Here is a 72,089-nt window from a genome sequence, read left to right as displayed (position 1 = left end):
TATAATCCCTTTCAATAAATCGTTTTCTTGCTCAAGTGTAACTTGGATAAAAGAATCATTAGTGAATCAAGAGAGCTACTAGAAACAACATCACTTGGTTTAACTTTAGCATTGTTGTTACTAGATGAAGAAAAATTCTTGCCTTTGTTACTAGTGTTCTTAGGTTTAACTTGTGGAACAAAAGTAGACAAGAGTAATCATTTGGCTAGATAAGAACTCTTCTTTCGAAGATCATCATTGATTGCTTTTAGAAACTCATGCTCTTGCTCTAAATTTAGCTTCTCGAAGCATGCTTCTCATAAGTTCTTGCAAGCTATCTATAATATTCTAGAGTAGTTTCATGAGATAACTTTCGAGTGTTTAATTCTTTAGTTAGTCATTCAATCTCTTTCTTACCATCATCATTCGACTTTTCTTGACTAGCATGAGTATTATCAAGTTCATTTTCAATGTGATCACTATTCTTATCAAAGAGCAAGTCATCTTATCCTAACAAGTCATCCTCATCACTATCAAAATCAAAGTACTTGGGTGTGATACCTTGGGGCCTTTTGCCATGAAGAAGCTTCCAATTCCTTCATTTGGTGAATCAAATATGTCGTATGAGTTGAAGGAAACGAGTGCAAAACCGGCAACACCTTCATCTTGACTCTAGTCGGAGTTGGAGTGGTAGCTTCTCTCGGATTGGTTGTCGGACTCGCAGCCGGATACCCATTCACCAACATGAGCTTGATGTCTTTTTCTTGAGTTCCTCTTGGTGTACTTGTCATTCTTGTCCCATTCCTTACTTCTCTAGGGGTGTCTTCATTCATACCAATCTTATCTACTCCTTCTTTCTCTCTGAGGTGACTCATCTCTTATAACAGCCCGAAACTGACGCTCGAGAAGATTCCCCTTTTATTTTGTTGTCGCCGTGTGATTTATTTGGTTGTCGCATTCATCAGCACATCACGTGCATCATCTACATAACATTAGCAGTCTGTTTTCATCAATTTTCAAAACTTGCATCCGTTGTTAGTTACCGCTTCTCTCCGTTTTGTTGTTGATTGTTTCTAGACCGACCACACACGCATGCGCCCGCGGCATCGTTAAAATATTGTTTGCCGTGTGGTATTAATATAGTGTAGGTAGACCGCTTGCCAAATTTCGTTGCATTCAGAGTCCGTTTGATACCTGAACCGTTAAACCTAGGGCGGCACTATAGTTGGTCAAATTATGCAACGTTTTCGGTGCTTAAAATATGTTGCCAGGCTGTCCGTTTTCCCTCTCATCTCCGCCTAGCTCCTCTACACACTGCACCGACATGCGCACAACCTAGTCCGAAAACTCCCCCACCCCTGAACCCGGCGGTTGTGACCGTTGGGTCCGGATCAACCCCGTAACACCCCAAACTGTCATCGGTTTTGCAATTGGATTCCCAAACCTATATTTCCCATCTGTCTGATTATGATCGGAGGGAGCGAATGATCCTAACCCACTAACCCACGTGTGTATTTAAGCAAACAAAACCCTAAAACCTAGGTTGTCCCATCCATTCCTCCACAATCCCGAAGTCGCCGCCACCCCGTGTCTCTGCTCCGTGTCTATGCTCGACCACTAGACCTCCTGGTCCACTTGCAGCCAACCAGATCGAGCCATCCACCACCACGCGCGAAGCTCCCCGGTGGCCCCTGCAACCTCTCCTCTGGCGCCTAAGCCACCGAAGCCGTTGCACCGCCCTCCCAGCCAACGAGGTCATGTCCCCGAGCCCCGTGCCCCCTTCTTATGCCCATGTTTCTCTCTTTTATTTCTCATGCTCGCTCACTCCCTCTCTGTTTCAGCCATGGGAGTTCGTAGACGCGGCCCGATCTGTCGCCGTGGAGACCCGCGACCTGGGCAGACCTAAGACTTGTCGCCGGAAATGGAGCCACCATGCTCGTGCCTGCACGTTCCCAGCCTCGACGGGTTGCCTCGCCTCCAACCGGAGTTCCCATCGCTATTGAAGCTCCAAGAAGGACTCCTTGCATGTGCCTCTCTTCTCCTCCTCCCTCCCTCTCTGCTTGCCCTATTCTATCTCATAACCCCCTTTCTATCTCTATTTCCCGTCACAAACAGGAGCTCCATCTCCGCCATGGATGTCCTCTTTATCAGGTCGCTTCCCCCACCTCTAGGTGCCCATATGTGCTGAGCCAGCTGTTGGTGAAGCCCTGCAAGTCCTGTATCCCTCCCATCTCGCCTCCTTTTCCATCTCCTCCTTCCTCTCCTTCTCTCATGTCTCTCTCGCTCTCTGCATCAAGGACGCCAGCCACCTCCATTCGAGCACATCAACAGCAGTCACGGCTCGAGTCCCACCATGGCTGGAAGTAGCAGAAGCGCGGCCCCTCCCGGAGCTCACCATTGTGGCTAGCGCCATCCACCTCGCCCCACAGCCTCGCCGGTCGCAGCTGCCTCGTCGACGCCCCCATCGGTCCTAGCCACCCAGTCGTGGTCTCTCGTGCCTCCTTTGTGCGGGCAGGGAGAGCGAGCCCCGTTGACTGAGCGCCTCCCATGGGTCGGCCTGCACCGCGCGAGCCACCACCGGCCCAGCCTCGCCCAACCAACTGCCCTGCATGGCCTCCTCTTCGACTTGGCTCGGCCCAGCAAGGTGAGCCAGCAACAATCACCCTAGTCCTCGCCGTGGGCGAGATTTGCTATCCTGTTCTCGTCTATTTTGGCCCGCGGTTGTTTTTTCTGTTATCTGCGATTTTAGCGATTTTCACTGCATTTAATAATTACAGAAATATGCCATGTTTTGCATTGTATGTATTTAATTAAGGGATTTTTATTCTCATGCCCCTGGTTCCTTAGTCGTACTCAGTTTTCCTCATTTCTTTAGTTTTTGCTCACTTTTCCCCATGCGATGAAATTTTGCTTTCACATTTTCCTCACTTTTGCCCCCGAAAAATGGCTCAAAACATACCCAAAATGAGTGTGTGGGGAAAACTGAGTACGACTAAGGAACCAGGGGCATGGGAATAAAAATCCCTTGAATTAACCGTGGAACGCATGTAAAAACTTTATATATGTAAAATGTCCAGAATATTGCGTAGATTAATTATATCCGACTTCCACACATGTTAACAATATTTAAACTTGCTATTTGCATTGTTTTGCATGTTGTCATATTAAAATGAGTTAATTCATAGCAAAATAACCGTGCATCGGATTTAAAAACTTTATATATGAAAAATGCTTATAATTTTGTGTAGTTTCACAATATCCATCTCTATCATGTGTTTAAAATGTTTAACTTGTTGTTTCCATTTAAATTGCACAAATGACATGTTAAAACAGTTTGTCTCATAACTAATTAACCATAGCTCCGATTAAAATGATCCACATATGTAACTTGCCGAGAAAAATGTGTAGAACAACAAGGTGGCATTTACTTTGCTATTTAACAAATCTAAAATTGTGTTATAGGCAGAACAGTACGAAAATCTTAATTTGCATATGGGGACTTCTGAAATTGTTATTCATTGTTCCCACCTCATTTAAACTTGCCTAGATTTTTATGTAGTTTCATAATAGCTTGTTGTGTCCATGATTTACATGCATGTGGCTGTCATTTGCATACATTTTGCATTCATACCATGTCATCTTGTGTTTGTCATATCTTTTAAACCGTAGCTCCGTTTTAAACGATTTATATATGTAAATCGACTAGAATGACGTGTAGAACCACATGGTCCGCTTTATTTTGCTCTTTAATAAATGTAAAATATGTTTAGTTCAGATCTGGACCAATTTCGAAATTAACATATGAGGTCATTTTGGAAATGCTATATGTTGTTTCTCACCTCATTTAAAATGCCTAGATAGTGTAGTTTATTTATGCTTCACCTCTTGCCATGTTTAACAACATTTAAACTTGTCGTGTACCTAAACGGGAGTGAACTAAGTAATTAAATATGGAGTTTCACCAATATGCAACTTGTTGCATATTGAGGTTCATTTAATGTGTAGTAATAAATTGTTATGCTTTGTCGTGTCGTGCATAATTAAATGGACATGCATCATATTTGCTTGCGCGTCATGTCATGAATATGTTGTGGTGTTTATCGTGTGTTGATTGTTTGTATCCGGATTGTTTCTTCTCGATAGTGTTCTGAACCGCTTCGAAGTGTGAGGATTCATACGGCTACGTTGGTTCATCTGCATCATGGATTCATACTTCTACCAAGCGGGATCACACGCAAGATGATCATTTCCCTAGATACCATTATTATCATTGCCATGCTAGTTGTCTCGTTTCTATCGCTATGTCTCGCTCCCTACCACATGTTCCGTTAAGCCTCCCAACATTGCCATGAAAAGCCTCTAACCCCTCCACATCCCAGCAAACCCTTGTTTGACTATGTTACCGCTTGCTCGGCCCTTCTTATAGCATTGATAGTTGTAGGTGCAGTTGCTTCCATGTGCCAACATGGATTCTTTGTTATATCACCATATTATTGTTATTTAATTTAATGCACCTATATACTTGGTAAAAGGTGGAAGGCTCGACCTTCTAGCCTTGTGTTTTGTTTTATCTTTGCCGCCCTAGTTACTTGTGTACCGTATTATGTTCCATAATTGAGCACTCCTAACATGCTTGGGGTTTTTATGGGGACCCCCTAGATTTTCGTTTTGGGATAAAACTCTTCTGGCAAGGCCCAACATTGGTACTATATTTGCCCAACATAATAATATTGAACACCTTATTAAAACATAGGGCATCATGAACCCGAAGAGTAATTCAACATAATACAGGGGGCTAGTGCTCATGGTGTTGGTCCAAAATAGAGCACTGTGTGGGGCCAACTTGGGCCAACTTGGGAGATGTCTATGAGGCCACTATACGCTTAGCTTATCCGTCGTATCCTAATAATGAGATATGCGGCTCCTATCAGGATCGTCGACACGCCGGGCGGTCTTGCTGGATTTGGTTTACCCTTCTCGAACTTCTTGTGCGAGGTATTCCAAGGATACTTTGGGCTATCTCGAGGTTGATGTTTTCCACCAGGAATCCGAGGAGATCACGGCTTTTCCATGGTCGACGTTTTCGACGCAACTTGTGGTAGTTTGTGATGGACTAGTTGGAGAATCCCTGCAGGGTTAAATCTTTTGGAGAGTCATGCTCGCGGTTATGTGGCAACTTGGAAACTTCGTTTAACACCTAGCCATAGCAAACTTGAAGTAAACTTAATTAAAACTTGCTAACTGTGTGCTTAACCATGACTGTCTCTTCTCGTGTGTCTGCATGAGAGAGAGGACACGGTGGGGTTATGTTTGATGTAAGTAGGTGTTTAGGATCCCTTCAAAATCATTATTAGTTCACGTCCGTTTATGCGTAGATCACCCCCTATATTTCTTGTACTCGTAAGTTAGCCACCTGAGATAAATGCTTAGTTGCTTGTTGTAGCCTCACCACTTAACCATAACTCACCCATTAAGCTTTGCTAGTCTTGATACCTTTGGAAATGAGATTGCTGAGTCCCCATGGCTCACAGATTACTACAACAACAGTTGTAGGTACTGTTAAAACGATACTTTAATGTGAGCGTGATGATTCTCTATTTAGAGTTTCTTCTTCTTCATCATCATCGATCTAGGATGGGTTCCACGCCTACAGTCTGGCATAGCAAGGATGGACATCGTTCTTTTATCGTTTGATTTCGTCCATAGTTGGACCCTACTCTTCTACATGGTGATTTAATATATTGGTGTATTGTGTTGTTCATATTGTACCTTGTGGCGAGTGTAAGCCAATTACTGTTGGGGAACGTTGCATGGGAAACAAAAAAATTCCTACGCACACGAACACCTATCATGGTGATGTCCATCTACGAGAGGAGATTTGGATCTACGTACCCTTGTAGATCAAACAACAGGAAGTGTTTAAGAAACGTTGTTGATGTAGTGGAACTTCTTCATATCCCTCGATCAGCTCCACGAACCGTCCCACGAACCGTCCCGCGATCCGTCCCATGATCCGTTTCGATCTAGTGCCGAACGGACGGCACCTCCACGTTCAGCAACGTACAGCTCGACGATGATCTTGGCCTTCTTGATCCAACAAGCAAGATGGAGAAGTATATGACTTCTCCGATAGCGTGACAGCGCTCCAGTGGTGGTGACGATCTACTCCTGCAGGGCTCCGCCCGAGCGCCGCAGAAATACGATATAGAGGAACAACTATGGTGTCTAGATCTGAGTTGCACGTGGCAAAAGTTGTCTCAAATCAGCCCTAAATCACCACTATATATAGGAGGGAGGGGAAGAAGGCTTGCCTTGAGGACCAAGTCCCCAAGGGTGCATCGGCCAGGAAGGAGAGGAGCAATCCTACTCCAACTAGGATTGGAAAGTGGACTCCTTCTCTTCCTTCCCATCTCCCCTTTTTTTTCTTTCTCTTTGGTTTTCTTCTCTTGGCGCCAAGGCCCTCTTGGGCTGTCCCACCAGCCCACTAAGGGCTGGTGCGCCACCCCTAAGGACATTGGGCCTCCCCCGGGTGGTTTGCCCCCCTCCCGGTGAACTTCCGAAACCCATTCGTCACTCCCGGTACAATGCTGGTAATGCCCGAAAACTTTCCGGTAACCAAATGAAACCATCATATTTATCAATCTTTGTTTCCGGGCCATTCCGGAAACCCTCGTGACGTTCGTGATCTCATATGAGACTCCGAACAACATTCGGTAACCACACATATAACTCAACTATACTAAAACATCGTTGAACCTTAAGTGTGCAGACCCTGCGAGTTCGAGAACTATGTAGACATGCCCCGAGGCACTCCTCGGTCAATATCCAATAGCGGACCTAGATGCCCATATTGGATCCTACATATTCTCTGAAGATCTTATCGGTTGAACCTCAGTGTCAAGGATTCATATAATCTCGTATGTCATTCCCTTTGTCCTTCTGTATGTTACTTGCCCGAGATTTGATCTTCGATATTCGCATACCTATTTCAATCTCGTTACCGGCAAGTCTCTTTACTCGTTCCGTAATACAAGATCCCGTGACTTACACTTAGTCACATTGCTTGCAAGGCTTGTGTGTGATGTTGTATTACCGAGTGGGCCCCGAGAAACCTCTCCGTCACACGGAGTCACAAATCCCAGTCTTGATCCATACTAACTCAACGGACACCTTCGAAGATACCTGTAGAGTACCTTTATAGTCACCCAGTTACGTTTTGACGTTTGATATACTCAAGGTATTCCTCCGGTGGCAGTGAGTTATATGATCTCATGGTCATAGGAATAAATACTTGACAGGCACAAAACAATAGCAATAAAATGACACGATCAATATGCTACGTATATAATTTGGGTCTTGTCCATCACATGATTCTCCTAATGATGTGATCCCGTTATAAAGTGACAACACTTGCCTATGGCCAGGAAACCTTGACCATCTTTGATCAACGAACTAGTCAACTAGAGGCTCACTAGGGACAGTGTGTTGTCTATGTATCCACACATGTATTTGAGTTTCCAATCAATACAATTATAGCATGGATAATAAACGATTATTATGAACAAGGAAATATAATAATAACTAATTTATTACTGCCTCTAGGGCATATTTCCAACAGTCTCCCACTTGCACTAGAGTCAATAATCTAGTTCACCTCACCATGTGATTTTAACGAGTCCACGCATATAGTTTTGGGGTCTGATCACGTCTTGCTCATGAGAGAGGTTTTTAGTCAACGTTTCTGAATCTTTCAGATCCGTGTGTGCTTTACAAATCTTTATGTCATCTTATAGATGTTTCTACTACATGCTATTCGGAAATACTCCAAATATCTACTCTACTATGCGAATCTGTTTTACTACTCATAGTTATTCGGATTAGTGTCGAAGCTTGCATCAACGTAACCCTCTACGACGAACTCTTTAACCACCTCCATAATCGAGAAAAATTCCTTAGTCCATTAGTTACTAAGGATAACTTTGACCGATGTTCAGTGATTCAATCATGTATCACTCTCTGTACCTCTTAACAGACTTGTGGCAAGGCACACATCAGGTGCGGTACACAGCATGGCATACTGTAGAGTCTACGACTAAGGCATAGGGGACGACCTTCGTCCCTTCTCTTTCTTCTGCCGTGGTTAGGCTTTTGAGTCTTACTCAAATTCACACCTTACAACATAGCCAAGAACTCTTTCTTTGCTGATCTATTTTGAACTCCTTCAAAAACTTGTCAAGGCATGCATTTCATTTGAAAGTTCTATCTAGTATTTTGATCTATCTCCATATATCTTGATGCTCAATGTTCAAGTAGCTCTATCCACGTCTTCCCTTGAAAACCCCCTTTCAAACAACCTTTATGCTTCACAGAAATTCTACATCACTTCCGATCAACAATATGTCAACCACATATACTTAACAGAAATTCTATAGTGCTCCCACTCACTTCTTTGGAAATACAAGTTTCTCACAAACTTTGTACAAACCCAAAAGCTTTGATCAACTCATCAAAGCGTATATTCCAACTCCGAGATGCTTACACCAGTCCTTTGAAGGATCGCTGCAGCTTGCATACTAGTTAGCATCCTTAGGATCGACAAAACCTTCTGGTTGTATCACACACAACCTTTCCTCAAGGAAACCGTCAAGGAAACAATGTTTTGACATCCTATGTGCAATATTTCATAAATAATGCAGCAACTACTAACATAACTCCAACAGACTTTTAGCATCGCTATGAGTGAGAGAGTCTCATCATAGTCAACTCTTTGATCTTGTCGGAAACATCTTTGCGACAAGTCGAGCTTTTCTTAATGGTGACTTTTCACCATCATCGCCTGTCTTCCTTTCAAAGATCCATCTTTACTCAATAGTCTTACTACCATCAAGTAGTTCTTTCCAAGTCTACACTTTGTCTTCATACATGGATCCTCTCTCGGATTTTATGGCCTCCAGCCATTTGTCGGAATCCGGGCCCACCATCGCTTCTCCATAGCTCGTAGGTTCATTGTTGTTCAACAACATGACCTCCAAGATAGGGTTACAGTACAACTCTGTAGTAGTACGCGACTTGTCAACCTACAGGTTTGTAGTAACTTAATCTGAAGCTCAATGATCACCATCATCAGTTTCTACATCAATTGGTGTGGGCGCCACAGGAACATCTTCATGCGCCCTGCTACACACTCGTTGAAGTGACGGTTCACTAACCTCATCAAGTTCCACCACCCTCCCACTCAATTCTTTCGAGAGAAACCTTTCCTCGAGAAAGGACCCGTTTCTAGAAACAAACACTGTGCTCCCGGATCTGAGATAGGAGATGTATCCAACTATTTTGGATATCCTATGAAGATGCATTTATCCGCTTTGGGTTCGATCTTATCAAACTGAAACTTTTTCACATAAGCATCGCAGCCCCAAACTTTCAAGAAACGACAACTTAGCTTTTTCCAAACCATAGTCTATAGTGTGACATCTCAAGGAAAATACACGGTGCCCTATTTAAAGTGAATTCGTTTGTCTCTAATGCATAACCCATAAACGATAGTGGTAATTCGATAAGAGACATCATAGTATGCACCATATCTAATAGGGTGTGGCTATGACGTTCGGACACACCATCACACTATGGTGTTCCACATGGCATGAATTGTGAAACAATTTCCACATTGTCTTAACTGTGTACCAAAAACTCATAACTCAGATATTCATCTCTATGATCATATCGTAGACATTTTATCCTATTGTCACGACGATCTTCACTCTGAAATAGCGTTGAACTTTTCAAAATTTCAGATTTGTGATTCATCAAGTAAATACTCCTGTATCTACTCAAATCGTCAGTAAAGTAAGAACATAACTATATCCACTGCGTGCCTCAACACTTATTGGACTATACACATAAAAAATGTATTACTTCCAACAAGTCACTTTCTTGTTCCATGTGGTATTATTTTGCATGTCTCAAGTGATCCAAAATCAGGTCAATCCAAACGTTCCATCCGCATGGAGTTTCTTCATGCGTTTTATACCAACAGGTGTGGTTTGCATGTCTCAAACGTTTCAAAAATGAATGAGTACGAAGATCCATCAGCATGGAGCCTCTTCATGCATTTTACACCAACATGACTCAAGTGGCACTACCACCACTAAGTGGTGCTATCATTATTACTTTGTATCTTTTGGCACCAATATTATGAACATGTGTAACACTACGATCGAGATTCAATAAACCATTGAAGGTAATTATTCAAGCAAATAGAATAACTATTATTCTCTTTAAATGAATAATCATTTTGCAATAAACACGATCCAATCATGTTCATGTTCAACGCAAACACCAAATAACAATTATTTAGGTTTAACACCAATCCCGATGATAGAGGGAGCATGCGATATTTGATCACATCAACCTTGGAAACACTTCCAACACTTATCGCCACCTCGCCTTTAGCTAGTCTTCGTTTATTCCGTAGCTTTTATTTTGAGTTACTAATCACTTAGCAATCGAACCGGTATCTAATACCCTCGTGCTACTAGGAGTACTAGTAAAGTACACATCAATGTCATGTATATCAAATATACATCTGTCGACTTTGCCAGCCTTCTTATCTACCATGTATTTAGGGTAGCTCTGCCTCAGTGATCGTTCCCCTCATAACAGAAGCACTTAGTCTCGGGTTTGGGTTCAATCTTGGGTTTCTTCATTGGAGCAACTGGTTTGCCATTTCATGAAGTATCCCCTTCTAGCCCTTGCCCTACTTGAAACTAGTGGTTTTACTAACCATCAACAATCGATACTCCTTCTTGATTTCTACTTTCGCAGTGTCAAACAGTGTGAATCGCTCAAGGATCATCATATCTATCCTTGATATGTTCTAGTTCTTCACGAAGCTCTAGCAGCTTAGTGGCAGTGACTTTGTAGAACCATCACTATCTCATCTGTAAGATCAACTCCCACTTGATGATATTGTTGTTCTAACTATGATCATGATGCCTGCATGTTTGTATCTTGTTTTGTCGACACCTCTCTCTCTGAACATGCGGGCATATTTATTGATCTTGGCTTTCGCTTGAGGACAAGCGAGGTCTAAGCTTGGGCGAGTTGATACGTCCATTTTGCATCATGCTTTTATGTTGATATTTATCGCTTTATGGGTTGTTATTATACTTCACCGTACAATACTTACGCCTTTTCTCTCTTATTTTGCAAGGTTTACATGAAGAGGGAGAATGCCGACAGCTGGAATTCTGGCCTAAAAAAGGAGCAAGTTTGAGATACCTATTCTGCGCAACTCCAAAAGCCGTGAAAATCAACGAGGAATTATTTTGGAATTTATAAAAAATACTCGGCCGAAGAAATACCAGAGGGGAGCCAGCAGGAGGCCACAAGCCTGCTAGGCGCGGCCTACCCCCTGGTCGCGCCTAGGGGGCTTGTGGGCTCCCTGTTGGCCCTCTGTCCCCCCTCTTTTGCTATAAGGAGGGTTTCGTTCCAGAAAAAATCAAGGGGAGGCTTTCGGGAGGAATCGCCGCCACCACGAGGCGGAACTTGAGAAGAACCAATCTAGAGCTCCGGCAGGGTCGTCCTGCTGAGGAAACTTCCCTCCCGGAGGGGGAATCATCGCCATCGTCATCACCAACACTCCTCTCATCAGAGGGGACTCATAACCATCAACATCTTCATCAGCACCATCTCATCTCCAAACCCTAGTTCATCTCTTGTAGCCAATCTCCGTCTCGCGACTCCGATTGGTACTTGTAAGGTTGCTAGTAGTGTTAATTACTCTTTGTAGTTGATGCTAGTTGGATTACTCGGTGGAAGATTATATGTTCAGATCCTTGATGCTATTCAATACCTCTCTGGTCATGAATATTATTATGCTTTGTGAGTAGTCACTTTTGTTCCTGAGGACATGGGATAAGTCTTGCTATAAGTAGTCATGTGAATTTGATATTCGTTCGATATTTTGATGCGTTGTATGTTATTTTTCCTCTAGTGGTGTTATGTGAACATCGACTACATAACACTTCACCATTATTTGGGCCTAGAGGAAGGCATTGGGAAGTAGTAAGTAGATGATGGGTTGCTAGAGTGACAGATTCTTAAACCCTAATTTATGCGTTGCTTCGTAAGGGGCTGATTTGGATCCACTAGTTTAATGCTATGGTTAGACTTTGTCTTAATTCTTCTTTCGTAGTTGTGGATGCTTGAGAGAGGGGTTAATCATAAGTGGGAGGTTTGTCCAAGTAAGGGCAGCATCCAAGCACCGGTCCACCCACATATCAAACTATCAAAGTAGCGAACGCGAATCATATGAACATGATGAAAACTAGCTTGACAGAAATTCCCATGTGTCCTCGGGAGTGCTTTACCTCCTATAAGAGTTTGTACAGGCTTGTCCCTTGCTACAAAAGGGATTGGGCCACTTTGCTGCACCATGGTTACTTTTGTTACTTGCTACTTGTTGCGAATCATCTTATCACACAACTATATGTTACCGACAATTTCAGTGCTTGCAGAGATTACCTTGCTGAAAACCACTTGTCAGATCCTTTTGCTCCTCGTTGGGTTCGACACTCTTACTTATTGAAAGGACTACGATAGATCCCTACACTTGTGGGTCACCATGCAGCAATGAGGACAATCCTCAGTTTTACGGACTCAGTCCGCAAAGTTGCTACTATCAACTTTCAACTAAATTTTCTCTAGGAACATATAAAAATAGTAGAGCTATAGCGCAAGCTACATCGTAATTCGCAAAGACCATTAGACTATGTTCATGATAATTAGTTCAGTTAATCATATTACTTAAGAACTCCCACTCAAAAAGTACATCTCTCTAGTCATTTGAGTGGTACATGATCCAAATCCACTAACTCAAGTCCGATCGTCACGTGAGTTGAGAATAGTTTCAGTGGTAAGCATCTCTATGCTAATCATATCAACTATATGATTCATGCTCGACCTTTCGGTCTCATGTGTTTCCAGGCCATGTCTGCACATGCTAGGCTCGTCAAGTTTAACCCGAGTGTTTCGCGTGTGCAACTGTTATGCACCCGTTGTATGTGAACATTGAGTCTATCACACCCGATCATCATGTGGTGTCTCGAAACGAAGAACTGTAGCAACGGTGCACAGTCAGGGACAACACAATTTTATCTTCAAGTTTTAGTGATAGATCACCTCATAATGCTACCGTCGTTCTAAGCAAAATAAGGTGCATAAAAGATTAACATCACATGCAATTCATAAGTGACATGATATGGCCATCATCTTGTGCTTCTTGATCTCCATCACCAAAGCACCGGCACGATCTTCTTGTCACTGGTGCCACACCATGATCTCCATCATCATGATCCCCATCAATCTGTCGCCATCAGGCTTGTCGTGCTACTTATGCTATTACTACTAAAGCTACGTCCTAGCAATATAGTAAACGCATCTGCAAACACAAACGTTAGTTTAAAGACAACCCTATGGCTCGTGCCGGTTGTCGTACCATCGACGTGCAAGTCGATATTAACTATTACAACATGATCATCTCATACATCCAATATATCACATCACGTCATTGGCCATATCATATCACAAGCATACCCTGCAAAACAAGTTAGACGTCCTCTAATTTGTTGTTGCATGTTTTATGTGGCTGCTATGGGTATCTAGTATGATCGCATCTTACTTACGCAAAAACCACAACGGAGATGTGCAAATTGCTATTTAACCTCTCCAAGGACCACCTCAGTCAAAACTAATTCAACTAAAGTTGAAGAAACTGACACCTGCCAGTCATCTTTATGCAACGAGGTTGCATGTCAATCGATGAAACCAGTCTTTCGTAAGCGTACGAATAATGTCGGTCCGGGCCGCTTCAATCCAACAATACCGTTGAATCGAGAAAAGACTAAGGAGGGCAGAAAATCGAACATCAATGTCCACAAAACCCTTTGTGTTCTACTCGAGATAACATCTACGCATGAACCTAGCTCATGATGCCACTGTTGGGGAACGTTGCATGGGAAACAAAAAAATTCCTACACACACGAAGACCTATGATGGTGATGTCCATCTACGAGAGGAGATTTGGATCTACGTACCCTTGTAGATCGCACAGCAGGAAGCGTTTAAGAAACACGGTTGATGTAGTGGAACGTCTTCACGTCCCTCGATCAGCCCCACGAACCGTCCCGCGATCCGTCCCACGATCCGTTCCGATCTAGTGCTGAACGGACGACACCTCCGCATTCAACACACGTACAGCTCGACAATGATCTCGGCCTTCTTGATAGAGCAAGCAAGACGGAGAAGTAGATGACTTCTCTGACAGCGTGACGGCGCTCCGCTGGTGGTGACGATCTACTCCTGCAGGGCTCCGCCCGAGCTCCGTACAAATACGATCTAGAGGAAGAACTATGGTGTCTAGATCTGAGTTGCACGTGGCAAAAGTTGTCTCAAATCAGCCCTAAATCACCACTATATATAGGAGGGAGGGGGAGGAGGCTTGCCTTGAGGACTAAGTACCCAAGGGTGCGCCGGCCAGGAAGGAGAGGAGCAATCCTACTCCAACTAGGATTGGAAAGTGGAGTCCTTCTCTTCCTTCCCACCTCCCCTTTTTCACTTCGGTTTTCTTCTCTTGACGCCAAGGCCCTCTTAGGCTGTCCCACCAGCCCACTAAGGGCTAGTGCGCCACCCCTAAGGCCATTGGGTTTCCCCTGGGTGGGTTGCACCCCTCCCGGTGAACTTCCGGAACCCATTCGTCACTCCCGGTACAATGCCTTAATGCCCGGAAACTTTCCGGCAACCAAATGAAACCATCCTATATATAAATCTTTGTTTCCGGACCATTTCGGAAACCCTCGTGATGTCCGTGATCTCATCCGGGACTCCGAACAACATTCGGTAACCACACATATAACTCAACTATACTAAAACATCATCGAACCTTAGTGTGCAAACCCTGCGGGTTCGAGAACTATGTAGACATGACCCGAGACACTCCTCGGTCAATATACAATAGCGGGACCTCGATGCCCATATTGGATCCTACATATTCTCCGAAGATCTTGTCAGTTGAACCTCAGTGCCAAGGATTCATATAATCCCGTATGTCATTCCCTTTGTCCTTCGGTATGTTACTTGCCCGAGATTTGATCGTCGGTATCCGCATACCTATTTCAATCTCGTTACCGGCAAGTCTCTTTACTCGTTCAGCAATACAAGATCCCATGACTTACACTTAGTCACATTGCTTGCAAGGCTTGTGTGTGATGTTGTATTACCGAGTGGGCCCCGAGAAACCTCTCCGTCACACGGAGTCACAAATCCCAGTCTTGATCCATACTAACTCAACGGACACCTTCGAAGATACTTGTAGAGTACCTTTATAGTCACCCAGTTACGTTTTGACGTTTGATATACTCAAGGTATTCCTCCGGTGGCAGTGAGTTATATGATCTCATGGTCATAGGAATAAATACTTGACACGCAGATAACAATAGCAATAAAATGACACGATCAATATGCTACGTATATAATTTGGGTCTTGTCCATCACATGATTCTCCTAATGATGTGATCCCGTTATCAAGTGACAATACTTGCCTATGGCCAGGAAACCTTGACCATCTTTGATCAACGAACTAGTCAACTAGAGGCTCACTAGGGACAGTGTGTTGTCTATGTATCCACACATGTATTTGAGTTTCCAATCAATACAATTATAGCATGGATAATAAACGATTATTATGAACAAGGAAATATAATAATAACTAATTTATTATTGCCTCTAGGGCATATTTCCAACAATTACATATACTCATCTCTTGTATACATGTACTTGTAATGATATCCATTCTTGCGGAACGACGAGATGCGCTTCTATCCCTGTCGAGGCCCTCATGCCAAAATAAAGATAGGATCGCATCTTGGGTGTTACATCTGTTGAGCTTCGTCTTCTAGGTGACTCTTCTCTTCGTTTGTGGGGAACCGAGCACTCATTGGAATAGTGTCTTGGCTTTCCACAATTGTAGCAGTTTTGGTCACGACTAGATGAACGCTTCTCTTCATATCTTGAGCTTGATCTTCTCTCTTTCCCTCTACTCTTGTAGAACTTGTTAAATTATCTGACCATGAGGCTTATCTCTTCATTGGTAACAAGGTTGTCATTTGAAGTAGCAGGAGTATTACTTGAAGCTTCGTAAGCACCGCTTGACTTATTGTGCACCTCATCTTTGTCCTTGAGTGACAATTCATGAGCGACAATCCATGCAATGACTTCTATTGGATTGAGATCCTTGTAGTTTGGCATCATTTGGATTAATGTGCACATGGTGTCGTATCTTCCATCCAAGGCTCTAAGTATCTTCTTGATGATGAATTTGTCAGTCATCTCTTCGCTTCCTAAGCCGACAATCTAATTTGTGATGAGAGATAGCCTAGAGTACATCTCAGTGACTCCTTCACCGTCCTCCATCTTGAACTTATTGAGCTCACTTTTCAACACATCCAACTTAGATTCCCTGGAGGATTTAGTACCTTCGTGCATATCAACCAAAGTATCCCAAATTTCCTTTCCATTCTCAAGGCGGTTGATTTTGTTGTATTCTTTGGCACACACGCAGTTGAATAGAATGTCGCAGGCTTGTGCATTTTATTGCAACATCTTCAATTCTTCCGCTATCGCATAGCGACCTGGTTCTCTTCCTTCTCCGAAGAAATAACCTTGCTCACCAACACAAACAACAACCCAAACGGTAGGGTTATGACCAAGAATATGCATTTTCATCTTATGCTCCCAACTAGCAAAGTTTGTACCATCAAAATATGGACCTCTATGGTGGTAATTTCCCTCACTAGACGACATACTCTCATAGGTTGTGAAACCAATGCAATGGAGACCAAAACTCTAATACCACTTGTAGGATCTAAAGTATGTCTAGAGGGGGTGATTAGACTACTTGACCAAATAAAAACTTAGCCTTTTCCTAATTTTAGTTGTGGGCCAGTTTTGGCAATTATGACTAGTCAAGCTCACCCTACACATGCATATCTAAGAGTATAGCAGCGGAATGTAAATACATGCAAATGTAATGTAGAGAGTAGGGAAGGAAGATCAAACATAAAGGTTGGCACGGCGATTTTTGGCGTGGTTCCGATAGGTGGCACTATCGTACGCCCACGTTAGTGGAGACTTCAACCCATGGAGGATAAGGGCTATGAGAGTCCACGGAGGGCTCCACCCACAAGGGGGTCCACAAAGAAGCGGCCTTGTCTAGTCCATCATGGCTTATGTCCACACAGGACTAGCCTTACTCACGGTAGATCTTCACGAAGTAGGCGATCTCCTTGCCCATACAAACTTCTTGGTTCAACTCCACAACACGAAGTAGGAGGCCCCCAAGGGACACCTAACCAATCTAGGAGGCACCACCATCCAAAAGGTAATAGATGCGGTAGAACGATGCACTCTTTGCTCTTGTGCTTCAAACGATAGTCCCCTCAACACTCAATCACTCTCTCGCATATTTGTCAAGGTTAGGAGAGATTTATTTTGTGGAAAGAAACTTGGGGAGGCTAGAGATCAAGTTTCAAATGAATGGATTTGAATATCTTGATCTCAACACATGAGTAGGTGGCACTCTCTTAGAAAAATCAATGTGGCAAGTGTGTGTGTTCTGAGTGCTTCCTCTGTCACTGAGAGGAGGTGGAGAGGTATATATAGGCATCTCCCTAAATCCAACCATTACAACATTATTGCCCAACTCAGTGACACCGAAATGAATCTCATTTGCACCGAGTTTCACTAGATATGTCAACTTCTGAATTCTCGATGAGAATGATATATGAATCTTGTTGGTACCGATTTGATGACCTAGGACAGTTTCCAAATCTTGATGGTACCGATTTCAGTCTCGAAAATCCAGATTCATGAAATAGAGATACCAGAAAGTTGGTCGTTGTCTTTCGATGGCACTGATATGAAAATTGGTGGTACCGAGAGATTGCGGTTTGGCAAAGGATCTGTCACTGGGAAAATCGGTAGGACCGAATGGGGAAACTTGGTGGCACTGATTTTGCTGTTTTGGCTTGGGACAAGATTTTGTGAGAGAAATGTTGAGTATTTTTGGTGGCTATCTCTAAGCACTTGAGCAACCAATTCATCATAATGCCTCACCCCCTTTCAATAGTATTGAATTTCCTGTGGACTCAAAAGTGATTTCTCACAAATATAAAATGTAGAGTCCTCTTGCTTGAAGCTTGATCCAATCCTATTCTTTTCCTTGCATCAAGGGGTTTCTCCTTGTAATCCTTTATCCAATGCATCTTTGAACATTTCTGAAATATACTTGGATAAGATCATTAGTTCAATGATACATATGTTGTTATTAATTACCAAAACCACCTTAGGAAGCAATTGTGCTTTCAATACCTGAGCATGAACATGAACAAATTCTAAGGCAGTGTCATTCCGAGGCCTACACAGGACACCATGCCGGTGAAAGAACTACACACAAAGTATTACAATCTGGTTTCTATTGGCCTACTCTTTTGCAAGATGCTCGTAAGTATGTCCTTTCTTGTGATGAATGCCAAAGAGTTGGTAATATTGGTAAATGTCAAGAAATGCCTATTAGCTATACACTTGCTATTCAGAAGGAGGGATGCTCGTAAGTATGTCCTTTCTTGTGATGAATGCCAAAGAGTTGGTAATATTGGTAAACGTCGGGAAATGCCTATGAGCTATGCACTTGCTATTCAAACATTTGATGTGTGCGGTTTTGACTTTATGGGACATTTTCCTTCCTCTAATGGATATACTCATATTTTAGTTGTTGTTAATTACGTTGCTAAGTGGGTAGAAGATATTCCAACTAGTAGTTATGATCATAACACTTCTATTAAATGCTTAAAGACATTATCTTTTTGAGGTTTTGTGTCCCTAGATATTTAATGACTGATGGTGGTTCACATTTTATTCATGCTGCTTTCCGAAACCTTTTAGCTAAGTATGATGTTAACCATAGAATTGCATCACCTTATCATCCTCAATCCACTAGGCAAGTTAAATTGAGCAATCGTGAAACAAAATTAATCTTGCAGAAGAGTGTCAATAGGTCCAGAAAGAATTGGTCTAAGAAACTTGATGATGCATTGTGGACTTATAGAACTGCTTATAAGAATCCCATGGGGATGTCCCTATATAAAATGGTTTATGGAAAGACTTGTCATTTACCTCTTGAGTTAGAACATAAAGCTTATTAGGCAAATAAAGAAGTTAATTATGATTTTAATCCTACCGGTGAAAAGAGGTTATTTAATATTATCTCACGCGATGAATGGATGACACAAGCTTATGAAAATGCTAAGTTATTTAAAGAAAAGGTTAAAAGATGGATGACGAGAGAATTGAAAAAGGATAATTCAATGTAGGAGACTTAGTGCTTTTGTACAATTCTCGTTTTAGATCTTTTTGCAGGGAAAATCCTCTCCAAATGGGAAGGACCTTATGTTGTCAAGGAGGTTTATCGCTCTGGTGCTATAAAAATTAATAACTTCGAAGGTAAAAACCTGAGAGTGGTGAATGGGCAAATAATCAAGCATTATATTTCAGGTACACCCATTAATGAGGAAACTAATGTCATCCACGTCATAACACCGGAGGAGCACATAAAGGAAGTCTTTTGGAACACTTTAGAAACCTGAAAAAGGGGTAGGTACGTGGTATAGTAAGTAAACCGACTCCAAAAATTCCATTTTTTTGCTCCTTTTGGTATTTTAGAAAAAAATAAAAATAAAAAGGAGTCCAGGGGACCCATGAGGGAGGCACAGGCCAATAGGGCGTGCCCCCCTTGGTTGCGCCCTCATGGCTTGTCGGGCCCTTGTGCGCCTCCCGGACTCCGAATTCTTCCCGAGCACATATTCTCACCTAGGAAAATTCATTGTATATACTCCCATGTGTTTCGACCACCGCATCACGAGATTTTCCTCTGTTCTAGTTTCGAGCTATTTTTTGATAGATTTAGATCGCCATGACTTCACCAAGCGCTTCCAAAGACAAGTTCTTCAAGAAAGTTATCAACCCCTACCCGTTAGAGGTAATGAAGCACCCTCAAGCCATAATATATGCATGAGGGGGTGCTTCACATCAGGGATGTTCAAGGTACCAAGAAGGAGGGAAGCGAGAAGGCGAGGCTTGCAGCGGTGGAGCAGGAGATCTTCAAGTGCCAAGGGATGGTTGAGCATGGTGTGAGTGCTAACCACTCTATGATCACAGATTTCATCCGAGAAAACAAGATGGACACAAAGAACGTGGGAGAGATTCTCTATAAGCTCCAAGATCTAATCGATCACCTCCAAGATCAAATCTATGAACTCCAAGGCCAAAACTATGAGTATGAATCTAGGTTTCAGATGATGAGCTTCGTTGCTGGTTTTAGGATTCCCGAGACAAAATTTTCTCTCTATGATGGGGATTCTACGCCCTGGAGTATGAAGGACACCCCTACTACACCACCACCATTACCTAAGGAGTACGCTTGAGTACATGGGTATGGGCACCACCCTTGGCTTGTCCCAAGCTTGGGGGGAGGTGCCCCGGTATCGTATCACCATCACTTCCATCATTAATATCTACCTTAGTTCGATCCTTAGTTGTTTTGTGATTTAGAGAAATAAATTTCATATTTGCTTTGCTTAGATTTTTTTGTTTTGAGTTCCATCTATCCTTGTCATCAAGTATGCGAGTTTTATAATAAAGATTAGTTGAGTTTTTGCGCTTTACCTGTGTGCACCCATCATCATAGCATGACAATAAAAAGTAATATAAAGATCATATGCTCATCTCGTGAGAAGAAATGACTTCACACAAAAAGGATATAAGTGATAAAAGTTGTTGATAGTAAACAAACATAGTATTAGTCATTGTTGAAACCTAAGCAAGATTCTGATAGAGGGGAGGATACTCACATATAAATACACTATCTTGGACATCTTTTATGATTGTGAGGCTTCATCAAATATTATATAATGATAAAGTGTTGATGTTGGACATGGAAGGCAACGTAATGAGGCAATAAAAATTGCTCCTAAATATGTATGATCTTTTATCGCAAGGGAAAATAAGCTTTGTGCGATCTTGTGATGGAAAAAAATTAAACCGACAGAGTGCATAATAAAGTTTGCTATCGTAAGAGGCAATAGAAATGACGTTCCTTTGCATTAAGAGTTTACACATTCAACAAATCAAAAGTGCATGTCAACCTCTGCTTCCTTCTGTGAAGGGCCTATCTTTTATTTTCAAGAGTTCAATCATGTGTCTGAGTTAATAAAATGTATTTCTTTTCCAAACTATTAATTCCATAGTGGCAAACATCATGTGTTGAGGAAAGATTCAGATTTATATATCCAAGTGTATGTAGATGATCATGATTTATTGTTGTTGACATTATCCTTGAGATAAATAAGTTGGGTGGCAAATCATTTAAGCTCCCATGTTCCTATGTGTCCTATGGAAACATGAGCTCCAAAAGTATGCCTTGAGCGTGAGCAATCATAGAAGATTAAATGATAGTTGAGTAGGTGAACTTGCCAAAAACAAAGCTCTTATATGGACTCTCCTCTGGATTATGATGAATATGATTGCCCCAACGACTGAGAACATAGTTTGTTGATTAACAATAAAGTTTATGCTTATAATCCAGTAGTTGTGAATGGATTGTTACTTGTTTATGATAATTTATGTGATAAAATACTTGCTGCCATGGTAATACTCATTATGCTCTCATGCTCGTATTCTATTTTTATTGACACCTCTCTCTCAAATCATGTGGTCATTATTTTTGGGCCTGCCTTACACTTGAGGACAAGCGAGGTCTAAGCTTGGGGGAGTTGATACACTCATTTTGCATCATGAATTACTATTGATATTTGTGTTGATCCTGCCCACTATCCTTATTATCATACAATTCTTATGCTCTTTGTCTCTGGATATGCAAGGTACATCACTAAGAGGGAAATATGTGGAAACTCGAATTCTGGACCGGGAAACTGAGAAAAAGGTAAAAAAAATCAACTTGCTCCAAATGACCTGAAACTTTACGGGTAATTTTTCTGGAATATTTGAGAATTTCTGGGCTAAAAGTATACTTGAGGGGCTACTAGCTGGGCACAAGCCAACATGGCCCCCCCATCCCGAGGTCGCACCCTAATGACTCGTGGGGCCCCAACTGGCCCTCTCGCGACCATCTTCTCATATATGGTGTGTTTTACCATAGAAAAAAAAGTCATAAGTCATATTTCGAGACGAAGTGCCACTATCTCGAGGCGGAAACCTGGGCATAGGCCCTTTTGCTCTCCGGAAGAGAGATTTCGCACGAGAAACTTCTCTCTGGGACGGGGAAATCGAAGCCATCATCATGACCAACACTTCCTCCTTCGTGGGAGGACCAATCTTCATCAACATCTTCACTAGCACCATCTCATCTCCAACCCTAGTTCATCACTTGTATTCAATCTCTGTCTCAAAACCTCAGATTGGTACCTCTGGGTTACTAGTTGTGTTGATTACATCTTGTAGTTGATGCTTGTTGGATTACTTGGTGGAAGATATTATGTTTATATCCTTAATTATTATTATTACACCTCTAATCTTGAACATGTTGATGATGTCAAAGTAGTAATTATTGTTCTTAAGGACATGTGAGAAGTCTTGTTATAAGTAATCATATAAAGTTGGTATTCGTTCGATATTTTTATGATATGGGTGTTGTTACTTCTCTTGGTGGTGTCATGTGAACGTCGACTACATGACACTTCACCATGTTATGGGCCTAAGGGAAGTCATTGTGGAGTAACAAATAGATGATGGGTTATGAGAGTGATAGAAGCTTAAACTTGAGTTTATGTGTTGCTTCAAAAGGGGCTGATTTGGATCCACATATTTCATGTCGTGGTTAGATTTATCTTAATTCTTCTTTCATAGATGCGGATACTTTCAAGAGAAGGTAATCATAAGTAGGTTTTTAGTTCAAGTAACGTGGATAGCGATTGAAGGGCGCACGTGCAGCCGATGGAGAACGTGGCCGGTCACCCGACCCTTAACGTTTACCCAAGATGAAATTACACTGCAACCAATACACACGATGGTTAGGTTATTTGTGGTGGAACCAGCTCATCCGGGTTCATCCTAGACCTTTGTGGGTGCTCGCATTCTCCTAAAATTATTATATATTTTCTAACAATGTTCGTTTAATGGAAGGTTGATAATAGGGCTTGTGTTGACTTTGTCAATCTTAAGATGTTGTGTCGGCTCAGTATCTTGGAGATGCTCATAAATATAAAATATGCGTGTGTGCGTTTATAAAGATGAGTGTATGGGTGATAACCCACAAGTGTAGGGGATCGCAACAGTTTTCGAGGGTAGAGTATTCGACCCAAATTTATTGATTTTCTCACAAGGGGAAGCTAAAGAATATTCTCAAGTATTAGCAGCTGAGTTTATCAAATTCAACCACACCTGAAAGATTAGTGTCTGCAAGCAAAGTATCAGTAGCAAAGTAATATGATATCAACGGTGCCAGAAATGATCTGTTGACGGCGGACTATTCCTAACTGTTGTATCAATGGCGCCAGTAGGTTGCACGTTGACGGGGGATTATTCTTGAGAAGAATGCTTCCCCGGCTACGGCTCCGGAAAAGTCTTGCAACAAGTAACGGCGAAGTAGCAAGGAACAACAGTAGTAGAAGAAGCAAGGTAACAGCAGTAGCAACAGGAGTAGCAAAGTGACAGCAATAGCAACAGTAGCAGCAAAGTGGCCCAATCCCTTTTGTACCAAGGGACAAGCCTAGACAAAGTAACGTAGCGAGAACCAATAGTAAAAGACTCGTAGGTAGTGGATTGGTGATGGATGAGTGTGACGGATGTGATTCATCATGTAACAGCTATAACACGGAGAGATAAGTAACTAGCTCCCGTTCGTCAATCTAATGTAGGCATGTATTCCGTATGTAGTCATACGTGCTTAGGGAAAAGAACTTGCATGACATCTATTGTCCATCCCTCCCGTGGCAGCGGGGTCCTAATGGAAACTACGGGATATTAAGGTTCTCCTTTTAATAAAGAACCGGACCAATGCATTAACACTTGGTGAATACATGAACTCCTCATACTATGGTCATCTTCGGGAGTGGTTCCGGCTATTGTCACTCCCGGGTTGCCGGGTCATAACACATAGTAGGTGACTACAACTTGCAAGATAGGATCAAGAACACACATATATTGGCGACAACATAATAGGTTCAGATCTGAAATCATGGCACTCGGGCCCTAGTGACAAGCATTAAGCATGGCAAAGTAGTAGCAACATCAATCTCAGAACATAGTGGATACTAGGGATCAATCCCCATCAAAACTAACTCAATTACATGATAGATCTCATCCAACTCATCACCGTCCAGCAAGCCTACGATGAGATTACTCACGAACGGTGAAGAGCATCATGGAATTGTCGATGGAGGAAGGTTGATGATGACGATGGCGACGATTTCCCCTCTCCGGAGCCCAAAACGGACTCCAGATCTGCCCTCTAGATGAAGAACAGGAGGTGGCGGTGCCTCCGTATCGTAACACGCGATGAATCCTTCTCCCTGATTTTTTTCCGGACGAGACAGAATAAATAGAGTTGAGTTTGGAGGTGGTGGTGCCACATGGGCCCCACAAGCCCTCACGGCGCGGCCTGGGGGGGTGGCCGCGGCCTGTGGGCTTGTGGCCCACTTGCACACCTCCTCCGGTGGATCTTTGCGCAGGTATTTTTCATTAATTTCAGAAAAATTCTCCGTAAATTTTTAGGACATTCCGAGAACTTTTATTTCTGCACAAAAACAACACCATGGCAATTCTGCTGAAAACAGCGTTAGTCCAGGTTAGTTCCATTCAAAACATGCAAATTAGAGTCCAAAACAAGGTCAAAAGAGTTTGGAAAAGTAGATACGACGGAGATGTATCAACTCCCCCAAGCTTAAAGCCTTGCTTGTCCTCAAGCAATTCAGTTGACAAACTGAAAGAGACAAAAAAAACTTTGACGAACTCTATTTGATCTTGTTGTTGCAACTATGTCTAACTCATAACCAGAATTTCAGCAAGATCACAAACAAACCACAAAAGCAAATGGCATCTAGGTCTCACGATAAACTCATATCAATGGCATAATCAACTAGCGAGCAAATAATAATAAGCCTCAAATGTCAACACTTCAATCAAAACAACATGAAGCAGTACGAATAGATGGTATCTCGTTGGCTCTTTCTGAGACCGCAAAACATAAATGCAGAGCACCTTCAAAGACCAAGGGCTGACTAAACATTGTAACTCAAGGCAAAGAAGATACAGTCACAGTCATACTCAACACAGTTAAAAGCAAAGCATAAAAATGACAGAGGTACTCTCTAATTGGTGCTTTTGTAAGAGGAGGATGACTCAACAGGAACATAAATAGACATGCCCTTCGCAGAGGGAAGCATTGATTTGCAGAGGTGCCAGAGCTCAAGCTTTGAAAACAGAGATAATAATTTTGGGTGGCATGCTTTCATTGTCAACGCAATGACTAAGAGTTCTCAACATCTTCCACGCTACACATGCTATAGGCGGTTCCCAAACAGAAAAGTAAAGTTTTGACTCCCCCACCACCGATCAATCACACTCCACGGCTAGCCGAATCCTCGGGTACCATCCATACCAACATCAATCCAAGGGGAGTTTTGTTTGCAATTATCTTTTTGATTTGAGCATGGAACTGGGAATTCCAATTACCGGCCCCTTTCTCGTGAATGATAGTGAATAAACACATATCGAGGATAACACGCCTAGCATGGAAGATACCAATAGCCCCCTGTAACCACATGAACGGTTAGGGCATGCAAAACGGATTATTTCTTAAAGGTTTAGAGAGTGGCACATGCAAATTTACTTGGAACGGCAGGTAGATACCGCATATAGGTAGGTATGGTGGACTCATATGGCACAACTTTGGGTTTATGGGAGTGGATGCACAAGCAGTATTCCCGCTTAGTACAAGTGAAGACTAGCAAAAGACTGGGAAGCGATCAACTAGAGAGCGACAACAGTCATCAAAATGCATTGAAATTAGCAAACATTGAGTGCAAGCATGAGTAGGACATAAATCACCATGAACATGAATATCATAGAGGTTATGTTGATTTTGTTTGAACTACATGCGTGAACACGCGCCAAGTCAAGCCACTTGAAACATTCAAATGAGGATACCATCCTATCATACTACAACACAATCATCTCAAAATTCATGTGGGCATCCAAGACAAACCATTATAAGCTCCTAGCTAAGTAAGCATGGCATAAGCAACTATGATCTCTAAGTTGCCATTGCAAACATGTTTCTCTCACAAAAAAGTTGAATCGGGCATGATGAGCCAGTCATATTTACAAAAACAAAATAGATCGAGTTCATACCAACTTTTCCAGGCTCAGTCACTTCATCATATATCGTCATTATTGCCTTTCACTTGCACGACCGAACGATGTGAACAATAATAAGCGTGCTCGTGCATTGGACTACGTTGGAATCTGCAGGCAAACACAAAGGAGAAGACAAAGTAATATGGCTCTTTGTAAGCTAAACATGTATGCATGCAAGAGCCACTAAACATTGTAACCAATATCTTCTACCTTGACCCAAAGAAAAAGAAAACTATTTACACGGGAAAGCTCCCAACAAGCAAAAGAAGAAAAAGAAAATCTTTTTGGGTTTTCTCAAACTAGACAGACACACGAAAAGAGAAAGAAATAAAATAGCATGGATGATACAGTGGCAAAGTGTGAACACCGGCTAACAAAGTGAAAGCATAAGCAAGAATGTAAAGTCGGTGAGAAACACGTACTCCCCCAAGCTTAGGCTTTTGGCCTAACTTGGTCTACTCCCAAGGAGGGAAATAACCAGCTCTGGGGTACTCCGGAATGGACTGAGGATGCCACTCTGTGTGAGCTCCTCTGGCTCCCACTGATAAACCGATGTCTGGTACTCGACTGGTGACTCGGGCACGGGCACGTGTGGTTGGGCTAAGCCCCAATATGCGTAGATGTCCGAGGGCATAATGATGTACCTGCCTGCATGAAGATTGAACAAAGAAGGAGCGGGCAAAGTAATAGTCTCACGAGTACCCTGACTAAATACCAGATTATAAATCATCCTTCTACTTATATCTCTATCAAGAAAGTCATGGCGAACCATGCTATCGTAATCTAGATATCTCTTGGGAAGAAGAACCTCTTCTTCCTCCTCCAGTCTAATGGGTATCTCAAAGTGTCTGGCAAGACGGGTAGCATAGATACCTCCATAGACAACGCCTTTAGAACGGTTCAGGTTCAACCGTTGAGCTACTATAGCGCCCAAGCTATAAGTTTTATCGTTATAAAGGGTTTCGCGCAAGACCGCAAGATCTGGGGAACTAAGTGACCCAGCCTTCCCACGGCCAATCAAACATTTTCCCACAAAAAGTGAGAAGTATCGAAGCACGGGAAAATGAATGCTAGCAGCTCTAGCGCAAGACACTCCTCTCTCCTCTCCTACAACAATTGTACTTATGAAAGCTTCCAAGTCCCGTGGACGAGGTTCATGAATATCCCCAACAAAAGGCAATTTGCAAACATTGCAAAAATCCTGGAGTGACATGCGCTGGGGGATATCATAAAGTTTGAACTCAACCATAGGAGGATTCTTCCTCGGGTAGAAGTTAAAACTTTGTACAAAGATATTAGTGAGGAGGAGGTATTGCGGACACTTATCTTCAACGAAGGCGGTAAGGCCTGCGTTCTCCACCAAGTGATAGAAGTCCTTATAAATTCCAGTGGCGCGTAAGAACACGTCGCTTGGCCACTCGCACGCTCGAACTTCTGCGACTCGAGGGACCAGATACTTGGGCTTCTTCTCACTCCCGTCATCCTTGGGGTCATGGCTTGAAGAGCCTCTTAAGAACCTCCTCGTCTTTTCCCTTTTCTATCTCTGAAAATTTCTGAATTTTTTAGTGATTCTAAGGAAAAGTGAACAAGGCTCAGCAAAACTCGTAGTAACTACTCCCACAAGTGCCTAGAGGCCATATTACGCATCAAAACTAGTTGGGACAAGCTAAAATCAGCATGCAAAGCTCAAGAACATGGTCACCAAGACAACAAAAATACGCGGAGTATAAGGCACTGGAGCAAAAACTACTTGGACCAATGGAATAGTCACTTACCAAGGAGTAATTTCCCCAAAATAGTTCGGAGAACGGTGGTTTGAGAAAAGAGATCGAAAATCCCAGTAAGAGGAGCAAGAACACGGGTTTGAGCTGCGAAACGATTTTTTCTGGAGGTAGGAGAAGGAGATAAGAGCAAGAAGTAGTGTAGGGGGTGCCTGTGGGCCCCACAAGCCTGGGTGGCGCGGCCAGGGGGTGCCCGCGCCCCTAGGGCTTGTGGCCACTGGTGTGGCCCCCACACAAACTCTTTGTCCCAATATTTTTCCAAAATTCCAGAAAAAATCATACTAGATTTTCACGACATTCGGAGAACTTTTATTTTCGGGGTACTTTTCTACCGGACGCTAAAACAGAAAACAGGGAAAACTAAACTAAAGCTATCATTTTTCTTCTAAGCAACCTAAGGTGAAAGCTTGGAACAGAGGTTTGTGACTCCTCGATTCATCCATCTCATGGTCATCGAAAGAAATCCGTCAATGGGGTTGATCAAATCCCCTCGACAAAACTTTCTCGAATCACAAAAGAAGACGGAGAATTTTTAAATAGTCACTAGGTCACCTGAATGGGATGTGTATCTCCCCAACGAGAAAATCATACTTCATCTTGACACAAGGTATAGGGCATTCAAAGCTCCCAATAAGAATCGATGAAGTTTTTTCGATAGCATTGATGCAATGTACTCGATATTGTTTCTTCGGAAAGTGCACCGTATGCTCATTACCGTTGACACGGAAAGTGACATTGCCTTTGTTGCAATCTATAACAACCCCTGCAGTGTTTAAAAAGGGTCTTCCAAGGATGACTGTGCATCGTCCACGGGAATATCCAAGATAACATAGTCTGTTAAGATAGTGACATTAGCAACCACAACAGGCACATCCTCGCAAATGCCGATAGGGAAAGCAGTTGATTTGTCGGCCATTTGCAGAGAGATTTCAGTGGGTGTCAACTTATCCAATTCAAGGCTACGATAAAGAGAGAGAGGCATAACACTAACACCGGCTCCAAGGTCACATAAAGCAGTTCTCACGTAGTTACCCTTAATGGAGCAAGGTATAGTGGGCACACCGGGATCACCTAGTTTCTTAGGAGTTCCACCCTTGAAGGTATAATTAGCAAGCATGGTCGAAATCTCAACCTCAGTATCCTCCTCTTATTAGTCACAATATCTTTCATGTACTTAGCATACGGAGACATTTTGAGCATATCTGTCAAACACATTTGCAGAAAGACAAGTGTGATCATTTCAACGAAGCGCTCAAAATCCTCATCATCCTTTTTCTTGGATGGTTTGGGAGGAGAGGGCATAGGTTTCTGAACCCATGGTTCCCTTTCTTTACCATACTTCCTAGCAGCGAAGTCATTCTTATCGTATCTCTTATTCTTAGGCTGTGGGTTATCAAGATCAACAGGTTCAATCTCCACATCCTTATCATTGCTAGGTTGAGCATCAACATGAACATCACTATTGATATTATCATTAGGCTCATGTTCATCACCAGATTGTGTTTCAGCATCAGAGACACAGACATCGTTTGGACTCTCAGGGGTAGCAACAACAGGGTTGCTAGCGTGCAGATTCCTATCATCTTTCTTCTCCTTTCTAGGATGACTAGGTGCATCAGTGTTAACTCCTTGAGAATCTTGTTCAACTCTCTTCGGATGACCCTCAGGATACAAAGGTTCCTGGGTCATTCTACCGCCTCTAGTGATGACTCCGACAGAATTATCATTCAACTCATTGAGCAAGTCATTCTGAGCTTTAAGTACTTGTTCTACCTGAGTAGTAACCATAGAGGCATGTTTACTCAGGAGCTTAAGATCATTGACATTTCTGTCCACACAAGCACTTAAATGACTAAGCATACGAGCATTCTGTTCCAATTGTCTGCTAGCATAATCATTGAAACTCTGTTGTTTGGCAACAAAGTTATCAAATTCATCCAGGCATAAGCTAGCAGGTTTATCAAAAGGAATATCACTCTCATCAGACCTACGCAGAGAATTTACTTCTACTACCTGTATCGGGTTATCGAGAGTTCGAGACCATGGATCTCTTTGATAGGTGGTAGATTTTTGACATCTTCACATTTAATGCCTTTCTCTCGCATAGATTTCTTGGCTTCTTGCATATCTTCAGGACTAAGGAATAGAATACCTCTTTTCTTCGGAGTTGGCTTAGGAGGTGGTTCGGGAATAGTCCAAGCATTCTCATTGCACAAGATGTTATTCAGTAGAATCTCAGCTTGTTCTACGGTTCGTTCCCTAAAAACACAACCGGCACAACTATCTAGGTGGTCTTTGGAAGCATCGGTAAGTCCATTATAGAAGATATCAAGTATTTCATTCTTCTCAAGAGGGTGATCAGGCAAAGCATTCAGTAGCTGGATGAGCCTCCCCCAAGCTTGTGGGAGACTCTCTTCCTCATCTTGAGCAAAGTTGTATATTTCCTGCAAGGCAGCTTGCTTCTTATGGGCAGGGAAATATTTTTCAGAGAAGTAGTAGACCATATCCTGGGGACTACGCACGCAACCAGGAGCAAGAGAAGTGAACTAGGTCTTAGCATCATCCTTTAGCGAGAAAGGAAACAGCTTGAGGATATAGTAGTGGCGGATCTTTTCCTCACTAGTGAATAGGGTGGCTATATCGTGTAGTTTGTTAAGATGGGCTACAACCGTTTCAGACTCATAACCGTGAAAATGATCAGATTCGACCAGAGTGATTAACTCAGGGTCGACAGAGAATTCATAATCCTTATCGGTCACAAAGATAGGCGAAGTGGCAAACTTTGGGTCGTATTTCACCCTAGCGTTCAAAGTTTTTTCTTTCCACTTGAGTAGTAGTTTCTCAACATCATAGCTATCCTTACACGCAAGAAATTCCTCAGCTATCTCTCCCTCCATAACATAACGTTCAGGCATAACAGGCAATTCAGGCATATCAGGAGAGCTAGTTCTAGCATGCAAAATAGCAGGTTCTACTTCAATAGTATCAGCAGTTTCAGAAGTATCATCACATCTAGCAGCAACTCTAGCAATTTGTGCATCAAGGGCACCTAGTGGCAAAGCAGTATCAGGCATAGCATCATCAGGCATAGTATTAAGCATAGAATCATCAGGCATAGTATCAAGCATAGCATCATGGGCAGCAAAAGCAGCATCATCAAGCACAGGCGACATATCAAGATTTCTAGCAGGAGGCGAAGTTGCAAACTTACTCAAAACAGAAGGTGAATCAAGTGCAAAGCTAGATGGCAGTTCCTTACCTCTCCTCGTAGTGGAAGGCAAGATTTTAGTTCTTGGATCTTTCGGATTCCTCATAGTGACCAGCAGACGTCAATCCCAAGTGACTCAGAGAATATAGTTGTGCTTCCCCGGCAACGACGCCAGAAAAAGGTCTTGATTACCCACAAGTGTAGGGGATCACAACAGTTTTCGAGGGTAGAGTATTCGACCCAAATTTATTGATTCGCTCACAAGGGGAAGCTAAAGAATATTCTCAAGTATTAGCAGCTGAGTTTGTCAGATTCAACCACACCTGAAAGATTAGTGTCTGCAAGCAAAGTATAAGTAGCAAAGTAGTATGATAGCAACGGTGCCAGAAACGACCTGTTGACGGCAGACTATTCCTAACTGTTGTATCAATGGCGCCAGTAGATTGCACGTTGATGGGGGATTATTCTTGAGAAGAATGCTTCCCCGGCTACGGCTCCAGAAAAGTCTTGTACCAAGTAACAGCGAAGTAGCAAGGAACAACAGTAGCAGCAGCAACAAGGTAACATCAGTAGCAATAGCAGTAGCAAAGTGACAACAGTAGCAACAGTAGCAGCAAAGTGGCCCAATCCCTTTTGTAGCAAGGGACAAGCCTAGACAAAGTAACGTAGCGAGAACCAGTAGTAAAAGACTCGTAGGCAGTGGATCGGTGATGGATGAGTGTGACGGATGTGATTCATCATGTAACAGCTATAACACAGAGAAATAAGTAACTAGCTCCAGTTCGTCAAACTAATGTAGGCATGTATTCCGTATGTAGTCATACGTGCTTAGGGAAAAGAACTTGCATGACATCTATTGTCCATCCCTCCCGTGGCAGCGGGATCCTAATGGAAACTACGGGATATTAATGTTCTCCTTTTAATACAGAACGGGACCAACGCATTAACACTTGGTGAATACATGAACTCCTCATACTATGGTCATCTCCGGGAGTGGTTCCGGCTATTGTCACTCCGGGGTTGCCGGGTCATAACACATAATAGGTGACTACAACTTGCAAGATAGGATCAAGAACACACATATATTGGCGACAACATAATAGGTTCAGATCTGAAATCATGGTACTCGGGCCATAGTGACAAGCATTAAGCATGGCAAAGTAGTAGCAACATCAATCTCAGAACATAGTGGATACTAGGGATCAATCCCCGTCAAAACTAACTCGATTACATGATATATCTCATCCAACTCATCACCGTCCAGCAAGCTTACGATGAGATTACTCACGAACGGTGAAGAGCATCACGGATTTGTCGATGGAGGAAGGTTGATGATGACAATGACGACGATTTCCCCTCTTCGGAGCCCAAAACGGACTCCAGATCTGCCCTCCAGATGAAGAACAGGAGGTGGCGTCGCCTCTGTATCGTAAAACGTGATGAATCCTTCTCCCTGATTTTTTCCGGGCGAGACGAAATAAATAGAGCTGAGTTTGTAGGCGGTGGTGCCACGTGGGCCCCACAAGCCCTCACGGCACCGCCTGGGGGGTGGCCGCGGCATGTGGGCTTGTGGCCCACTAGCACACCTCCTCCGGTGGATCTTTGCGGACGTATTTTTTATTAATTCCAGAAAAATTCTCCGTAAATTTTCAGGACATTCCGAGAAATTTTATTTCTGCACAAAACAACACCATGACAATTGTGCTAAAAACAGCGTCAGTCCGGGTTAGTTCCATTCAAATAATGCAAATTAGAGTCCAAAACAAGGGCAAAAGAGTTTGGAAAAGTAGATACGACGAAGACGTATCAATGGGACACATCTATTCTCATCTCGAGCTCGTATGCTTTCCCATGAAAAGTAAAATAAATAAAAAATATATTTTGTCAGGTTCTAACTTTGACAAATGTTCTCTGCTTTTGAAAAATTTCATCCCGAAATAACATTCATGAAGGTCATGGTAAAAAAAAATCAACACTCAAAAATGCTATTTTCGAAAGCATTTTAGAGTGTTTTTTTGTCATGACTTCCACGAATGTTATTTCAGGATGAAAATTTAGAAGCGCTGAGAACATTTGTCAAAGTTTAGACAAAAAATTCAGATTTTTTTGAATGCTTCTTCCCCCCCGGAAGTTTACTTTCATCCCAAGCTAGCTCGAGAGTAGAAGATAACTTTCAGAGTGTATGGGTGTTCTATGTGAGCATTTGGGTTGTAGTTTGTTTGTAAAAATACACACTGTTAACCTCTCCCTTCCCGGTATCCACTTAAGATCTGGCCAAACGGGCCCGACCCGACACAAAGCACGCCTCGGGCCGTGTCTGGGCCTGGAGGTTGGACACGCGGGCCGGCACGACACGACCTGTTTATCATTTTTATTATATATATATATAAGATAAATAAAAGCCCAATAGATCAAAATCAATCAAAAAAACAGTCCAATATATTAAAATCAGTACAAATAATAGCGAATAGGCCGAAACCGACTCAAATAGCGGTTTAAAATACTAAAATCCTAACAGGCCAGCAGGTGTGACGTGCCGACGGGCCGATCCGTATAACTCCCGTGCCGTGTTTGGGCCTGATACCGGGCACGTGGGCCGGCACGGCCGGGCCCGTTTACTAATCGTGTCCCGACGAGCTGTGCGTGGCTGCACGATTCTGCCGGGCCGTTTGGCCAGGTATGATCCACTCCTGTGTGCCTGCTAGACGCCCCCACAACCGGAAAACAACTCAAGAGACCTGTTTCATTTGCCTTTGGTCTTGTGAGATGATGGATGGGAAAGGAGCAGCCGCGGCCGCGAGGCGTAGCCATAGATTTCCTCGCAGCACGACATGCTGCTCCTCATCCACCATGCCATCCGACTCCGAGCCTCCCTCCCTGTCCGTACCCACCCGTAGCCCGGTAAACATAAGTCGCCGCCCCTCCCAGCCCCAGCCCCAGCCCCAGCCCCAAGCCCAAATCCGAATCTTCCCTTGCAACAATCATCCATAACGCCGTCATCGCCTTCTGCCCCGCGGGGAGACGAGATGCAGGGACTCCACCGCCCCTACCGATGGGTGAAGGAGTGGTTTGTCCCCCAACCCCTACTACCCTCGAATTCTACTCTGCTTCGTGTAATATAGATCTGAACTATTTGCGCTGCGTCCTTCTCCTAGGGTTCCGCAGGACCTCGTCATCGCCGGCGGCCCGTGTGCGCTTTACAAGTGGGTGCGAGGTACCTCGCCTTCTTGTCGCTGCTGTAAATTCTTACCTTGACTTGCTGTTGCTTAGTAATCGTGCCTGCGATTGCTGCTTGACATGATCTTTCTTTGGCTGTTATTGTGGTTTTCGGTGCTCAAATTCTACCGGGTGTTTATTAGATAGAGGCTTCGGTTTGGTTGGTCACAGGTGCAGACTAGCCTAACTTTCGAGAAAGCCAAAGCCTTGCGCCTAGAATGATTACAAGCTTAAGGCTAGGCCATTACAACCTAACACCCCTCCAGCAAGATAGCAACTAACGGCCGCTAGAGGCAAGTATAATATACACACCACTAAAAAAGCCTTTCATCTTCCAACACGTGGCTGACCAGTGGAAACGTTTGTTGTGATTCTTGAAGACGGCCCAACAATGGTGCTGCCTCACATCACTGTTGAAGACACCCTTGCAGCACTGGGGCATTGCCTCCCCCTCCGTGTAGGCCATATCCGGCATGTCCCACACAATGAAGAGGCAGGCCAAATCCGGCCTGTCCCACACAATGAGGAGTTAGCCCTGGCAGGCCTGAGAAGAGCGCGCAAGATGCCCTGCCCATGCTGAAACTCACTGACTAATGTCGACGGCCTGCATGTTGCATTGCCACATGTTGCTGCACCCCATGTGTATCACAATGAATACCCAAGCTACCAGATGTCGTCCCTGTTTGTTTCAGCTTCAGGGCAGTTTTTTGACTAAAAAAAGCTAAAACAAACAGCTATTTTAGAACAATTGTACTGTTTCGGGCTATTTTCAGTGTAACAGCTCAAAGCATGTTTTGGTGTACTTCACAGCCAAAGCTGTTTCCCTTGCCCCTCCAACATTTGGTGTTTGGTCGTAATTATGTCATAAAGGCCACAACAGGCATGATCTATTTTCCCCCTTCGCCCCCCTCCTCGTGAAACATAGCGTTTTCACCAGCTCACAGTCGTTTCCGCAGCTACATTTTTTTGCCTAACAACTAACCTTCACTACAGCTGTTTCCTCAGCACAGCAGTTTTGCCAGCACAGCAAGTCCACAGCTGAATCTGTCGAAACTGAAGCCCAAACAAACTCGTCATCTGCATTGCCTGAAGCTGATGCAGATCAGCTTTCATCCTTGCACCGCCGGCGCAGGTACTTGAGCCACTCCTCTAGGATTTTAAGGCACAACTTACTCTGTGATCCGCTAACTGTGGGGCCTGAAGTCATGTCGCTTACACATCATCGACAACACCAAAAACTGCCCACCAGGGTGAATTTCTGTGCCGACCAGATCCAGCGGATCGCCAACCACAACCCACATGGGCACTGAAACACACTTGCTACTGTCTTGTCTTTTGCCCAAATCCACAGCAATGCCATCAACACACAGCAGGTGTCTCTCGATAGCATGTAGAGCAGTGATAGGCCAGAACCCTTGCCGGCCCACCGCTCCTCAATAGAGGCCACCGCATGCTGCACGCCAGCAGGCTCTGCTCTCACCGCCCAAGGCCACAGCCCTGTCACACAAGCCCACCATACTGACCCCAACATTTTGGATAGCTGGTTCAGACCCCTCAGGTGCCCAGATCTGCGGCATGGTGCCCAAATATAAGACATCCTCTGAGTGAGTGCCAGCCACTTTGCTTGCTGGAGGAGTGGGCACTACTATTCAGCAGCACGGTGAAGGAGGGCGAGGCACTAGGGCAGCGCCACTATTGGACAGCAGCCTAGGTACGCACGCCTACCCTAGCCATATCTGTATACATGCTAGCCTAATTGCCCTTCACTTTACTTTATGCTACAAAAACAACAATAACAACCCTTTTAGTTCCAAACAAGTTGGGGTACGCTAGAGTTGAAACCCATAAGATCTCAAAACCAAGTCATGGTCCTGGCATGTGGATAGCTAACTTCCACGCGGCCTTGCCCATGGCTAAATCTTTGGTGATATTCTAGTCCTTCACATCTCTCTTTACGAACTCCTCCCATGTCAAGTTTGGTCTACCCCGACCTCTCTTGACATTATCAACACGCCTTATCTGTCCTCTATACACTGGTGCTTCTGAAGGCCTGCGTTTTATATGTCCAAACCATGATGTTAGACAAGCTTCACTTCAATCGGTGCTACCCAAACTATCACATATATCATCGTCCTGAACCCTATCCTTTCTTGTATGGCCATATATCCATCTCATTATGTGCATCTCTCCTACACATACCTGTTGGACATGTCGTCTTTTAGTTGGCCAATATTTAGCGCCATACAACATCGCATGTCGAATCACCATCCTATAGACCTACCTTTTTAACTTTTGTGGTACTCTTGTCACATAGCCAGAATCTTGGCACCACTTCATCCATCCAGGTTTGATTCAATGGCTCACATCTTTATTGATATCACCATCTTTTTGCAACGTTGACCCCAAATATCGAAAGGCGTCCTTCCGAGGTACCACCTGCCCATCAATGCTAACCTCCTTCTCCTCCTTGTGCCTAATATTACTGAAATCGCACGTACTCGGTTTTAGATCTACCAAAAGCCTAAAACCTTGGATTCCAAAGTCTGTCTCCACAACTCTTAACTTTCTGTTAACCCTCGTGTCGGGAAAATGACACCTATGGGAACCTCCAAGGATCCCTTGATCGTTCGGCGGAGAGAGAGAGGTGGCGCCAAGAGCAGAACTGGCGGTCAGCACCGACAAGGTCTTTTACCCAGGTTCGGGCCGCTTGGCGCGTAAAACCCTACTCCTGCTTTGTTTGTTGTATTGGATGCTTACTGTAGGGTTACTTGCTACAGTAATTGCCTTTCGGCTGGTGATCAAGGAGTCTAAACCCCAAAAGGTCCAACATCTAGAACTGAGCTTTGGGCCTCCTTTTATAGGCAAAGGGGTCACCAACAGTGCTTTGAAGTGGGTTCACGAGTTTCATAGTGAATATGGTTCACCGCTATCTATCTACCGCAGTGTCAGGGGCAGTAAATGCCTTGTCAGCCCCCTGACCTGCATCAAGGTGACATCGACACGTACCCAAGTGTTTTGACACCTGGGCTTTGTGCTGGCGCATTAGGGATGCGCTGGAGCGGTGGCAGTCGGTGGCACTGTGGTAGGAGGGACACCTGGCGGGCGAAGGGAGCCTGCCGGCCTGGCGTCCTTGCCGGTGGCCTATCCCGTCTTCCCGGCAAGGAGGGCTTGCCGGGGCCTTGGACGTCTTCCCGGCAAGGAGGGCTTGTCGGGGCCTTGGACGTCTTCCCGGCAAGGAGGTCTTCCCGGCAGGGAGGGCTTGCCGGGGCCTTCTAGCTTGGGCTGGTTTTTCACACCCTTGGAGGGTGTGACCTTGGCGAGCCTGGGTTATCTTCCTGTAGGTCCTTCTTTGTGTACTGCCGCCAAGGGTTTTGCCGGCGCCCGTGCACAAGTCTGGGGCACAGGAGACCCCAGTCTCAAGTGCACCGACAGGAGCCCCCGGGCCTGGGCCACACACGCGCGCGAGGCGTCGTTGGGCCAGGCCCGAAGTGGTGCACGAGCTTCTGTGATAGGGTACTTGGCAGCTTGGAGCCGTTGCAAGTGGCCTTTCCCCATGTCGCGCATCGAGCGCGCGAGGTGTAGAGGTGGGCGCATACTGGCCGTCCCACCTCCCTGAGGCATTACTGCCACGCGTGAGGCATGCGCAGTAACAGTCCGGCAAGTGGCGATCGTGGCCATAAAGGTCGCAATCGTGGCAGGGCCCGCCCTCGCATGCATTGGTGCAGCAGGGTGCCCCCCTGCTCGCTCGTGACCGTGGGTGATTGGGCGAGAGGGGCGGCGGTTTCTGGAGCGAGGAGGGCTAGCCCCCGCGCCCCGCCCTATAAATTAGGGGGTTTGCAAGGGGGTTTTGCTCATCCATCCAACTCCTGAAACGCACAGCAGCCCCAACCTCTTTTGCAGTATCTTTCTTAGCTTCAGGTGGCGCTCGCCCCTAACCATGGCTAGGGAACGAGGACGGCCACCATCGGCCGCCAGAGCGGCGAGAGGATCCCGTTCCGATCATGCCACAACTTCAGGGGCCGCAGCCGCGGAGGGTGGCCCGAGCGCCCGAGGTGGCGAAAGGGCGAGGGCCGCGGAGGCCGTGGCCAGGGAAGGCGGGATGCTACTCCAGCAACCCCATCTTCTCCGAGGCTTGTTCCAGCGGGGACTCACGTTGAAAGGAGGACTCCGTTGGAGTTCCTCGTCAAACTGCAAGGCCGCATCAGGACCCGACTTCAACTCCCCGCCGCCTTCGCCAGGGCGATGAGCGAAGAGAAGCTCCCGATGTTGTGGCTTCGAGTGCATGGCTGCGGCAATGGCGCCGTACCGGTGGCCGTGGAGCAACCGGGGCCTCGGCTCCTGGTCCTTGGCCGTGGGTGGAAGAGCTTCGCTCGTGCCCACAATCTCTGGGACGGGCACGTTCTTCGCTTCAAGATGATGGCGGACAACCTGCTCTCCGTCAAGATATACGGGAGCCTAGGTGTACGCCTCAGCTGCTGCAAAGAGAGCTCGAGCGGGACTGAAAGCCCTTCCTCGCGTGAGGGCGACAAGGACGGGACAGACGAGAGCGACAAGGACGGGACAGACAAGAGCGACAGCGGGTACGGGTCGGATCCTCGGCAGGCTAAGCCTGGGTACGAGGATCTGACCTCGGACTGACCGCCGGTTGCACCATCACCATCACTCCATGGCCCTCCTCCTCCTGAGTTGGGAACGACAAGCCGAAAGAACCGATGCTGCCGCATATTGCGGGCAGCGCTTGGTTCCCAGCTCCGTCGTCCCTTCTGGCCCCGTTCTCCTCCGCGCAGTGCTGGTCCAGTAGGAGCCAGCTTGGGTTGCGCCGGGGGCTTTGCCGCTGTTTGTCTTCTTGAACTTTTGTCCGGCAGGCATGTCCCTCGCCAAAGACAGTACCATAGGTTAGAGTAGCAAAAAATCATCCATGTAATATGTCTGAGTTTGCCTCAAACAAATGAATGAAATGTTGTTTCCTTTTTGTCTGATCCCCTGCGTTTTCCGGAAGCTTGCCGACGTGATTGGTCCTGCCGCTAGTGCTTTGAGGAACGGATCCTTAGCAGTTCGTCGGAGGGGTTGTTACTGGCAAGGCTCCTTGCCGCACTCAGTGCAACCGTTAAATCGTCGAGCGCGGCTCGGTGCGAAATAAGGCGCTGCGTAGCCGCTTGGTCTGCTGAGCAAGTTCGAAACAGTGTGAAGGTGCTCTGTGGCCATTCAGGTCGTTGAACGAGCTCGAAACAGAAACAAGGTGCACTGATCCTGGCAAGGTTCCTTCTACGCACAGGTTTCTCAAACAAAGATTGGGACTTCTAGAAAGGAAACAACCTATCTACTAAAAAAATTTATCTAGAATTTTTATCACTTATCTGTTGTGCCGCGACACTTCTTCCCGCAATGTCTGGATCTTTTGCCGAGGCCTCAGATCCCCGGCAAGCAGGCAGTTACATCCTCCCGACAACCTCCCCGCCGACAAGATTCTTGCCGATAGTCTCTGACTATCGCGTAGGGAAGGGGTTACCGGGGTGTAACTCCTTTTTCTCTTTTTGGCCAGGCTATGCCGGCGGATCCCCTGAGCGCATCTTTGGCAGCGGCGCGACACTTCCAGGGGGAAAGCGTTTTCATTGGAGCGCGTGCCGGGGCTTCGGGACCTGTTGGCGCATCCTCGACGGCTATGCATCACTCCGCAGAGGTGCGTCCGCCTGAGTATGCGCCAGAGGCCTCGCCGAAGCCCCCAGGCACACCCTCGACGGCAGCGTCCTGGAGCGGCGCATCAACCTGATGATATCCAACTCGGGGTCTCCGCCTCCTTGGCCTGCGCTTGCGCAGCGCCGCGTTTGCGCAGGCGCTAGGAGGCTATAGCAGAGTGGAGCGGCCACCGCTGCGTCCCGCTTTGGGGAACCGCGGCGGTGCGCTCAACTTCCAAAGATCTGGTGCGGAGCTCGCTCGGATTCGCGAAAAAGCTCTCAGCCCCCTACCTGGCGCGCCAAAGATGTCGGGAAAATGACACCTATGTGAACATCCAAGGGTCCCTTGATCGTTCGACGGAGAGAGAGAGGTGGCGCCAAGAGCAGAACTAGCGATCAGCACTGGCAAGGTCTTTTACCCAGGTTCGGGCCGCTTGGCGCGTAAAACCCTACTCCTGCTTTGTTTGATGTATTGGATGCTTACCGTAGGGTTACTTGCTACAGTAATTGCCTTTCGGCTGGTGATCAAGGAGTCTAAACCCCAAAAGGTCCAACCTCTAGAACTGAGCTTTGGGCCTCCTTTTATAGGCAAAGGGGTCACCAACGGTGCTCTGAAGTGGGTTCGCGAGTTTCATAGTGAACAGGGTTCACCGCTATCTATCTACCGCAGTGTCAGGGGCAGTAAATGCCTTGTCAGCCCCCCTGACCTGCATCAAGGTGATATCGACACGTACCCAGGTGTTTTGACACCTGGGCTTTGTGTTGGCGCATGAGGGATGCGTTGGAGCGGTGGCAGTGTGGTAGGAGGGACACCTGGCGTGCGAAGGGAGCCTGACGTCCTTGCCGGTGGCCTAACCCGTCTTCCCGGCAAGGAGGGCTTGCTGGGGCCTTGGACGTCTTCCCGGCAAGGAGGGCTTGCCGGGGCCTTGTGGGTCTTCCCGGCAGGGAGGCCTTGCCGGGGCCTTGTAGCTTGGGCTGTTTTTTCACACCCTTGGAGGGGTGTGACCTTGGCGAGCCTTGGTTATCTTCCCGTCGGTCCTTCTTCGTGTACTGCCGCCAAGGGTGTTGCCGGCGCCCGTGCACAAGTCTGGGGCACAGGAGACCCCAGTCTCCAGTGCACTGACACCCCGTCCAACTACTGTCGACTAGCACCACATCAACTAGCACCACATCATCCGCAAAGAGCATACACCATGGGATATCTCCTTGTGACCTCATTCATCACCAAAGCAAAAAAGATAAGGGCTCGAAGTTAAATCTTTGTGCAACCTTATTTTCATTGGTAAGTCATCGGCGTCGCATCACTTGTTCGAACACTTGTCACAACATTATCGTATATGTCCTTGATGAGGGTAATGTACTTTTGTTGGGACTGTGTTTCTCCAAGGACCTCCACATTACAGTCTGTGGTATTTTATCATAGGCCTTCTCCAAGTCAATGAACACCTATGCAGGTCCTACTTTTGCTCCCCCTATCTCTCCATGCGTTGTCGTACCAAGAAAATGGCTTCCATGATCGACCCCCAAGCATGGAACCAAACTGATTTTTAGTCACACTTGTCATTCTTCTCAAGCGGTTCTTAATGAATTTCTCCCTTAGCTTCATTGTATGGCCCATCAACTTAATTCCATGGTAATTAGTACAACTTTGCACATCCCCTTTGTTCTCGAACGGTGGTACTAATATACTCTATCTCCATCATTGTTTATAATGCATCCTTGAGGCGTCATCTAAGCGACGCTTAGGCGTCAGGGTGCTCCCTGATGGTAGGGCGTCGTGCTCGCCTCAAGACAAGTGAATAAGGCGCCTGCTTTGGGCTTTATGGCGTCTGCAAGTGTCCGTTTAGGCACGCGCGTGCTTGCCTTAAGACAAGTGAGTAAGGCGCCCGCCTTGGGCTTTATGGCGTCTGCAAGTGCCCGTTTAGGCACGCGTGTCGATGGCTTGGTCCAAATTACAATAGCTAGAGCTCTCAGGCGGGAAACAAAGGACCCGCGTTGGAAACTAGGGGAAGATATAGGGCTCCATGCGCAAACAAAAGAAGGTGGAGAGAGAGAGTCAAGCAGACCAATCTAGTCCCGCGCTCTAGGGGGAGAGCTTTGAACTTTGGCGGTGGCCGGCGGCGGCAGGGTGAAGAACCTCTGTCCAAACGTCCACGTCTTTGATCTGCGCTAGCTTCTTTCTCTTTGGTCTCTTCTCCTCTGGCGCAAGGCAACAAGGTAAGGCGAGACACTAGGGGTGACTCACCGCTTAAACGGTAAGGCGTAAGGCGATGGGGGCTGGCGGGGGACTCTCCGTTCTTTGCTCCTTTTTCTGCCTTGCTCCTCTCCGGTCTGCTTCCTCCTCCCTTCCAGCATTTGCTTCTCTTGTTCTTTGATGACTGATTGGCCCTTCTCTTAGTGTTTCTGCAATAGTCAAGTAGGCAAACTACATCCAATGGTTCGACTTTGTGATATGCGTTTTGGCCAAATTTAGAGAGGAAAGATTTATATTAATGCTAGTTGTTAATTCTCCTGATTGGCTGCCAGATATATATGCATGTGTTTAAGGTGTCGCCTCGCCTTATGCTTTAGCGGTTAAGCGGTGAGTCGCTCCCCAATGCCTTGCCTTGCTTTACTGCCTTAAAACCATTGGCCTCCATTCTTCGGGCATCTTGTTTGGCCGAAAAATGAGGTTGAAAAGCTTAGTTAGCCATACTATCGCTATGTTCCCAAGATCTCCCCACACCTCAATGGGGATACAATCAAGGCCCATCGCCGCCTCCTTTCATCCTTTCTAAAGCCTCTCTGACCTCGGGCTCCTTGAGTCGTCGCGCAAAACGTCTGCTGGTTTCATCAAAGGAGTCGTCCAACTCAATGGTTGAGCTCTCATTCTCTCCATTGAACAACTTGTGGAAGTACTCTCACCATCTATGCTTGATCTCGTCGTCCTTCACCAGAAGCCGGTATGCTCTGTCCTTAATGCATTTTACTTGGATGACATCCCTTGTCTTCCTCTCTTGGATCTTGGCAATCTTATAGATGCTCCTTTCACTTTTCTCGTGGTTAAACGTTGATAGAGGTCCTCGTACACACGACCCCTTAGACTTAAGGGCAGAAGAAAAAATGGGAAAATTCCTCCATCTCCCCAAAAGAAACTTCACTCTCATGGACTCCTTCCATGCTGGTACTCTTGCCTTGATACTGTGAACCCTTTGTCCACAACACTACACCCCTCCTGGACAAGTAGCTTGTCCTTGAGCTGGATGTTGGTGGCCAGGGCTGAAATCCTTCATAGCCCCGTTATTGATGTGATACTGATACTGTGACTGCAGCTCTACGTTTTGCTAGAGCTCTTGACTAATTCTCAGGTACAACCTGTATATCTCAAGGTCACCCTGATTTTCAGATTGCAGAGATACAGATTTCATGTACAACACACCTGTTATTTCCAGCATAGACTCCTTGGATGTTGATTCTGTTGGTCCAAAACAAGGAAAAGGCAACCACCATGAAAGGAATACCCTGATTTCTCTGTTTCCTATAAGCCCATGCAAAAAACTTCACAGTGGAGAACTTCTGTTCGAGATCCTCTCCCAGGAAATTAGGAATGACCCTTATTATGCCGCTGAATTTCAGTTGGCAATAGAATTCTTTGCATGTCCTGTTGGTCGCATATACCTCTGACATCCCCTTGGTCACGTTCTTCTGGTGGATGCCATACAAACCAACAAAAGCTATTTTCTGTTTTATGGAAAATGCAAACCAATACGAATCCCATAGTATTTGTTCTCTTGCATGCATAATAATTATCTTGCTTTTCTTTCCAATCTGAAAGATAGCTTCTACATATTCTATGCACCAAATTATCTCTTCCTGTATGCGTACATACAGACAGAACCAAACTTTTGCTTGAGCCAACGTCCACACATGCATGATGGCCCAGATCAATTTCGTGGACAGCTCCAATGCTAGGTCCATGCTCAGCACTTGACCCTTTTATAGCCTGCCTCAACCGTTCCACTGAAGAGGATTTTCTTGATGCTGTTATGCATGGTTGTGTCACCACCTTCGCTAGCAGTGCGGCTGCGCCTGGTTGCTCCTATGTCGCTCCTCTATCTGCATCTTTAGCTTCTGCATCCGAATGTCTCATAACTGCCGCTGCTGCTTCTTCGTGCACCTCTATAGCTTCTTGTCGAACCACCGTTGCTGCGCCGACTTTCAGGCTGCAGTGATGATGTTGCTGCCGTGCTCGCCATGTTTGCCGCTGAAGCCATTGCTGCCTCCTTTTCCTTTTGTGCCTTGATCTCAAGCATATATGAATCTTGAATTCGTTAAAGATAGATTGGATTGAGGCCTTGGAACTGTTCCATGAAAGAGTCGGCATTGAAAGCCATGTTGGCTATCTCTGATACGGTGATACCAAATGGTGTGAACCTTGATTTACAATGGGATAAGCTACCGTGCTGAAGATCGCCAAATGGCGTGGCTGCGAGGGTTTGAGTAGACATAGGTTGTGACAAGAGAATAGCTAAGAGGGATTAGATTGATTGTTCTTGTTTGCCTCAAATGTGGATATATGTCATCCTTATATAACGGATGCTCAAGCCTTCGACCTCTCCTAACACGATTAGTCATATATCTTTCCTTATACAATTGCACTCTTTCCTAACTCTATGCTTTCAAGTGGACTCCACTTCCTCCTTTCGGGTTTATACTTTACTAGAAGGATTAGGCGTGCTTTGTTGCACCGTTTATGTTATTTGGATTTCATAACGATCAAATTGGTTTAACGTGTGCGGAAGATAGTGAAGTGTGTTTTGTTTTTTGTAATATGATGTTTTTGTGTGTTTTTTTCGCACTGCGGTTTTGTGTTATCTGCTAATCAACCCATACATGAGAAAGTTTTCTGTGTTGGTGGACGCATGTACTATATTAGTGCTACAGTGCACGTAATGGCGTTTCTTTGTTGGGTGGTGAGAGGGTGTGCAGTACTGATGTGTTTCTACAGTATGGTTGCTTCAGATTAATTTGAGAAGGTGTGGACCTAGTCAAAATCGTGAATCAAATCAAAATTGAAATACCTCAACTGAATGAGAGAGCTCCATGAGAAATAGTTGACCCGGTCAAAATCGAGAACGAACGAGCACCTCAATTAAACGGGAGAGCTCTGAAATTAGGCAACATGGTGCATTAGATAGATGGTAAAAGAACTAAAGCGAGAGCCCCTTAAATCATTGACCCGGTTAAAATTGGTGACCCAATTTCAAATTGGAGACCTCAATTGAATGTAAAAAAAAGGCTCTAAAATTAGAGAGCATGGTGTATTAAATGATAAAAGAATTGATTGACCCAGTCAAAACGGGTGACCTAAATTCCATATTGAAGACCTCAATTGAATGCAAGTCCTTAAAAATTAGGGAGCATAGTATATTACATATATAGGTCTCAGGGGCCAAAACAGCAAGACCATGGTGCAGCCGTAGTGAACTGCATGCACGTGCCTCGGCTTATTTGACTGTAGCAATTTAATTGGCTGCATGCATGCCCTTAGCTGTAATAGCCTAATAGGTTGCATTCTTGGTTGGGCGTATTGACCGGAGTGCTTTTGGTGGCTCCATGCTGCCAGTCGTAATTAACACAGCAAACTGGAGGGGAATTGATGTGAAATACTTACGTTGTAATTGCTGCAGCCTTGTAAATTCAAATGGCTTACCGTGGCTCACATGCCCTTTAATCCCGGATAAATGAAGTACTTTTCTGTCATGGACTCCTCCCATGCTGTTATTATTACGTTGGTACTGTGGACCCATGTCCACAACTAAAGTATTGCGTTCTTTTACACCTCTTCTTTGTGTTCAACTTCTGACTAATTTAGAAGTCATGTGCAATGCAGTAATAGGGACAAACTAGTTGGATTCATGACATGTTTGCATTTAATTTAGCATTCTCATTCAGCTACTATTTTTTATCTTCATTCCCTCATAGAGGATAGGTTGGCTGCTCTTAAGTCCAAGGACAAGGAACAAGGGGCAGGCACTGCAAAGCCTGATCCCAACACCGAGGTTCTTTTCTTATGCAGCTATGATGGCTGTGGGAAAACTTTTGTTGATGCAGGTGCTCTTAGGAAACATGCCCATGTGCATGGGGAGAGGCAGTATGTGTGTCACTACGAGGGATGTGGGAAGGTATTATGTCATGCATATCTGTTTTTGCCTACATCGCGCATTCATTTCCATATGGCAGTGGCATTTTTTATATTGAGTTGCTTATCTAATTCTCTTTGCTGATTCCGTTTTGTAGAAATTTTTAGATAGCTCTAAGTTGAAGAGGCATTTTCTTATTCATACAGGCGAGAAGAACTTCGTCTGCCCTCATGAAGGTTGTGGCAAGGTAATACCATGCTTTCTCTGTACTTGTTTTGCTTTTCTGTACATAATTTTGGTTTTTAATCATGTATAATTTGTATATTCGAACAAGTTACCAGAAATATTTAATCACGGTGAAATGTTATTTGTGTACAACGATGAGAACATGCTCATTCTGGAGTGGCACTTACTAGCAAGAGACTTCTTCATGTTTTTTTGAGAAATTATGTTAGCTTAGTGGGATGCACTGGGTCTGGTGGAACAAGTGCAATGCAGCAAATTGGCATTCCCTAATCACAGTTGTGGATTTGGGAACTCATGGAATTAATTTGTTTTTGTTCCTTGTTATCATTGCAGGCTTTCTCATTGGATTTTAATTTAAAGGCACACATGAAAACCCATTTTGCGGATAACTATCATATGTGCCCATACCCAGAATGTGGTCGAAGATTTACACAGGAATCTAAACTAAGGGCTCATTTCAGGGCACAACATGAGAAGGTAAGATGTATGGAGATATTTGTCAGTTGTAGTTAGTTGTAGTTTCTTGCATGACTTATACTTACAAGACTAGACAGTTTGGTGCGCAGAACCTAGGTGGGCCTGTAATGAACCCAGGTGGGCCTCATAACACATTGAAATCTCCCGTAACACCGCCAGTTCCCTCAGCTGATCGTCCGTATGTTTGTCCTTATGATGGGTGTGGCAAGGCGTATATTCACGAGTACAAACTTAACCTCCATTTGAAGAAAGAACATCCTAATCACTATTCAAATGCTGGTGCTCAAGCTGGTTCGTCGAGGGGCACCGTGTCGAAGAATTCCCGTAGAAGTAAGCCGAACCTCATGACTAGCATGCCGCTCGCCAAGATCCCTAAGCGCAACGGATATACGGTGCCATCATCTTCAGTTGTCACTGTCCCTGAGGAGCATCAGTGGCCAAGGAAGGTATTGTATGAAGCCGATAGTGAGGAGACCGAGGAAGAGGGAGATAACATGGAGGAGGGGGGATTGGGATATAGGGCTGGTAGCGGCGACGATGATGATGAGACGGAGGAAGAAGAATGAGAGCTATGGGTTGCTGTGCTCATAGCCGGACTGGATTATAGTTTTGCATATACATGTAACAATACATATTATGGGTGGCTAGTTAGGTAAGTAGAAATTTATGGGTTTCATACTTGCATGTAGGCGTCTCATTGTAAGGTCTCGTTGTAAGGATATTAATTAACTTATCTCTACTCCTAACTGCAGGTCGTCGCTACGCACTCTCTCTCCCAACTTCAGTCTTTTTTAAACGGGAATCCTAAATAGTTTGATTTTTATTACTTATTTTCTTGCCATACCAATTGATCATAACTAAAAAAACCCCGTAATCTGAATGTATCAAAACTTTTCATGTGGTTATTTGGCCATGTATTTATAGAAAACAATTAATCATAGTCAATCTTTAATCAATATTTGTAGACTAAATTTGAATTAATTAAGCTTATATACATTGATCAATTGCATTTTTTTTAATATTTCACCAAATTTATATTATTAACCTTACTGCATGTTTTCAAATCTGCCATACCAATTGATCGTAACTAAAAAAATAATCCCGTAATCTGAATGCATCAAAACTTTTCATGTGGTTATTTGACCATGTATTTATAGAAAAGAATCAATCATAGTCAATCTTTAATCAATATTTGTAGACTAAATTTGAATTAATTAAGCTTATATACATAGTTCAATTGCATTAATAATATTTTTTATATTTCACCCAATCTATATTATTAACCTTACTTCATGTCATACCATTTTATAATTTGCAAAAATCTTAATGTATCAAATTTTTGCATGTAGTTGCAAGTTTCTACTCTAAATGAGGAGTTGGTAGCTATCATTTTATTTTATTTTTCCATCTTTTCTCACACCGTTGTTTGATTTTTTCATTCCTTCTCCTATCATCATATATTTAGTAATGTATTTATGTGAAAAAATTAATCAAGATTAACTTCTAATGTATCTTTAAAGACCGAACCTGAATTATTTAACCTTATCATAAATCGCTCAATCATATTAATTAATATTTTCATACATCATGAATTATATTAATTAACATTTTGTTTTCAAGTTCTTTTCTCATCTCCCCTCCCACCTTCGTGTTTTCTTTTGTCTATTTTTTCGTTTCTCCTTCCATCATCATCTTCTCACCTTTGTCTGGTTTTTTCGTCTATTTTTTCTGGTCCCTCCTCTCACCATCATCTTCTCTATTCCTAAATAAAAGAAGAGTTGGTAGCTTTCATTTCACGACTTATTTTCGTTAGCTTTCTTTCGTTTGGCTTTTTTTGTCTCACTTATCACCATCCCCTACCACTACCCCCTTCCATCAGTTTATTTTTTCTCTTCACTCTTTCCCTGTAACCAACACTTTTCTAATGTACAAAATATCACATATATAACTTTGCTAACTTACCCAAATCAAGTAATCTCTGTCATTAATGCAATTTACTTTAGGAAACAAATAGTTGATTTTAAGGAAACAAATAACGAATTTGAAATAAAACATTGACTAATCGCTAGATATGTATTTGAACCTCTTTTTTCAAATCTCTACTCTAAACGGGGACTTGTAGTCACCATTCCATGATTTTTTTGTCTCACCTCCCAATTTCATTTGTTTTTTGTCTCCTTCCACCATCATTTATTTTGTCTGTTTTTTTCTCCTCCCACCACCCTCTCTCGCCATGTTTTTTGCTTCATCTCCCACAATGAGAAAAAAAATCAAAACGAATCAAAACTTTTCATGTGGACGCAAGTTATTTAGTAACGTGTTTATATGAAAGAATCAATCACAATAATTTGTAATCAATCTCCAAAGACCAAATCCAAATTAATCAGCGTGAGAGGGACAACAACATGAATGCTAGAGCACCTCCACCCAACGACGGTGATTTCCCATGCACTAGCGAGCTTTATCCATTCTCGAGAGCACTGAAGTTTATTCTCACCCAGTGGCGACAGTTATTTTCGCCTCCCCGCTTGTCCCGTTCCTCTCTCTCAAGGGTAGCCAGGCTCCGGTTAGTGGCGGCACAGCCGTCATTGAGTGAGAAACCGTACAAACCAACCACATGACGGAATCAACGATGCCATTGAAGCACCTGTCACCTCCTACCCCTCTTGAGGATCGATACACTCGGTGCCCATGCGGCCACGATGTTGCGGGTCGCTGTCGCCAGCCGCGCCGAGGTGGCCGCCTACTCCACCTTTGCGGCAAGGCCGATGACGGACCTATACGACTTCTATGTGTTATGCACGGCCAAGGGCTTCCATCGCTCGAGGAGGCCATCTAACGGTTATGGACGGAAACTTTGAACCTCGTTGATCCCCAATACTACCCCACCCTAACAATCGCTTGCTAAATATTCTATGACTGTTTGCTTGAATATGCAAGTCGGACATACTCAATATCCACATTGTGCAACTGGTGCCCTCCTCGAAGATTGTTCGCAATATGGATGAGATCTCCAACAATGTAACTTACTCTTCTTAGGTTACTTTTTATTTAATCTGTGTCATTTGATGTGGGTTAGCTGATGATTGGCTAGGTTTGCCTGGTCATTGATTCGGCGGAGCTGTGTATGAACACACACTCAGATAAGTGAGTGGATGAGATCTGCTTGCTTGTTGTGTAATTTGGATGCTCGACAACAAAGTGTTTTTAGTTTTCACTGAATATATATGTATGCCAACTAGGGAGATTTTGGAGGAAGGAGATAAGACATCAATAACAATTTATGAGCGTTTTCAAGTAAGGTGAAACACCCAAGGTGCGGTCCTATCCTTATTTTGGTGCGAGGGCCTTGATAGGGATAGAAACGCATCTCGTTGTTTCGCAAATACATGTACTGAAAAGATGAGTATAATGAGTTGGCTTACACTCGTCACAAGCTACATTAGAGTCACATCAGTACAATACATAGAAGAAGAGCAGGGTCCGTCTACGGACGAAAAAACCTGATAAAAGAACGACGTCCATCCTTGCTATCCCAGGCTGCCGGCCTGGAACCCATACTAGATCGATGTCGACGATTCCAATAGGAGCCGCGTATCTCGTTCTCAGGACACGACGGATGCACGCGTACAATGGCCTCATAGAAATCTCCCGAATTGCCTCGGGTTGGCCCCACACAATGTTCTGTTTTGGATTAGCACTGACCTTTCTTGTATTATGTTGAATTACTCCTCGGGTTCTTGACGCCCTATGTTTTTCAGTATTAACAGAATTATTATGTTGGACAAATATAGTACCAATGTTGGGCCTTGGCAGACGAGCTTTATCCCAAAACGAAAGTTAAGGGGTCTCCATAACAACCCCAAGCATGTTAGGAGCGCTCATTTATGGAACATAACTCCCATAGCCGAAACTAAGACGGTAAAGGTGGAACAAAACACCAGACTAGAAGGTCAAGCCTTCTACCTTTTATCAAGTATATAGGTGCATTAAATTAAATAACAATTATATGATGATATGACAAGGAACCCAGATTAGCACATGGAAGCAACTGCACCTGCAACCAATGTTTAAGAAATCGGTAACCGGTAACTGCTCGGTCGGTTTGGGAGTAGCGATTAATAGATGAATCGGTCTATTAACTGGATTAATCGGTCGACAATTAATCGGTAGATTAAATAGAAACTTGCCAACTTATATCTTGATTTTTAATGTATTATGCCATAATTCCACGCACCTAGCTATGTAATATACCAAAATATTCTATTGTAGGCATATAAAAAATAGACAAAAGGTAAAATTAATAATCGTTATACATCCAAATATATAAAATCTCAAAATTCAAAATTATCAATTAAACATTTAAACTTATCCATATACTTGCTAACATACATCACACGATATACTCCAGATAACAACCAAAACCAATAGTTCCATCCACCCAGTTACAAAATTGTAATTCATAATCTACTAATATATCAATGTGGATTCTCCACTAAGATAGGGGGAAAGATGGTAGTGCCTTGCCTACTGGTGACAACATTGAGGAACAGATTGGGGAGCATTCCATGGGAGGGGATGGGGAGTGGCCAAGTGGGGTGGGGTCCAGGCACGCGACCAGAATGACGGAGCAACTAGATCTTGCAGGTGTAGTGTGGTGACTGGCACTGGTGAGGACACGACTAGCCACCAGCCAGGTTAGGAGGGGATGAAAGGAGAATGAGGAAGCGGGAGGAGGGCCAAACCCTAGGATTTAGTAGCAAGAGGGGGTGGCAGGGGTTACGTGCCAAAATTTTGGGATTCGGTTGCCCATCAGTTAATGGGCTAGTATATATTAATCGGTGTGGCAACTCATTAATTGGTATGACAACTGATTAATCGGTCTAACTGACCGATTAATCGACATGGCAAGTTAACACGATGAATAGGTGTTATTTAATTCGTTCACCCTAAGAGTAGCGATTAACTGGCAAGTTAACTGGTTAATTGGACGAATTCTTGAACAATGTCTGCAACTAGCAACACTATAAGAAGGCCGAGCAAGCGGTAACATAGGCAAACAACGGTTTGCTGGATTATGGAAAATGTTAGAGGTTTTCATGGTAATGTTGGGAGGCTGACATTTAACAGGTGGTAGGCAGCGATACATAGCGAAAGAAATGAGACAACTAGCATGTCAATGATAGTAATGGTATCTAGGGAAATGATCATCTTGCCTGTAATCCCGCTTGGAAGAAGAACGACTCCGTGAAGCAGACGAACCCACGTAGTCGAACGGATCCTCACATTCCGACATGCTTGCAGAACTCTATCGAGACGAAGCAAAACGGAAACAAGAATCAACACACGGTAACACCACCACAAAAGCACGATATGATGCACACCCAAATATGATGCATGACCGGTTTAATTATGCAAGGCATGACATGACAATTCACAACAATCAAACACTACACGTTAAGTGAAGCTCAATATGCAACGAGTTGCATATTGACGAAATTTCACATTTAATTATTTTGTTCACTCTCGTTTATTTACACGCAATATTAAATGTTGTTAAACATGGCAAGGGGTGAAGCGTAATTAAACTACGTATCTAGGCATTTTAAAGGAGGCCGGAAACGACATATAGCATTTCTGAAATGACCCCACTCATTAACTTTGTAATTTGTCCAGATTTGTCCTAACCATATTTTATGTTTGTTAAACGGCAAAACAAAGTGGTTCACGTGATTCTACTCGTCGTTCTAGTCCATATACATATATGGCTCATCTCCAACGGAGCTATGATTAATTAACTACCGACCAAACCGTTTTAACACGTTGTCACGCAAACCAATGCAAACAACAAGGTTAACAGTTTTAGTTATGCATGGGAGTTAAAAAATATTATTCCATGCGAAATTCTAATCACTCTACATATATAATTTGTCGCGATCTGACGCACGGTTTAAAAATTACGGGCGTTTGAAAATATGCATTTTTCATGAAAATAAATTAACTCGCAAATCCTAAAAAAAAATACTAAACGGGCCGAATCTTTGCAGACGGGCTAAAACTGGGGCATGGTGCAAGATAACTAAACGTCGCCTGGGGTGCTTTACAAGGCAGTTGGGTTGCTCACCTCGGGCCTTTGGGCCGTCGGTGGAGTGGTCTGGCAGGCCGGTTTGGGGCTCGGCCTGGCACCGGCTTCGGCTAGGCCGGGGCGGACGAGGCACCCAGCACAATCGCAACAAGCGGGAGGCGCTGCGCTCGCTCGTCTTCCCGGGCGGGAGCCATGGCAGCGGCCGGGATGTGGGGCTCCGGCGAGGGCGGCGCTGCACGCGGTCGGGGCAGCTCGCGCGACGGGGACCCTCGGATCTGGCCGGATATGGGACCGAGGGGTCCGTTTCCAGCGGCGGAATGGTCGGCAACGAGGAGCAGCTCCATGGACGGCGAGCTCCGACTCTTTGGCATGGATAGATGAGGGAGAGAGGACATTAGAGAGAGGAGGAGGAAGAGAAGGAAGGAGGGAGGCGGATCAGGGGCACTGGCCTCGTTCGGTGATGCTCCGGCGACCCTCGGTGTCCGACCGGCGAGCTGGAGGCTGCGGGGCGAGCTGCTCGGAGCAGATCGAAGGAGTTGCGGGAGCCTTGGGCTCCGGGCGGCGGCGGCACCACATGGGCTCGCCCGGGCCCGATCTCGATCTGGGCTCGGCAGGCATGGCGGCTAGGAGGAGAGAGGAGGAGCTGGGTGGCGGCTGTCTAGGGTTTCGGGCGTGGATCCCGAGGAGAGGAGGGTTGGATGCCTATTTGAAGACAAGGGGCTAGGGTTACGTGATTTTAGCCCGATTCGGACCGTAGGATCGCGATCGGATGGCTCCGGCGATGGTTAGGGTTAGGCTAGGTTATTAGGCTGTGTAGAGTGTTGACAACTAAGAATAGAGGGAGGTTTGCGGCCCGACAACGAGATTTTAAACACCGAAAAACATCTGTCAATAAACCGATGACGGTGCCGCTGTCGACCATTCGGGTATCAAACAGACTCCGATTGCGACGAAAATTGGCAGACGGCCTCCCTATATTAAAATAAGACTGCACGTCAAGTTTCAACCCAACCCGAAAAAGTTTTATACACACTTTTAAAAACAATATTTTAACGATGACGCGGGCGCGTGCGCGTGTGATCGGACTTAAAACAGTCAACGACGAAAACAAACAGAACCGACAACTAATAACGAATGCAAGTTTTGAAAACTGGTGGCAGCGGAGCGCCGATGTAATGCAGATGATGCGCATGATGCAATGATGAGTGCGACAGACAATCTAATCGCACGACGACAAAGAATGAGAGAGGAATCTTCTAGAGTGTCGGTCTCGGGCTATCACTTAAGGTCTATAACATAAATGACATTCGTTAAGAGGGAGAGACCTGAGTGAAATGACCAAACCAGAACTGCAACACACATTTTCTGTGATTTTCCAGAGTACATGAACACAAATACTACTTTATACAACGCGGTAGCAAAACCTGAGAGTGAAGGTGCCCTGCTCTCAAGGAAGCTCGGAAGGAAGCAAATAACTTGCGTGTTGACTTTGAGGAAGGAGGGATTCATCTTCGTAAAGATTGCCATATTAACAGTTATATTCCATTGCTTCTTGTCAATTTTGAACTTGAATTAGAAACACAATGCTCTACCATTGTAGATAAATTCGAGCGTCTTAATCAGCCGAACCTTGCAATTGCGCATGTGGGTAGAAAGTAGGTATTGGGTAGGACGTTGCTAAGCTAAGTACTATTTCCATTGTCAAACTATCCATATTGACTTCACATTCCCTCTTGTAGTTGCACGTCTCGTACTTGACTATCAGCAAGTGATTTTACTGTTTAGTGGCATTACTTGTTGGTAAGCATCTTTATTGTTGAATTCCCTTCCAACTAATCATGCTTATGTTTTGATTATATATTTCATGTAGCTTGTTTGTCAAGTTCGTAGACTAATTAAAGCCTAATATTTGAATATTCTAATTGTTTTTCTAAATTCTTATCTAGATATCCACGTGCCAAAAACAAGATTTGCTTTCGATAACTCATGGGTTTCAACTCTATCCCACCCCAAGTAGCAGTAGCAGCAACCACTACTGGAAATCAGTTTTTTGCCATCTGCCAAATCTTTGTCGTCTGCTGGCTGATGGCAAAGAGTGTCTTTGTCGTCAGCTCCCACAAAGCAGACGACAAAGAACTGGCTGATGGCAAAGATTCTTTGCCGTCAGCCGCAGACGACAAAGATGAGGACATCAGACGACAAAGTTTTGGGCTGGTCCCTCCTGGCCGAGGAAAGGTTAGGTCAAAATACAGTCGTTTCTTTGCCGTCTGCTAGCGGACGGCAAAGAGTCCTGAGGTAGACGGCAAAGAGTCTAGACCCTTTGCCATCCGCCAACAGACGACAAATCTACTGAATTTATTAACGTCCGTCCCGATCCACCCCGGCCCTCTTTCTCTCTCTCTCAAACGTCCACTCTTTCCCCTCCTCTCCCCCGACCCCCACCGCCGCCACCACCGTCGCGCCCCCGGTGCCACCCTGGTGCCCCACAGCCTCGCCGCCGCTGCCCCACAACCCCCCACCACCGCCCCACCGCCCCCGGTGCCGCCCCGCAGCCCCAACACCGCCGGCGCCGCCTCGCCGCCCCAACACACCTGGCCCCGCCGCCCACGGCGACACAGCCGCCCCTGTCGGTGAGCCCCCACACCCCCACCTCCCATGGGAAATTAACTTGTTTTTATTTAGTTTTTTGGAGGAAGAAGAAGAGGAGGAGGAGGAGGAGGAGAAGAAGAAGAAGAAGAAGAGGAGAAGAAAAAAATAAGAAGGAGAAGAAGGAGAAGAAGAAGAAGAAGAGGAGAAGAAGAAAAGAAGAAGAGAAGAAGAGAAGAAGAAAAAAAGAAGAAGGATAAGAAGAGAAAAAAGAAGAATAAGTAGAAGAAGAGGATAAAGAAAAATAGAAATAGAAATAAGAGGAAGAAGAAGAAGAAGAGGAGGAAGAAGATGTAACGACTAAGATGCGGTCCTTTCCGATTTAGGGAACGAGGCCCCAAAATGGAAAGAAGCGCATCTCAGCATTTCGCAAGCACGGTAACATAGCACATACATAATAATAGAATGACAATTAGGGATTCAACTACCATCTCATAAATAATATCAGAGTTTACATCACGCATTTATTCAAACAAGGTAGTTCCGCTACGGACTACATAACATGAGAAAAGGCTATGCTACCCTGCATGCTCGCCCATGATCACGACCATGCCTCAGTCTTCTGGATAGTTCACGTACAGGCGGTCGTTCTCCTCATCGTACTGCTACGCCAGCTGCATGCCATCGGGATCACCTGTGTCGGGCGTACCTGTACCTGTTGGTGTGTTGAAGGAATCTGTGAGCCACGGGGACTCAGCAATCTATGACCTCGGTGCCAGAACTAGTCAAGTTATTAGGTAAGGAAGGTTCAATGTTTAGGTTGCAGCATCCTAAGCATTTATGGTGGCTAACATACGTAGAACAAGTATTGAAGGTGGTCTATTCTAGCGGTCGATGACTAGCTGATCAGTAAGTAATCCTGAACACCTACTTACGTCAATCATAACCCCACCTTGTTCCCGATCGAAGAGAGGTCTTCGAAGGGGGCAGTCACGGTTACACACACAGTTGGCAATTTTATTAGATTAGCTTCAAGTCATCTCTAACCGGATGCTAACAAATATTCCAAGTTGCCACATAACCGCGGGCACGACTTTCCGAAAGATTAAACCCTGCAGGGGTGCTCCAACTAGTCCATCACAAACGATCACGGGCCGCAAAGTAATCCTCTATCACGAATCTCGTGATCTCGTCGGATTCCTTCGTGGAAAACCTCAACTCTCGGAGAACCAAAGCTTCACCGGGATTCCTATACGCAAGATATATCGCTAAGGTAAGACAACTCTAGCAGGACCTCCCGTCGTGTCGACGACCCCGATAAGAGCCGCGTATCTCAGTCTCAGGACAACACGGATGGAAAAGCCTACAGGAACCAAACCTCAAGTTTCCCTGTGGTGGCCCCGCAGTTTGCCCATTTTGGACCAACACTCATGAGGAGCACTGGCCCGGGTTGTTGATTAAATCCTTGGGGTAGCTATGCCCTATGCAGATTATTATTAATGTTGGGTCCTGTTGGACAAGTCTTAACACTACATGATTTATCAAGGGGGTCCCCATAACAACCCCGAACGTGTTAGGAGCGATTAGTTATGGAATCAAACACCGGTAGCCGGAAACTATGGCGGCAATAACGGAACAAAACACCCGGCAAAAGGCTAGGCCTTCCGTTATTTACCAAGTATATAGGTGCATTAATTAAATAACAAATTTATCATAATGATATCAAACTCATGTTATCACATGAGACAATTGCACCTGCAACTAGCAACGCTAACATTAGTAGCTGAGCAAGCCTACTTAGCCATTCAATATTTGCTAGGAGGGGAAAAGTGTTTGGGTTTCATGGCAATATCAGGAGGCAATTATTTCGGTGGTAGGCAGCGAGCATATGACGAAAGAAACATGAATCTAGCATAACAACTCTAGAGATGGAATCAAGGTCATATCATCTAGCCTGTGATGTCCTCAGCTTGGAACTGCTCTTGTTCGTCCTGCACGTACTCTCCCGGATCCACGTACTCGTTCTCCGATCCCTGTGCTACCCAACATAAAAATAGCATCCAATGAACAACAGCACCACAAGATGCAACAAACACATGATGCATGAGATGAAAATGAACATGTATCTCTATTCTAATCACTTGCACATGCATGAGAAGAAACTACAAACTTCTGGACAGAACTGCACCCTAAGCTATCTTGACATGCATTAGGTTGACATGAACAGATGCATCACGCGAAAACAATGCAAAAACATATAAAGAACGTTACAAACGGAGCTACGGATCAACCGGAAACAATGAAACAAGAAATGAAGTCATACGTATCAAATCCATCACAACACACTCCAATGCAAACTTCTGGTATTCCCAGGTTGCCATATCACAAAACAAACAAGTAGGGGGACAAAACCCTTCAAAACCCTTCAAAACTTATGGGAAACTCAGTGGACATATATATTCCATATATAAGAGTTTCAACACATGGCCATGCCCAAAATATTGGACAAAACCCTTCAAAACCCTTACTGCCTATTTCAAGCTTTTGGGATATTTCCATAAGAAATATTCTCAATAAATTCCAGTAAATTCTAGCATTTCACACATGATATATTTGATGATATGGAAGAGTTTCATGTCATTCCAAGTTGATTTGCTTCACCTAAATATTCCAAAACCTTATGTGTCCAGATCCAAATTTGAGCAACTCTATATTGCCAAGTGTCTCCAATTGTGCTCAAATTTTGTGGACATGTTTTGGTGCTCTAATAATGCATCCACACCAAGTGGTGCATCAAGGAGAATAGATGAACTTTTCCAAAACCCCTTAAAACCTTTTGTGCTGATTTCTAGAATTGGGAAACTTTACATTGTGAAGTTTCTCTAATTGATCGCAAACTTTTTGGTCATGATTTAATACTCAAATAATGCCACCACACCAAGTGGTGCATTAGTGGGAATTAAATTACATGGTTTTATTTGTGGAAAGCCATTTTTGCCTATTTCTTAGGTTTTTCAAATCTACATTGGAAACTTTCTCCAACAAGTCCCCAATTTGGTGTAAGAGCTTATTTTGACATAACATGTTATCCTGTTAAGTTTCATAACAAGTGGACTCCTTATGCTAGCCCTATCGCCCATCAAACACCTTCTGCTCACTTACCAAACTTGCATCTTTGGCCCCTTCTACTAATCTCCTTGAGCTCAAATTTTTACCACAACCTCTTCTATCCCTCTATCACCTCCAGTAACCTTGCCATGGCCCCTGGTCAATTATTGGAGGGTGACACTATCTCTCTACCTCTCCTTTTACCATGGCAACACCCTTTTACCCCTCTTTCAATATTTTAGTTCAAGCCAATGCCCCCACATCCTTCCAAAACACCTCTAGTATGCTAATGCACTATTTCAAGAAAGATATGACATGCTCATGTGGAAAATATGAGCATGTCTTCTCAAATTTGATTTTTGGTAGAAATGAAGCCTTGAACTGCAAGTGCTAGCTATTATCATCTTCCTGACCTCAAACTTAGTACACTTGTAGTCCTTCCATGCCTAAGACTGCTAGACAAGGTTTAATTTCAAATTCCTCCAAGTACAAACACTTTATGCTAGCCCAAAGTTTGCTGTTGCAAACTTAAACAGAAAGTAAGCCCCACCTGCATTACCCCATATGAGGCCAAACTCGTCAATCACTCTCCTGCACGCATGCCTTGCATGCCAGGCAGCTTTGAGAGCCCATATGGGCACTTTAGAATGGTGTGGGCGTGGTGACCACTCTGCTGGCATGTAGTAACGGTGCTCTGCACCATGTCCTTGTCCTGCAGCTCGTGTCCGGCTGTGGCAGCATACCCGAGCGAACCATGGATTCCCTCTCGGCCCCCATACCACTTCCTATTTATATAGCACTTTTGTTTTCTGCTTGTTGTGTGGCTTACTGTGGTTGTTTTTGACGATAGTTGACAAAGTAGGCGAAGTACTCAGAGATAGACGAGAAGCATGAGAAGACCTCAAAGACTTTGCTGAACCAAGCAAGCAGCCCCTTGACCTTGTCTAGCAAATACTTTCATGCATGTCATATGAAGCATTTATTTCCGATGCATAAGACCATGTTGGATCGGTAACTACCTCGGTGAGGTGTCTCTGATAGTTCCTTTTGACACTTGCACTTGGGTATGACCCCACCACCTATGAGGGTTGTTCATGTGGGATGTACTTAGTTGCTAGTAGTTGCTACACAAACAGGGATGGGAATATGCATGGTGGCGATGAAGGGAGTGTTTACAAAGGCTTTTCAAAAAACCCGTCGGGTGCCACTAATGCCCGAGGGTGATGGTGTTGAGATGGATGACCACTTGAGAAAGAAGTGGTGTACCAAGAAAGGTTTTGTGTGTGTGGTTTCAGAAACGAGATTAGATTTAAGATTTATCGACCGTCCCAACCTTACATGTGCGACCACGATACCCCTTATGGGACGCAAACTTGTTGATTACTTTGGTCGATGCTAGCAGAGAGCCCTCATTACTAGTGGCAAGAGTGACGTGGTCACTCTCAAGATGGGGTCGTGCCAGGTAGGGCGACTATGTTATTTTTACAGGCCCAGGCACACCTTTGGTCCCTGCATGGATGATACAATCTAGAGCGAGGCTCGTAGGATGTACATCGTGTGGGCTATGTACCAAACGAGTGGACTCTTTGTTTAGCGTCTCCAAGGGAAAGGCATTGTTCGGGTGCTTACCTTGGGTGTGTAATATACCGTGAGTCGTGGATGGCACGGAAGTTCCCCGAGTCTCGTGGGTAGAGCACGCAACCTCTCGATGTAAAACTATTCAAATTGCCGTGTCCGCGATTAAGGACAATTAGGTAATCCTGCTTAAATTACGTATAGTTGTTTCCGCATAAACTAAGTGTGTGTGTGTTTGTGTGTTGGAGAGTATGAGAGAAAGATGGTGATATGGGAAGATGATGCTTGAGCTAAGTCAGGTGACTTGGCATGATGGTTGGACATGGGATGTTTGACCCTGAGTTGATATTAATATTTGTAACCTGTTCATTGGGTTACCGCTATGCCTTGTGATGCATGTCGCCCAAGAATTTGATCATGTTGTTGCACTAGGTAAAATCTACTTTCCGCAAAAATAGCATACTGGTGTTATGTCATATTTCGTTATTGCCTTGTTCCACATCATGGTTTCTTGCAAGTACATTGAAAGTACTCATTGGCTTGCCACTGGTTATTTCATTGACCAGGTAAGAGAGAACAAGAGATGCTGAAGACTACCTTGGTGATGTTCCGGCGAACTAGGACGCTTCCCAGTCAGAATGCCTGTAGGTTAAAGCTGATGGCATGGGTTCACGCTTTCAACCAAGATTTCTGCGGTTAATTGAGTTTGGCGTGTCGGCCTTCGAGGCCCTACCTATGTAAGACTTGACCTCAATGGTCCTTATTTGTATCAGATGGTATGTATGGATGTAAGACTCTTGTTATTCAGTTTCTATGTGTTCGGTGAGTGTCGTGGGTATAAGCCTGACAGTAGATGTGTAGGGTACGAAAGGATGGGCAGAGCCTTAGCTACGGCGAGGTTGTATGAGTTCAGGCCCCTCTACGGTGGAGGTAATAGCCCTACGTCTCAGTGCTCTTGGGAGCTTGTTGTCGAGTGGAATATAGACTACAGTGAATTGCTAACCCCTGCACCAGTGGGGAAGGGCGGCTTATATAGAGTGCGCTGCCCTTCACAATGGTTCGGTGCACAGGGGTGGAGTAGTGGCGAAATAAATGCCTACGTTACAGGTAACGTATGTCTTAAATGCTAATAAAGGTACATGGAAACGTATGACCGTTGCCCTCCAGGGGGGTTACGATGTACAGAGTGGAATCCAGACGGTAAGTTTGATACGCTCCGAATGCTCATCTCCGACTGGATGATGGAGGAATCATCACCGACTGGATGATGGGAAGTCCTTAATTGAGTCGGAACTGACTAAGGGCCTTATCCCTTATGAAGGGTAGTCCTTGGGTAGGACTCATAGGGCAGGCCTATGACCCTACCCTAGGACTATAACCCCATCATTAGTCCCCGAATGGATTGGGGTTGGAACGACGAAGTGATTCTTGGAGTACGGATCCGACTGGTACGGATGCGACTTTGGCGTTGTTTGCCTCGATCCATTTTATCCTCTTTGACCAGTGATCCGAGTGGATGTATTTGTGAAACGAACCGTCAGGGATCGAGTGCTTCCGTGGTATCTTTTGACGTGACCAGTCCACTGACAGCGGCGGATTTTCAGGGATCCTCAAATCTCGGCTGCCGCACGCTCGGCGGGGATGACAACATCGTAATCGAGTAGTATCTGCCGCCTCGATTTCTGCGCCTTCATCTTCTCCACTAATATCGCAGCAACCAGTCAGGGGATAAGATTTCGGGGCCACCTGCTAGTGACCCAGTCGGAACCTTACTTAAACCTCTGCAGCGAGGGTTTTTCGTTGCATTCGCCTGATAGCTCGCACTTGCCCCGCTTCTCTCGCCACCTCCTGCGCATCTCAAACTCCTCCTTTCTCCTTCCTCGCGGATCTGCAGCCTCCACCATGACAAAGGGGCAGACTAGCAAGCTCGAGGCGCGGAAGAAGAAGGGGAAGGCGACGGCTCCTGCTCAGCGGCGGCAGCGAGCGCTACCGGCGGGTTGGATCCAGGGGGATTTCCTCCCCTCCACGGTGACGGAGGGGGACTTGCTGGAGTTGGTGGAGCACGACATAATGGCGCACAAGACGTGGAGGTTGCCGGCGGAGGGCGAGACCGAGCCGGCGCCCCGGGAGGGGGAGCGTGTCTTGCTGCTCAGCCACGTGCACCGAGGCTTCTCTCTGCCTCCAAAGGTATAACGAACCACTTCGGGGCGCAGCTCCACCATTTTCCTCCCAATGCAATAGCTCATCTCTCTGCCTTCGTCGTGCTGTGCGAGTGTTTCATCGGCTGTCCTCCCCATTGGGGGCTTTTCAAACACATCTTCTCTGCTAGATCTCAAACCATCAAACGACTTAACCAGTCGGACGACAAAACTCACCTCCTCCAGCTCTGCGGAGGCTTAGGCTTCCAAAAGAAAAGTAAAAGTAGTTATCCCGCTCTTCAGTTGTCTGAATCTGTTAGGAACTGGCAGTCGACATGGTTCTACTGCCAGGACGTTGCTTGCCCAAATGCCGCAACTGGACTGCCTCCTTTTAGCTTAGACCGACCGGCTCCGACAAGGCAGCTCGCGCTCACGAAGGCGGAGAAGACCCAGATCCAGCCTCTGGTCGATGCGCTTGTAGAGGTCGTCCGAAGGGGAGTCACCGACATAGATTTGCTGGAGGTTTTTCTGGGTCGGCGTATCCAGCCTCTGCAAGCTCGACACCACGCCATGTGGCACTACACGGGGCCTGAGGAATCCACTCGGACTAACGTCAAGTGCGTGACCGGGGAGATGGTGGCGTCGTGGGTCCTCAACATCACAGGCGCCTGCGATAACCCCAGAGGGGCCCGATGAGTGAAGCCCTTCCGCGCGGACAACCCTCCTCCGAATGAGGTGAGTACAACTTGTCGAGTGCACACAATTGTCTTAGATTTATCGCTTTCTTGAATCACTGTTTGACGTCTGATGTTGTCGACTGTATCTCGTGCAGGCGTGGACCAACTGGTTTTCTCCTGTCTCGAACGGGAATCTGGCCGAGGAAGAGGAAGGTAGCCAGGAGGGCAGCGTGGAGAGCGTCGAGTATGTCTCCGACAGTGGGGAGACGGAGGAGGAGTCCGAAGAAGAAGAGGAGGAAGATGAGGAACAGAACTCGCCACCCCCACCGCCAGAGCCTCGAACTAAACGCCGCCACGAACCCGTGGCTCCGTCGGCTCCTCCAGCATCCTCGAGTGCCCTGCCAGCTGCTCCTGTGGTTCCAAGCGCCTCGCCAGCCGCTCCCGTGGTTCTGAGTGCTCGGAGTACAAAGAGGACCAGGGACTCTTCTGCTGAGCCCGCGGGCCAGCCCTCTAAGGTGGCCAAACCGAGTGGATCTAAGCCTCGGAAGGCTTTGCCGCGGATGAGGGTCACGGTTCCCGTCACCTCAACGTAAGTGCATTGCTCTTCTATCTTCTTTCAGTATTTGATTGAACTCATGCTTATTGGTCGAATGAATTTTACTCGACAGAGCTGCCACCTCCGCCACCTCTCTGCCACGCCAGGGGGACGATCCCATGGACATGGACAATGTTGTCACATCCCAGCCAGGTGCATCGTGGCGATTCCGAGAGCTTACATTATTGCATCACGAATTCTGTCTTTGGTCTTGCCTTTTTTCCTGTGGTCTCACGCCGTTCGGTCGGGTTTCTCTCAGAGGTGATTTATGTGGAGGAGGGCGACCAGAGGAGGTCCGAGCAAGCTGCGGTGCCTGTCCTTGAGGCTGTTCCGCCGGTTACTACTCTCGCCATGGATGCGCCGCCGACTGAGACGATGCCGTCGACTGAAACGACGCTTATCGCTGCTGAACCGACTGGAGCAGGACTTGGGATGCCCAAGGAGTCTCCTATGATGCCATGCCCGTCAACTTTCCAGTACAACGTCCAGCGCCTCCCAGAAGATCAGGTGGGAGCTGCCAAGGGGGCCATGGCGCAGGCGGAGTTGATGGCGGGAGAGGCCAAGAGAGCGTACGACTCCATCGCGTCTGTGTACAAGCGAAGGTTGGAACTGCGGGACGATATCCGAGTAAGTGGGCTAGTAAGTATTTACTTTCCTCTTGTAACCCACTGGGTGTTTAAGCAATGCACTCGGATACAGTATGATTCTTTGCAGTGGGTTCACTCTTAGTGAACCCAGTGGGTGTAGTCCCCGAGACTTCTGTCGAGTGCTTGCACCGCCAGTTGTCTTTATACACATTTTCTTTAACTTGATCAGATCAAAACTAATCTGTTCGATTGTTACCAGTGGGGGCACTCCTAGTGCACATACTGGATGAGTCCCCAAGAGTAATTTTACTCAGGTCGGGTAGTAGTAACCTCACAGGCTTGTTTGTTGTCATGTATCTCAATAGGGCGGACCTGTTTGAGCTTCATGCCAGTGGGGTCACTCTTAGTGAACCCACTGGGTGTAGTCCCCGAGACCGCTGTCGACTGCTTGCGTCGGCAGGGGTCTGAAGAACTTCGAGTTTTTATTGTTGTCCTTGTTGAATTTGTCTGATCGTCTCTTGGCGCTGACTTGCAGAAGACTTGCGAGATGGGATCAGCGTATGAGATTCTGAGGGCTGAAAAGGTTCAGTTTGCTGCGGAACTGGATGCAACAATGCTTGCTTTGGCTGGTCTGAAGGATGTTCTGGCTGAACGAGAAAAGTCCTTGGAGGAGTCCCGTGAGGCAAACAAGGCATTGGCGGCTGAAGTGGAGAAAATGGGGAAACAAAGGACCGAGCTGATGGGACAGATGCAGGTGTTGAACAGGCGGTGCATAGCACACGAGAATTACGTCAGTGACTGGGCAAGGAAGATGATAGCGCTTCTCGGTGGTAAGTTCTGTTTTTCCGAGTGCTTCTTGACTGTGTATTTCATGCTGTGCTTACTGTTTCCTCGTCTTGTCTTTGCAGATTTTTGCATGGATCCTGAGGCTGAAGCAGCTGACGTTGAGCGGCCGATTCTTCCGAACGTTCCACTCGGCGAGGACGCCAATCGAGATATGCTCCGAGGGCACATTCGCCTTGGCAAAGTGGGACCTTTCATCGGTCGACTGAGAGAGGTCGTCGGCCAAATCGACAAGGAGCTTTGGCCTGAAGACGAGTCTCGGCAAGAGATGGAAGGCTTGATGACTCGGCTGGAGGAGGTCCCGAACCGAGTGAAGGCGTGGAAGAAGTCTGTGACTCGCTGTGGTGCGGACGTCGCTCTGTCGCTGGCCCGAGTGCACTGCAAGGAGGCTCGCGAAGATAAGCTGAAGGCGTTGCAAGTCGCCAACACCAAAAAGCTTCGATTCGAAGATTTCATGGATACCTTCCTTGAGAGCGCCACTCGCATCGCAGACGGGATCGACCTCGACACATTCGTGGAGCCTGCCAGTCCCAGTGCCAGTCCTGACAACGTTTAAGAAAACTTTTACCTCGGTATGCCGAGTGTTAGTTGTATGAAACTTGGGCCACTGCTGTTGGCCGTCACATTCGTGGTTCGGTGTGGATAAGCTTGATCTACACCGAACCAACTATCTTTAGGCGAACTTTGAATTTGAATCGAACCTTTTGCTCTTCTTTTGCCAAAGAGTTGTTGACACGATTTTGGCTCATGGTTTTTGTTTGGCTTTTCTTGGTGAAGCCAATGGCAAACATGCGGAGCATGTAATTGTCAGTTGTCTTGACATCTGCATGAGCCTCACTGAGGGTCTGCTGAGTCTCCGAGTGGATCTGTAGGATACACTCGAAGGCAATTGTGTACTTAGGCGATTCGTGATCGCGGCTAAGTCTTCGAGTGCGACTGTAAGGTCGTACTCGGAGCGAGTTGTTACTCATGTGATTGTCAGTTGTCTTGACATCTACATGAGCCTCAATGAGGTTCTGCTACTCATGTAATTGTCAGTTGTCTTGACATCTACATGAGCCTCAATGAGGTTCTGCTACTCATGTAATTGTCAGTTGTCTTGACAACTACATGAGCCTCAATGAGGGTCTGCTAAGTCTCGGAGTGGATATGTGAGATACACTCGAAGGAAGCTTTCTATTTAGGCGATTCTTGATCGCAGACAAGTCCCCGAGTATGACGTTAAGTGTACACTCGGAGAAAGTTTGTACTTAGGCGATTCGTGATCGCAGCTAAGTCCCCGAGTGCGACGGTTAGTGCACACTCGGAGAAAATTTGTACTTAGGCGATTCGTGATCGCAGCTAAGTCCCCGAGTGCGACGTTTAGTGCACACTCAGAGAAAGTTTGTACTTAGGCGATTCGTGATCGCAGCTAAGTCCCCGAGTGCGACGTTTAGTGCACACTCGGAGAAAGTTTGTACTTAGGCGATTCGTGATCGCAGCTAAGTCCCCGAGTGCGACGTTTAGTGCACACTCGGAGAAAGTTAGTACTTAGGCGATTCTTGATCGCAGCTAAGTCCCCGAGTGCGACGTTTAGTGCACACTCGGAGAAAGTTAATACTTAGGCGATTCGTGATCGCAACTAAGTCCCCGAGTGCGACGTTTAGTGCACACTCGGAGAAAGTTAATACTTAGGCGATTCGTGATCGCAGCTAAGTTTTTTTTTTGAGACCGGAGTCTGCGACCGCGGAAGAATTTTGAATCTGCAAAAACTCAATCTGCTTTGTATTATTTCACCGATACTTGTTCTTTACATTGCTTCAGTCGACGGTCACGTGTAGAAGTGCTTCAGGAGATCTCCGTTCCATGCTCGCGGCTCGTCCGTTTCCCTGTCGATGTTGTAGAGTCGGTATGCTCCGTTGTTCAGCACCTTGGAGATGATGAAGGGTCCTTCCCAGGCGGGAGCAAACTTGTGAGGTCTCTGCTGATCCACTCGGAGCACCAGGTCACCTGCTTGGAATGTACGACTCCTGACGTGTCGCGCGTGAAAGCGCCGCAGATCTTGTTGATAAATGGTTGAGCGAGTCAGTGCCATCTCGCGCTCCTCCTCTAGAAGATCCACTCCGTCTTTCCTTGCTTGCTCTGCTTCAGCTTCGGAGAAGAGTTCAACTCGTGGAGCATCGTGAAGCAAGTCACTCGGAAGGACTGCCTCTGCTCCGTAAACGAGGAAGAACGGGGATCGCCCTGTAGATCTATTTGGGGTTGTGCGGAGACCCCAAAGCACCGAAGGTAGCTCGGTGACCCATGCGCCAGCGGCATGTCCCACCTCTCGCAGGAGTCAAGGCTTCAAACCTTGTAGAATAAGTCCATTCGCCCGCTCTGCTTGCCCGTTTGTTTGGGGATGCGCCACAGATGCAAAATCCACTCGGATACCTTGGCCTGTACAGAAACCTTTGAATCTGTCCGAGTCAAAGTTTGTTCCGTTGTCAGTGATTATGCTGTGAGGTACCCCGAATCTGGAGATGATGTCCCTGACAAACTTGATGGCCGTTAGGGCGTCGAGCTTCTTGATGGGCTTGGCTTCGATCCACTTTGTGAACTTGTCGACTGCTACCAACAGATGCGTGAATCCCCCTTGGCTTGTCCTGAATGGACCGACTGTATCTAATCCCCATACCGCAAACGGCCAAACAAGAGGGATTGTCTTCAACGCAGATGTTGGCTTGTGGGACTTGTTAGAGAAGAACTGACATCCTTCACATCGATGACCATAGCTTTCGCCATTGCATTCGCCTGCAGCCAGAAGAAGCCAACTCTGAATGCTTTGGCGATGATTTCTCTTGAAGAGGCGTGATGACTGCAGGTTCCCGAGTGAATTTCCTCCAGGATTAACTGTCCCTCCTCTGGGGAGATGCATCATTGAAGGAGCCTGAAACGCTTTCTCTGTACAACTGGCCATCAATGACAGTGAACTACTTTGACCTGCGGACGATCTGTCTCGCTTGGACTTCGTCTTCTAGTAATTCTTGCCTCAGGATGTATGCAATGATCAGCATAGTCCAATCGAGGATGACAGCGAGAATCTCCATGATCAAATCAACCACAGCAGGTACTTCGACTTCAGTCAGATCTGTCGAGCTCTTTGGTTGTACAGGTTCCTCTGTGAAAGGATCTTCTTTAACTGAGGGAAGGTGGAGGCGCTCGAGGCAGACGTCACTCGGGACTGGTCTCCGAGTGGATCCGAGTTTTGCCAACTCATCAGCTGCTTGGTTTTTCAGTCGTGGAACATGGTGGAGTTCTAGACCTTCAAACTTTTTCTCGAGCTTCCTCGCTGCATTGCAGTATGCGGTCATGGTGGGGTTCCTGACGTCCCACTCCTTCATCACTTGATTAACCACCAAATCCGAATCGCCATAGACCATCAGGCGACGGACGCCGAGTGCGATGGCCATGCGCAGTCCATAAAGGAGAGCTTCATACTCTGCCTCCTTGTTGGAGGAATCAAAGTGTATCTGCAACGCGTACTTGAGTTTGTCACCCTTTGGCGATATGATCACAACGCCAGCGCCGGAGCCATTCAACATCTTGGACCCATTGAAGAACATTGTCCAATGAGTCGAGTAGATGTGGGTCGGTTGCTGTTGTTCTACCCATTCTGCTATGGAGTCAGCCAGAGCTTGAGACTTTATAGCTTTCTTGGCCTCGAACTTGATGTCGCAGTACAACATCTCCATTGCCCACTTCGCCACTCGGGAAATCAAAGTGTGGAGGATATCCGACAACGGAGCATCAGAAACGACAGACACCGAGTGGTCTTGGAAATAATGAGCTACCTTCTTCGCAGTCATGTAAATCCCGTATATAAGTTTTTGATAGTGGGGATACCTCTGCTTGAAAGGAGTCAGGACTTCGGAGACATAATACATTGGCCGCTGAACCTTGTATGCTTTGCCTTCTTCTTCTCGTTCGACTATGAGAACAGTGCTGACGACTTGATTTGTAGCCGCGATGTACAGAAGAAGGGGCTCTTTACTGAGCGGAGCAGTAAGAACCGGCTGGGTGGAAAGTAGGACTTTGAGGTCGTCGAATGCGACTTGGGCTTCATCTGTCCACTCGAAAGTATCTGATTTCTTCATGAGTCGGTACAGAGGAAGTGCCTTCTCGCCGAGTCGACTGATAAACCTGCTCAAAGCCGCTAGGCAACCTGTCAGCCTTTGAACATCGTGTATTCTGACCGGTCGCTCCATTCGGACGATGGTCCCGATCTTTTCGGGGTTGACATCAATCCCTCGTCCGGAAACGAAGAAACCGAGTAACTTTCCGCTGGGAACGCTGAATGAACACTTGGCTGGGTTGAGCTTGATATCGTACCTACGAAGGTTGGCGAATGTTTCTGCCAAGTCAGTCAGCAGGTCGAAACCTTTGCGTGACTTGACTACGATATCATCCATATACGCCTCCACATTCCGCCCGATCTGGTCGAGGAGGCATTTTTGGATCATGCGCATAAAGGTTGCTCCTGCATTCTTCAAACCAAATGGCATAGTGATGTAACAGAAGCACCAGAATGGGGTGATGAAGGCTGTTTTTAATTCATCGGGGCCATACAGACGGATATGATGATAGCCCGAGTAGGCATCAAGAAATGACAAACGCTCGCAACCCGCAGTCGAATCGACAATTTGATCGATGCGGGGGAGCGGAAAATGGTCTTTCGGGCAGACCTTATTGAGATGCTTGAAGTCGATGCACATTCGGAGTGACTTGTCCTTCTTGGGCACCATGACAACATTGGCGAGCCACTCGGAGTGGTGTACCTCGCGAATGAAGTTGGCTGCCAAAAGCTTGGCCACCTCTTCTCCGATTGCCTTCCTCTTGTGCGCGGCGGACCGACGCAGGCGTTCTCAGACAGGCCGAGCGGCGGGATCCACATGCAGTCGGTGCTCAGCCAACTCCCTGGGTACACCTGGCATGTCAGCGGGCTTCCATGCAAAGATGTCCTAGTTCTCACGGAGGAATTGGATGAGCTCGGCTTCCTATTTAGGATCAAGGGTGGTGGAGATGTTCGTCGGGGCAGCGGAGTCGTCCGTCGGGTGGATGCTGACCTTCTTCGTCTCTCCCGCCGACTGGAATGCGGATTCCGAAGCTGGCTTCTTTGAACACATCAAGTCAGCGGGGTCGACTGTCTTCTTGTACTCGTCAAGCTCGAGGACAGCCATCTGCTGATCGGCGATCCTCGATCCCTGCTGCAGACGCTCCTCGGCCCGCTGCCTATTGCCTGTGATAGTAATCACACCTTTCGGGCCTGGCATCTTCAGCTTCAGGTACACGTAACATGGACGGGCCATGAAACGCGCATACGCCGGGCGGCCCAGAATTGCGTGGTACTCACTCTGGAAGTCCACCACCTCGAACGTCAACTTTTCCTTGCGGAAGTTCTTGTCGGAGCCGAAGATGATGTCCAACGCGATCTGGCCGAGTGACTTGGCCTTTCGTCCAGGGACGACTCCATGGAACTGCATGCTGCTCTCGCTAAGTTTGGACATCGGAATGCCCATCCCCTTGAGAGTGTTAGTGTACATGATGTTCAAACCACTTTCGCCGTCCATGAGGACTTTGCGCAGTCGGACTCCTTCCACCACCGGGTCGACGACTAGAGCCTGCCTCCCTGGGGTGGGTACGTGTGCTGGATGATCCGACTGGCAAAGGTGATCGCAGTCTGAGACCATTTGAGGAACGTGGGGTTGGTCGGCGTGGCCATGTTCACCTTCCTGTTCACCAGCTTCAGTCGAATCTTGCTCTCAACGTCAGCAAAAATCATCAGTGTTGCATGGACTTGGGGGAACGGATCCTCTTTGTCCTCCTCATCCTGTTCATTGCCTTTTCACTCGGTTGCCCTTCGCCGAACCCCTGGATCAGGAGGCGACATTGCCGAGTCGTATGCTTCGGATATATGGCGTTGCCCTCTTCATCCATCTTCGTGTGAATCGGACATGGCTGGTCCAGGATGGGGTTTCCGAACTGCTTCTTCTTGGGGGTGAACTGAGCCTTCCCCTTGCCCTTGAACTTGGCATTGGTAACGGCTGCGGCCTCTGCCTGCGGAGTGGACGGAGATTTCTGCTTCTGCTTCCGAGTGCTGTTCCCATCTCCATCGGCAACCGCTTTGTGCTTGCCGCTACGAATGCGGTCCTCTTCTTCGCCATTTGCATAGCGTGTCGCTATCTCCATCATCTTACTCATGGAGATGTCGCCTGTTCGACCGAACTTCACGTACAGATATCTGTACCGCACGCCTGCCTTGAAGGCGCAGACTGCTTGGTGCTCTGTGACGTTCTCCACAGTGTGGTCGAGGGTCGTCCAACGCTGAATGAAATCGCACAGGGGCTCATTCTACTTCTAGACACAGTGCTGGAGCTCCACGAGGCCAGAAGGGCGTTTGCACGTCCCTTCGAAGGTCGTGATGAAGACTCGGGCCAGATCTGCCCAACTATAGATGCTTGAGGGAGCCAACTGGTTCAGCCATGCTCGTGCCGAGCCGTCGAGCATCAGAGGGAGGTGTTTCATGGCGACGTGGTCGTCCCCTCCTCCGATCTGGACTGCCACTCGGTAGTCGTCTAGCCACGTTTCTGGCTTGGATTCTCCTGTAAATTTGCTGATTCCCGTCGCCAATCGGAAGTTGGGAGGGATGTCAGCCGAACGGATGGCTCGACTGAAACACTCGGGAC

The 72,089-nt window shown here is 45.7% G+C and overlaps 1 protein-coding gene across 4 annotated transcripts; it reads left to right on the top strand.

Annotated features, from left to right (window-relative positions):
- Positions 1 to 34,218: 34,218 nt before the first annotated feature.
- Positions 34,219 to 47,937, top strand: LOC123404541 (zinc finger transcription factor YY1). 4 transcript variants are annotated; one of them, XM_045098468.1, is made up of 6 exons: positions 34,219 to 34,522; positions 34,611 to 34,669; positions 46,440 to 46,510; positions 46,626 to 46,715; positions 47,048 to 47,191; positions 47,269 to 47,937. In XM_045098468.1, exons 1-6 carry the CDS (start codon positions 34,482 to 34,484, stop codon positions 47,755 to 47,757), a joined length of 894 nt encoding a protein of 297 aa, XP_044954403.1. In that variant the 5' UTR covers positions 34,219 to 34,481; the 3' UTR covers positions 47,758 to 47,937. The 4 variants fall into 4 exon arrangements, with proteins under 4 accessions (XP_044954403.1, XP_044954401.1, XP_044954400.1 ...); XM_045098466.1 differs by having other exon boundaries at positions 46,311 to 46,510; positions 47,281 to 47,937; XM_045098465.1 differs by having other exon boundaries at positions 46,311 to 46,510.
- The last annotated feature ends 24,152 nt before the right edge of the window (positions 47,938 to 72,089 follow it).

The sequence above is a fragment of the Hordeum vulgare genome, chromosome 6H (genome assembly GCF_904849725.1).
Source record: "Hordeum vulgare subsp. vulgare chromosome 6H, MorexV3_pseudomolecules_assembly, whole genome shotgun sequence".
Lineage (NCBI taxonomy): Eukaryota > Viridiplantae > Streptophyta > Magnoliopsida > Poales > Poaceae > Hordeum > Hordeum vulgare.
This window is presented reverse-complemented; position numbering and strand designations above follow the sequence as displayed.

Coding starts and splice junctions, on each gene's coding strand:
- LOC123404541 (XM_045098465.1), top strand. CDS start 34,482: ATGCAGGGACTCCACCGCCCCTACCGATGGGTGAAGGAGTG. Junction 34,523..34,610: donor TACCGATGGGTGAAGGAGTG/GTTTGTCCCCCA, acceptor TCCTTCTCCTAG/GGTTCCGCAGGACCTCGTCA. Junction 47,192..47,268: donor TCAGGGCACAACATGAGAAG/GTAAGATGTATG, acceptor AAGACTAGACAG/TTTGGTGCGCAGAACCTAGG.